The sequence below is a fragment of the Dendrobates tinctorius genome, unplaced genomic scaffold, assembly GCF_039654945.1.
Source record: "Dendrobates tinctorius isolate UK_male_01 unplaced genomic scaffold, ASM3965494v1 ptg000029l, whole genome shotgun sequence".
Classification (NCBI taxonomy): Eukaryota; Metazoa; Chordata; class Amphibia; order Anura; family Dendrobatidae; genus Dendrobates; species Dendrobates tinctorius.
Window position 1 is genome coordinate 31,171,196 of NW_027361697.1, and position 72,089 is coordinate 31,243,284.

Here is a 72,089-nt window from a genome sequence, read left to right on the forward strand (position 1 = left end):
CAGTAGAGCATGTGCACATCCTTATGCAGCTGTGGGGGCAGTGATCCAGCTGTCAGACACAGCTAGACTCCCTGCAGAGAAGGCAGATATGATTTATTGTCATGTCTACCTTCTTAATCACTGTATATACAGCACTGACCAAGTGCTGAGTATACAGATTAGGAAACACCTGCTGTGCTTCCTCCTCTGGACCTAGTGGTCATGTGGTTTCTGGGTCTAAAGTGAAATAAAGGAGAATCTGGTTCCTAGGAAACACAAAAAGGTCTTCTGTGCATAGGAGAGAATGATTTCTCCTGTAACTGGGGCTAATATACAGGTCCAAGTTACAGTGGAAATCAGCAATAATAAATGTTTTAAAAAGGCTGTCCAGGCTTAAGATTACAGTCTTAGCAGACTTGAATCCTGACAGTGTGTGCATTGTGCGCTGTCAGGATTTTCTCACGTTTCACTGCTGGGAATAAAAGAAACATGATCATGCCCTGATGAAGTGAGCTGGGACAGCTCAGGAAACGCGTAGGCACCAATAAATTTCCTTGAATCATACCTACAGCAGCGCAGTGTATCATTGCACCTTAAAGCCTGTTTCACTGCTGGGAGCAGATTGTCATGTGACCGCAAGCTTGTGATTTGCATACTTCTGACCACATTCTGACTAGTGGTGTCTGGCCTTGCTCAATTCACGTGTATTGAGTAAGTCAGGGCAAGTCTAGTCGGCACTTGCACCACATGTATGAAAACTGCATACTTGAGATCACATGACTGCCCGCTCCTAGTGTTGGCACCAGAAAATCCAGACAGTTTGTAGAGGGCATGTTATGAGGATTCAAAAGTTGGCAGTCACATAGAGTGAATTCAGACTTTAGCTTCACGCCTTGACAACCTCTTTAATGCGTTAATATGCCCTCCAAAGGTCTTATAGGACCTTATGATTGGGCAGTGTGTAAAAAAATTAAGAAATAAATAAAAAAGCATGCTAAAATGAAAAAAAAAAGAAAAAATTGCTGCTTCTACTCCTGTGTCCATTGAAAAAGATATGTTCAATATACAAAAAAATTTTGAAGGCAAGGGGAGAACATTTTAAAATCTGTTTAGCGTTCTGTGCGATAATAAAAAAGTGAAAAATAGACATATTTTTTCTTTATACATCCCCCTGATATCAGCAATAAAAAAAAAGTATATAAAATGAAATAGAGATGACGCTCCATGTATCGTGAAAAAAGAGGCAAAAATTAGTTTAATATCTGAAAGAGAAAATGTTTTTAATCGTTAAAAAGCGTTGTGAGGGATGACAGAGATGTCCCTCCACCCCTGAAATGTGCCCCCACCCATGGGATTGCACAGGATCATTGTTTTTCTTTAATTAAACTCCAGGTACAAGCCTTTTGAAGCTCTGTGACTAGCAATTAGCAAAAGGGTGTGAGCTCTAGTGCAGCTACAGCCAGCTGGCTCGCTTTGTTCCTTCAGGCTTACGTCAAGCACCACAGGTCACAGCAAGGCTCTGAGGTATTGAATCTGGAAAATGACCTATAATAACAGAATGTAATATCTCTGAGCCTAGCCGAGCACATTCTCGGAACCAGCATTCCTTACCCCACACACCTGTGCCCGGCAGCCCCCTGTAGACCCCTCTGTTATGGAGTTATGAAGCATGCTACCAGGAATTACATATGGTAGGCATATTTGATCTCCCTGTGCAGATAAAATCCAGCAGAATCCAGCTGTTCAATTCAGAACTTTGGGTGGAAAGTTATGAGCCTCCTTGGTTCTGGACAGAAAACCATACTCTCAGATATGGGAGGAGAGAGGCTGCACAAGCCCGGGGGTTGGCACAGACTGTGGGAGGGAGCAGCTTAGGAGATAAGAGGCAGCTCCTCATTTTGAGCTTAGTTTTCTACTGGCAGGAGGTTCCGTTAGCTGATGCAGCCAGGAAAGTCTGTAACTAAGATTTGTACCTGTGATACATCAGCACCTCCCTGTAGTCACATGCTACATAACACAGTAATTGCAACCTATCTATACCCTATCCTTGTACTAGACTCTTGACTGTATACCTGTATATTGTTCTGTAAATATATGCCTGAATATTTTTAGTGCGCCTTTCGGCGATTAAATATAAAATTAATCATGGGCTGCTCTTTTATCTCGATACACTAATCCCTACATCCACACGCTCCATTGGTTATTATACACTACCCGGGTTGGTTTCTGATCTGATATAAGACTGCTGACGGACGAGGCTTATTTCGAACGAGGAACTGCTGGTAGGAGACCATACTGTTTTAGTGAGGAACTCTGGCAATGATGGCCAGGAGGTTTATATATATATATATCCCCAACCTGGACTGGTGATATATATTCCTCCTCACTGGGAGCGCCTCAATAACTCATACCTAAAAGGGAAGCCTTATCGGTGACTATTTGCCCTTGGTGCAGTTCCCTGACTGACCTGAGGCAAGTGGTGGTGCTAGAGAGCCGATCCCTGCTGAATCCTACTCTCCCCTCCCTCCGAGGTGAGCGAAGTCAACACCCCCTGCCCCTGTGTGATCCGTCACAAGCACATGTAAGATAAAACCTGAAAATGTGTTTGGTCAAGAATGGAGGAATATGGCCAGGTTATGAACTGGTTAAAGTGGTTTCTGAGCATTTACACACAGCCTTGGAGGCAAAGAAGAAGCCAGTTAGAAGAATAATACCTAAAATATATTAGTGTTTAATATATTCACATATAATAATTATTTACGTGGAAACAATATACTGTACATAAAATATTGACACATTAATTTACAAATATGGGAAGTTTCTAATTTTACACTCTCTCTTGTGGATTACTTTTCCTCTTATTACAGCTGACGATACATATAGTAATACTTATAATGATACAGACAACAATGACAGCTGAACACACTATCAATGCAATCTCTGCTATGCTCAGTCCATCAGAGCTGTCCTTGGCTGGAGGATCTGTTCTTGGTCCAGTAACCCGCACAGTTGTGGGAGCTGGGGTTGGTTGAATGACGAGAGCGGCCTGGGCTATGTTCGACACATCTGATTGTTGGGAGACTTTATCAATAGCAACTAAAGCAAAGTAAAGAACGGTGCCATTTTTTATTTCAACATTTTCTGGCGCGAATGAGAAGGTTTCTCGGGATCCAGCCGGCAAGGGAGTAAGAGAAGTGATGTTGATTGGTGTCGATCCAGCAAAGTTGGTTCTGAGGTCATTGTGGTTGATGTTCATTCTCAAGTCATAGCCTGAAGCTAGAGAACAAGAAGTAAAATACTGTATTTATTATCACATCTCATATCCATCCATCCATCCATCCATTCATTCATCATGAATATGCTTTATGTCTGAAGAGAGCGCTGAGTCACACTGAACATTACAGCGGCATGGTAAGTGAAGAGTTAAATGTATTGTCCAGGAGACTCTGGAGGAAGAGATGGCGGAGGTTATTTAAAGAGGTTGCCCAGGTTAGTGATGAAGATCTGAAGTCACTTTATCTGACTGCAGATAATTGAATCTTCACAGCGTGCACTGCACACAGTGTCAGGATTCTCTGGTGTCGGTGATGAGAACATTTAGTCATGTGATCACAAGTTTGTGATATTCATAATTCTAGCCACATTCTCACTAGACATGCATGACTTCGCTCAATTCACCTGTATTTAGTGAGATTGCGCACATTTAGTCGGCATGTGGCTGGAAGTATGCATATTGCATACTTGTGGTAACATGACTGTACACTGTCATCACCAACTCTGAAGAATCCTGACAGAGCACAATGCACACACTGTGAGGATCCTGAATTCCACCATCACATACAATGACTGCAGATTTCATACTAAACCTGGACAACCCCTTTAATGGTTGGCTTGCCTCCATTTACTGTCAGTTGCAGAGGTTCTCTGTAGTAGGCAAGCGCCATGTTGCTTTATGATGGCTAGCAGATGAGTAGGGAAACATTTTGAATTATGTGTTGCACCAGGTTACAAATGTGACTGGCCAAGATGTAGGAGATCAGTCACCCATAAAGGAGAGAAAAAGATATAGATAGATAGTATATGATTTTTTCTATTACAGTATAAAAGAAACAAACATATTATTCACCATTCCCCTGGTCCAGATCATCACCAGTGGCGGTCCAAGATAACATGATCATATCATTAACAATGTTTGCTGCCAAATCAGTTATTCTCTCAGGTTTATAGATATCTGGTTGAGGACCTGAGGGCACATTAGATACCACGAAAGAACCTCCTGAAGATGTTCTACTGAATTCTCCAACAATAAGATCTTCTTCTGTTGTTTCGGGGCGTGGAGGGTTCATGGTAATTATACCTACAAAGAGAAGCAAGTGAAAGGATCATTGCATTGATTGGATGGATGAAGTGCCAGACTGGCAGATTAAACCTTCCTAATTGCGCCATCTAAATTTTTGGGCTAACACATGGGTTGTGATAGTTTATTATAATTTACGTGCTGCCTTTGATGGTACTATGGACTGACACACTGACAAAAGAGCATTTATTCTAGGGAAAAATATATCTGACACGCGGTGCTGCAAGATTCACCATACAGTGGTATAAAGCTAGAGGGAACTTTGTTATGTGCAATGGGCCTGATACTCATGTATAAAGTGACATAATGACTCCATTGCTACAATTTAATCATTCTCACACAGTTTCTACAATTGCTTGTCTACAAGCATGATGTTAGACATTTTATGGGTAATGCTGGGTATTGGCAGGATAGCATTGGAATGAAAGTTTATCTTTAGTTTTAGAGAACTTATGACTTATCAGATGTTGTCATCACTGGATATCAGGACATCGAGTCCCCTCTAATACTGCAGCTACATCAAAGGGCAGAGCAAGATGCCACTATGACTTATAATTAGAGTTGAGAGAATTTGTTCAGATTCGGTTGCCGAATCTGAATTTGCCATAGTCATGTCATATGGGTACCCTATTTGTGCTGAATGTATGTTTGATGATCGGTTTCAAACATATTCGATAATTTCTACTCTCATTGACTCTAATGACGTTCGGCTGTGTTCGACGAATATTGCAAAAACAATATTCGCTGCCGATCGTATTCGGAACCGAATCCGAACAAATTCGCTCAACTCTACTAATAATGTAAGGAGAAGAACAAATGAGAGACTTCCACAGTTTGAGGCCTAAAACAGTGTCGGAAAACAGGCACTGTCATCTGCTGGTCAAATGCTGAAGGACAACAAAGTAGCAAGAACTGCATCAGCAGGAACTGTAGGACGAAATACACGGTTCATGATGGGAAGAGATTTAAGGAGGCATCAGATCAGGTGACAGCTGTGTCAGTTATCAATTATAAAAGGCCGACAGAAGTGGCAGGACAAATGTGCTGTGCAGCGAAGTTGGCTTTTAGCCGCCATTACAAGTAGCCAGATCTGAGTGAAGAACCGAGTAACCAGATCCGAGTGAGGAACCAAGTGACCAGAACTGAGTAACCAGATCTAAGTAACCAGAGCTAAGTAACTAGATCCAGAGCTGATTGACCAGAACTGGAGACACGAGACCAGAATTGGGAGACCCGAGCCGAGTGCACAGAGCCAGTGCAGAGAGAGATGACTAGGCTGCAGGAGGGAGATGTTTGTGTGAGCAATAACTGCTGGTATAGACATACGGTACAATAAGGTCTAGGTTGTGCTTCAGGGGAATATGGTGGCCAGTGCAATATGTGTGCATTGATAAGGGACTTTGGGCCAAATGGCGTAGCATTGTAGATTCCTGTTAGGGCCTGTACGACGATTCCTATTGCTTAGAGAGAGATGACGGTGACGGGCCCAATAGTACTGTGATGCACTTATGGTAGAGTTGTTAGGTCCAAGACACCCCTGACTATAATAGTTGTTCACGTGTAACAGAACAATAGTGCAAGAGCAGAATTGTGTTAATACCCAGTATAGCCGAATTTATGTATTTTCATTGTAAAATAATTTACTGCATTTCCATTCTTTGATTTACCCTTTGATATTGTGCCAAATGCACCACATATACAGTAACTGCATTAATCAAATACATATATGTAAGGAGGTGGTGTTGTTATGGACAGTAAGAGACACGCTGCCACTTTAAGAGACAGCACCCCCTTGGTTGGTGGTTTGGAACTTTCTGCTCGCTCCCCTGCAAAAGAACTGTATGTGTTGTTCTGCCAGCACTGGAGAGGGGAGGGGCTGTTTCCTGTGTGAGCATTTTGGGCTGAAGATTCTGCAGGAGCTGTGAGGACAAGACGCACAGCCTGAGACTGAATAAACTTATGAGATTGTGTAGACTCTTCTGGGGATAACAAAGGTGGCTGTCCTGTGTTATCGTGAGGAGACACGAAGAAATACAAGAAAGGAATCTACAGCTTCCAGGAGCATCTCCAGGATCCTCAAGCAAGGAAAAGACCATGTTTCACAGAGCTTCCAGAAAGATGTGCGGACCATCGTATAGAACTGCTGGGGGCCCCCGGAACTGGACTGAGTCTGCAACGTAACTGTGAGTTTAACCCCGTATGTGCACATGTTAGGGCCTAGGATAGGCTGCAATAGACAAAACACGGCAGCTGTATGGCCTGCGTTCCAGAGGCCAGATAGGCTATAGTTAGAGTAGCATCATACTGCGTTTACTGTGTTGTTTTGCCTGTTGGAAAGTATATTGTTCTGTGATAGTTGGAGCACCATGCTATTTGACGGCCCAGCTAAAGAATATCACTCTTGTAAATTGTCTTTTGTCATTGCATACCCCTGTTTACACCTTCCTATCACTGCATTCCTTGCCTGTCAATAAATTAACCCTTTGTTATTTGCACCTCATCTTGTGTACCGTAGTCTCCCTGCACGGTGGTGGCTTCCCCCGCCATCGTTTCATATATGTTGGTTAAGTTACTACTGAGTCCTCATTCTATGCACTGTGGCATCCACCTACCAAGCTACTCTTGCCCAATTTAAGCCAAGATAAACCAATAGGCCCAAAGTTTTCGGGTTATTAGTCTGTTAGTGAGAATTTAAAGAGGACATGTCACCAGGTCAAGAGAGGCCATTTTGTTGCTCTTAATTTATTAAGTACTTTGATTTTTTTTTTTAAATGACCATATGATTGCAGAAATAGGGGCTTTTTAGTTAGTGCTAATTTTTATGGTCTTTGCCACGGAGGCCCCGCTCTCAGGAGTCTCTACACGCGTGTGTGTAGGCTGCTCTGAATTATTACCTTGTGAGCCATGCCTCTTGTAAAGACATTGAAAAATTTCCACCAACTAAAAATATCTGAAACTGCATGGAGGATTTAAAAAAAAAATAAATAAATAAATAAAAAAGGTGGCATACTCAGGGGCGCAGTGGAAGTAAAATGAGGGCACAAACTGGCCATTTTTCACCTGGTGACAGGTCCTCTTTAAATATACTGCAGATCCAGTCTAATAAAGTGTCTCTTACCATCTATGATAAAACCCGGAACATAGAGAGCACGGTTCTTGGGAAGGATCAGACGACTTTTACCCTTCTTATTGTTTTCAACTCTTACTTTTAGACCATATCTTCCATTTTCTGAAAACTGCATGAAGTATTTGGAATATATTCCATCATTTTTCATAATATCAGGACCTGAAAACAGCATTTCATCAAGACATTTACTTACATCTGTATGCATCATCGTTTCAATATATTTTTTTTATTCCCCTTAGTACTAAGGTAATAAAATAGAATAATATTATTAACAATGTTAATTATTATTCTAAATTATTATTATTATAGTCTTACAAATATTGCAGGGTTTTAGATAAAGGGCAAAGCACACTCTCAGAGAGGCTAGCTTGTAGGTTAATATAAGAAATATTATTGCTCTTGACGCAGTACTCATTATTTCACATATTGTGTTTCCTGTACATCAGAGCTGAATGTACATGAATGCAAATGACAGAATTGACAATTGTGAGTAAATTTGCAGCTAGAAAATTTGAATTATCTTTTGTCTGTTAAAGCGACCCTCCAACCTGGGACTGAAAAGTGACCATACATTTCTTATGTCTAGCCACCCCACCTAATGCTTGGTTCCCTCTGCCTCCTCTTCTTAGATTGTAGTTTCTCTACTCTCGTTTCTTGCTTCTTAGAAAGGCACGGCAGTAGCATGGGGATCACATTCATAATTTTGTGAGCTTTCATATTTTGGCCAAAATATTGGCCACTGTCAATAATACCAATAATTTGTTTTTTTTTGCGCATTATTTTTATTTTTATGCAGGATCAAGCCAGGTCATCAATGTTGGTCTTGTAAACTAGTGTATCTGCGACTTTCGTAAATATTTCCAAATTAGTTAGATTTTCTGTTGCATGTCGCAAGTCACAAACGGCTCACCAGAAATAGACTTTAATGCAAGTCGCAACTTGGCTCATTTATTTTATAGCCAAATCCGCTGTTCCCAATGTTGGAGGCGGCTGATACTGCTCAGTTACAGGGCAGCACAGAGAATATTGGCCGTGGCCGGGTACTGCACATCCACCAGCTACTGATTTCATTAGGTGTTTGATGTTCTGTACCTGGCCGTGGCCAGTATGCAGTAGATGGACCTGTGCTGTGCATCTCCGTAATTCACCAGATATGTCTGACGCCGACACCAGGAACTGCTGATCAGCTGGTGGTCAGGTGTCAACTCCCCAGTAATCAGACATAGATGACTTGGCCTATCTTTAGGATATCAGTGTAAAAGTAGTGGGCAACCTCTACAAGCTTACATTCAGAGTTAATTTTGGTATGAGGACGTAAGGTAAATTAAATATAAAGAGTAGAAAATGATTATTATGGCTTCAAAAACACAGATAGATGGCCATCATTCCAAATAAAATTCTGTACAGTCTTATTATTCAGAAACATCATACTATGTACATAAGTATGCAGTAATTTCTCTGCAAATATAGAAAACAGCTAAAAACAAGGATAATTTGTCCATAATGGTAGATTCATGATGGTGGATATACTCATAACCAACATTAATAAAAGTGGATCAGTTATAATAATTACCTGCTCCATTGTCCAGAAGTTCTAGGGTGACTATTGGTCCTTTGACAGGTTCAATGATTGCAGTCACTTTTGCTCCCCTGATAGGCATCAGTCCTTGACTTACTGAGGCATAGATAACCATAGGGTTGGGATATTGATTAATGTCTTGGTTCATGTGGGCATTTACAATAATCGGAGAAACTTTTTCATCTGAAGCCTTGGAGTTTACAACTAAACCTAAAGCTTCAACTGAACTGAGTGCATTGCAGAGACTGTAACGCCATGGTCCTCTCTAAGCAGAAGAAAAAAAACATCAAATTGGCAAATTTAGCAAAATAGGGAACATTTCAACAATAAAAATGGGTAGGGTACATGTTGTCAGGGGAAGCTGTAGTTGACAGTACATTTCCAATGCAGGGTCAGCTACAGGAAAGATGTCATATTACATGTCAGCCATTCACGAGTGGTCATCCGGGTAATAATTTACTTGAACAGCCCAAGTTCATCAGCTCTCCTGTTTCTTCACTAGTAGTAAGAGTCCTCTAACTCACCTCTATGATGTTCCAATGCCCTAATAAGGTGTACAAACAGGTATAGTCCCGATGGGAAATCCTGGTTTTGTCTCAAAATCTCCTTTCAATTGACGCTTTTTTTGTCTCCTATTAAAACTGAGAGATATATAAAGAATGTTTTTGTGTCCCTCAGAGGATTACCCATATCCACCTCCTCAAATTCCTCGCTGCCCTGTATTTGGCTGTAGGACAACTAGCTGCAGCAGAACTCTCCCTGTTGTGGCCTGTCTGCCAAGCCCTGTTGCCAACATGGAAGAGTTGAAGAGGAAATGTATTCCTATTTGTTCTCTGTAGGATTTCTACAATTCAAGAGCTTGCAGACATTCTTACAAACTAAAAACGTCTTGTTTAATTTAAACTTTTAAAGTAAATTTGTCCGAATGTTGGATTGTTCTGCAAACTCTTAGTACTTTGGGCTCAATAATCAAACAGGATGCATTTAATTGCCTGTAGTCGTGACTGCTTGCACACAGAATTTTAACTGTTAATGTATATGTTTATGGAGAAGAATTGGCGCTCTGCATCAGAAAAACAGACCAAGGATTGCTAAAAATATGTATTAAATAACTAATTACTGCAGAATGTTGAACCTTCAACGGGTCGTCCACTATTGAACAACCTCTTCTTAATAGCTCCAGCCTGCAGAATAAAGTGAGCAAAGTTCACAGTTATCTCCTGGGCCTTTGTCGCTCTTACAATCTCACCGCTATTTCTCATGGATGTCATTTGACCACTGCAGCCAATCACTGGCTCTTGCATTTTTTAAAAAAATTAGCTTTACAGGCTGATGCTATTGAGAAGGTGTTTTCCAGTAGTGGAAAAAACCTTTAAAAGAATATGGTCTTAAAATGAACTTTTGACTAGGAAACTGTTACCTCTGCTGTTCCAGGGATAGCAAGTCTTGATGACTTAGAAGTGGCATCACTGACAAATTCTGATGAGGTATATATGAGCCCATTTGGATCTTGCAAATTAATATTTGGTATCACGGCTTGCCAAGTGACCAGGAAAAATGTGTCATTCCCCACGGTATTATCAATGAAAACTGTGCCATTCAGACACTGAGCTGGTTGAAGACTTGAGGCAATGCTCTCCAGCTGTTAAAACAGGAAGATTTAATATAATTGGGATATTAATGATATGTGTTTCTATACTATAGTTTAATGAAAAAAACAAATCAGACTAGGAAAAGGTTTTCCAGCATGGCTGCTTTATTCCAAAAAATAGTGCCACCACTGTCGCCAGGTTGTAAGACGTATTGCAGGTTAGCTCCATTTACTGTAATAAAGTTGAGCTGGCAATATCCTTGGACAGATGTGGTACTATTTATAAGAAAACAGATGTGGTTTTTGAAACACAGAACAACCTTTTACACTTCAGATGAAATGTCCTTTCTGTTTTGTAGCCAATCATAGACGACCATATAAACTCACCTGTATAGACTGTTTAGTAACATCTCCATCATTAGCTGAAATTGAACTGAAGGCATCAATTAAGCCATTTGCATCCACGCTATCTGTGGATAACAATGTTTTTCCACCTGAAAGAAAAAAAATGTAAATTTGGGCAAATTCTTTGCCGGCAAGGTTCTGTTTGCATTAGTATTTTGTTGTTCTGCTCTGTCCTACCTCATTGCCGAAACAGTTCCCAACCACAATGCAAGGCACGATTACCCATCGTACTGCCAGCCATAGGGCCCTACTACAATGCTAGTCACAGTATCTTACAACATTGCCAGCCTCAGTGGACAACCACAATGACAAACAAAGTTTTCCACCACAGAGGTAAACCACAACCAATGCAAGCCCCACTACCACACCACAATGCCAGAAATAGTGCCCCATCATATTGCCAACCATGGTGCCCCAACATAATGCCAGCCTCAGACCCCCAACACAGTGCCTTTCCACAATGGCAACCATAGTTTCCCACCACAATACCAGCCACATTGCAGCACAATGTCAGCCACAGTACCCCACAATAAAAATGTTGGCCACAGTGTTGTACGACAATCACAATCACAGTGTTCAACCACAATGCCAGCCACATTGCCCCACATTACCACACCGTAATGCTGGCTACAGTGTCCTACCACAATGTCAGCCATAGTGCTGTATCACACTGACAGACACAGTGCTCCATCACAGGGTCAGCCACACTGCCCCACCACAATGCATGCCACAGTGCAGAAATACAGTGCTCCAGAATATTGCTAGCCTGAGTGCCAACCACAATTCCAACCACAGTTCTCCACTAGATTGTCAGCCTCAGTGTCACACCACAATGCCAGACACCATGATGCACACAGTGCCAAACAAAGTGCTCCACCACACTGCATGCCACAGTGCCTCACCACAATACCTGCCACAATTCTCTGGTCTGCCACAACACCAGCCAATGTCCCGCCAAATTGTTAGCCTTAGTGCCCCACCACAACACTGCCACGGTGCCTCACTACAATGCCGGCAACAGTGCCCCACCACAATATCAGTCACAGTGTCACATTACTTGCCAGCCACAGCGCTCCACCATAATGCAATTCACAATGTCCAGCCAATATTGCAGTCCAGTGCCCAACCACAATGCCAGCCACTGAGCCAAACCTCAATGCCAGCCATAGTGCCCCACCACAGTACCAGCCTCTATGCCCCACCATACTGCTAACCACTGCTCCATAACATTGCCATTCACATTTTCCCACAGCAATCCAAGCCCATTGCTCCACCATAATACGGCCATAGTTCCCCACTACAATATCAACCACACTGTCCCACTACGTTGTCAACCACATTGTTCCATCATACTGCTAGCCATGGTGCTCCACCACAATGCATAAAACTGAATCCTATCCAACCACAATGTCAGCTACCATGTTCCTTATATTGTCAGTGATAGTGCCCTCACCCACCAATAAGGCCTTAAAGAGCAGTAACTGCACTTAGTTAGGACCCTCTTCACATGTTCGTATAAAACCAGTCCTGGAAATAAACAGTACCGTTGTCGTCAGTGTTTTGGATCAGTGTGCCATCAGTGTTTTTCTGGTATGGCAAAATAATTGACAAAGCTTCTCCTATGCTTTGCAATGTTAAACACATACAGCACATGGAGGTTACTGTGAGGTAGCGCTGTTATTCGGGTGGGGGATACTCGCTCAGGAGCCACAAAATCAGATCCGGCACAGATTTTTCCATAAAGCAAGCATAGTCCATGCGGTTAATTCAACATCATAAACCCACAGCAGCAACAAAACTTCATATAAACAGCAGAGCGTCCATGGCAGAGTTTCACTCTGTAAACCCTGTGTTCACACAGGTTGTACAATGTCCAGCATACAGGCTCTCTTAGCCTCACTTATCTCACCCACGTCTGGGTTTCCTCATGGCTGCTTCAGCTTACTGCAGACGTTCATTTCCTCCCCTGGGAACTCTCAGACACGTGCAGCCATTCACCACAGCCACTTCACAGGCTGTTAGCCAGGAAGCTCCACCTCAGCGGGACCTTCCACACTGGACCAATCGGGTCCCAGTATTCACCACATGTGACCTACCCTGGCCACATTATATGGTCCATAGTCACGCTGACCGGGTCACATGACTATGACCTCATCACAGGTCCTTCACACACACATATACACTTTACAATAGTGTTATTAAACACACCCCCTGGGTCCGTATGTAGGAAACTAGTCCTTGACACATTGAACCAGCACCTCAGCAGTATCACTGCTGATTAACACACACACATAAACCTCCATCTCAAGGCCACCCACCTTGAGATACATAATTGTCATTCAGTATCTTGCCATTCATCCACTCTCCTGGGACATCCATACAGCGCCCCCTAGTGGACATAGTGGTCACTACACCACAGTACACAGATGACATTCATGTGCTGTACGTGTTTTTCATGGACCCATAGACTTGTATTGGCTCTTGTCATCCGTGCTGCCGGTAAAAAATGGACATGTGCACAGCCACATAGGTTATAATAAGCACATATGGTATCCGTGAAAAAAACACGGATACCACACATACTGCAAACATGGACGTGGGAAGGAGGCCCTATAGTGCTATGTGTACAGATGTGAGTACTATCTGTGCACTGCAAGTAAATTGTAAGTGCTGCATTGTAAATTTGAGTGCTCACCTGTAGTTTCTGCAATATATCTCAGCTTTTCTTCTTCGTTAAATCCGAGAAATATAACATGAATGATGGCACCGCTCTCTATAATTTGTGGGAAGCAAAGGCTGGTATCATAATTATCTTCTCCATCTGATAGCAATATGACTTCTGTTCCATGAGAAGAACCAGACTTTTCTCTATTTACCTGTGCAGTATCATGATAAAGAGATATAAATAATCCATGAAGAACAATACCGAAAATAAATCTCTTCTGTTATTTCCCCTTCCAATTCCAGATTCTAATTATCTGATTTTGGGGTGATATAATTTAGCACGTTACTACATAAAGCTGATTCTTTTACGTGAACATGTTTCAGTGCATTCCATGCAGAGCTTCTCAGCTTTTTAAGGACAGAGGTATTTTTTTTATTCTTTATTTCTGAATTTTGCATGTTTTGCACAGGGGTCCTGTCTGTGTCCACTACTGTCCTTTTTGGCCATTACTATGCAGATTGGACAGCTCAATTTAGTAAAAATAGGACATTTTTCTTCTTTACTGCTCACATCTTTGTTTTGACCTTTATTTAACATAATTTCTATATTATAGCAATACTTGTATACAGTGGAGATATGTCTGGTTGTAAATTACCTGAATGCCGGTCAGAAGTCCAGAACATATATTTGTTCCTCCGCTTGCTACTGTTGGCAGAAGTTGTTTCAGCTGCTCACGTTCCACATCACTATTTATTTGGATTAATGATGATCTTATCGCAGATGAGGATGAAAATGTCACCATCCCAACATAAGAACCAGTCTCAATGACTTGTTTAACGAAAATCTCTGCAGCCTGGTACAGGCGCCCAATGCGATTATACTGAAATCAAGAGATTACATGTAATATTCAATATTCTTATTAAATATTAAAGGTGTTTCTGGCTTTATGTGAGCAAAGCATGTGTCACGTTTACACTCTCAAGACAGTTTTCGAGCTCTTGGGTGTAAGTAATAATAATAAAAATTTTATTTCTATAGCGCCGACATATTCCGCATCACTTTACATTTCAGAGGGGACTTGTACAGACGATAGACATTACAGCATAACAGTAATCACATAGATCATAACAGATACCAAGAGGAATGAGGGCCCTGCTCGCAAGCTTACAGTCTATGAGGAAAAAAGGTAGACACAAAAGGTGGATGGTAACAGTTGTCATCATTGTTGGGACCAGCCATAATGTTAAGTGTGTAACAGTACAGACACAGAGGGCTAATAGATGCATAAAGCATGTGGGAACATGATGCAGGGAACCTGGTTATGGTAAAACTTTTAGCTGTGCCACACAGGGATATTTAGGTTAATGTGTTGAGGCTGTAGGCCAGTCTGAATAAATGCGTTTTTAGGGCACGCTTGAAATTGTAGGGATTGGGGACTAATTGTATTGACCTGGGAAGTGCATTCCAAAAAATTGGCGCAGCACGTGTATAGTCTTGGAGACGGGAGTGGGAGGTTCGGATTATTGAGGATGCTAACCTCAGGTCATCAGCAGAACGGAGGGCACGGGTAGGGTGGTAGACTGAGATGAGGGAGGAGATGTAGGATGGTGCTGAGCCATGGAGTGCTTTGTGGATGAAGGTAATAAGTTTGTACTGGATTTTGGAGTGGATGGGTAGCCAGTGTAATGACTGGCATAAAGTAGAGGCATCGGTGTAACGATTGGTGAGGAATATGATCCTGGCTGCAGCATTCAGGACAGATTGTAGGGGGGAGAGTTTGGTAAGAGGGAGACCAATTAGAAGAGAGTTACAATAGTCCAGACGAGAATGAATAAGAGAAACAGTAAGAGGTTTTGCGGAGTCAAAAGTAAGAAAAAGTCGAATTCTAGAAATGTTTTTGAGGTGCAGATAACAAGAGCGAGCCAGTGATCGGATGCGGGTGGCGAATGAAAGCTTGCAGTCAACTATGACCCCAAGACAGCGGGCATGTTGCTGGGGAGTAGTGGAGGAACCACAAGTAGGAATAAGTAGGAATGTTCTCATCACTGACACCATGCAAATAACTTGAAATAGTAAAACATAGCATACATTTTTTTATCATTCAATGAATACAGTCATATGTTAAAGTTTCGGCACCCCTATTAATGTTAACCTTTTTTCTTTATAACAATTTTGGTTTTTGCAACAGCTATTTCAGTTTCATATATCTAATAACTGATGGACTCAGTTATATTTCTGGATTCAAATGAGGTTTATTGTACTAACAGAAAAAGTGCAATCTGCATTTAAACAAAATTTGACCGGTGCAATAGTATGGGCACCTTAGCATAAAAGTGACATTAATATTTCGTAGATCCTCCTTTTGCAAAAATAACAGCCTCTAATCACTTCCTGTAGCTATTATTGAGTTCCTGGATCCTGGATGAAGGTATTTGTGACCATTCCTGTTTACAAAACATTTCCAGTTCAGTTAAGTTTGATGGTCGCCGAGCATGGACAGCCCGCTTCAAATCATCCCACAGATGTTCAATGATATTCAGGTCTGGGGACTGGGATGGCCATTCCAGAACATTGTAATTGTTCCTCTGCATGAATGCCTGAGTAGATTTGGAGCGGTGTTTTGGATCATTGTTTTACTGAAATATCCATCCCCTGCGTATCTTCAACTTCGTCACTGATTCTTGCACATTATTGTAAAGAATCTGCTGATACTGAGTTGAATCCATGCGACCCTCAACTTTAACAAGATTCCCGGTGCCGGCATTGGCCACACAGCCCCAAAGCATGATGGAACCTCCACCAAATTTTACTGTGGGTAGCAGGTGTTTTTCTTGGAATGCTGTGTTTTTTAGCCTCCATGCATAATGCCTTTTTGTATGACCAAACAACTCAATCTTTGTTTCATCAGTCCAAATTACCTTCTTCCAAAATGTAACTGGCTTGTCCAAATGTGCTTTTGCATACCTCAGGCGACTCTGTTTGTGGCGTGCTTGCAGAAACGGCTTCTTTCGCATCACTCTCCCATACAGCTTCTCCTTGTGCAAAGTGCGTTGTATTGTTGACCGATGCACAGTGACACCATCTGCAGCAAGATGATGCTGCAGGTGTTGTGAGTTCATTTTCCCCTTCATCATTGAGGTCTGATGAACTCCCTCTTCTGGTGAAGGAAGGTAGTGAGGCTGATTACCAAGCACCTGAGCAGGATGATGATGACTGGGTGACTGGAATTGCTGACTGGATATAAGGCAGCCAACACCCTTCTGCCTGGCTGGTGATTTCTCAGAGGGATTCTAGGAGACCAGTCTGATTCCTGCTACTCAAAAGCTAAGTTTTCTGCTCTGCTTTTTGCATTTGTGTTTTGGTTTTGTTTTGCCTTGTTTTTTTTGGATTTCTGCCATTCCCTGCTGGGGTGAGCTGAATTCCTTTTTGCTCTGTCTTCAGAAAATACCTGAGTACTGATATACACTCACTGGCCACTTTATTAGGTACACCTGTCCAACTGTGTGTTAAGACTTAATTTCTAATCAGCCAATCACATGGCGGCAACTCAGTGCATTTAGGCATGTAGACATGGTCAAGACAATCTCCTGCAGTTCAAACCGAGCATCAGTATGGGGAAGAAAGGTGATTTGAGTGCCTTTGAACGTGGCATGATTGTTGGTGCCAGAAGGGCTGGTCTGAGAATTTCAGAAACTGCTGATCTACTGGGATTTTCACGCACAACCATCTCTAGGGTTTACAGAGAATGGTCCGAAAAAGAAAAAAAATCCAGTGAGCGGCAGTTCTGTGGCCGGAAATGCCATGTTGATGCCAGAGGTCAGAGGAGAATGGGCAGACTGGTTCGAGCTGATAGAAAGGCAACAGTGACTCAAATTGCCACCCGTTACAACCAAGGTAGGCAGAAGAGCATCTCTGAACGCACAGTGCGTCGAACTTTGAGGCAGATGGGCTACAGCAGCAGAAGACCACACTGGGTACCACTCCTCTCAGCTAAGAACAGGAAACTGAGGCTACAATTTGCACAAGCTCATCGAAATTGGACAGTAGAAGATTGGAAAAACGTTGCCTGGTCTGATGAGTCTCGATTTCTGCTGCGACATTCGGATGGTAGGGTCAGAATTTGGCGTAAACAACATGAAAGCATGGATCCATCCTGCCTTGTATCAACGGTTCAGGCTGGTGGTGGTGGTGTCATGGTGTGGGGAATTTTTTCTGGGCACTCTTTGGGCCCCTTGGTACCAATTGAGCATCGTTGCAACGCCACAGCCTACCTGAGTATTGTTGCTGACCATGTCCATCCCTTTATGACCACAATGTACCCAACATCTGATGGCTACTTTCAGCAGGATAATGCGCCATGTCATAAAGCTCGAATCATCTCAGATTGGTTTCTTGAACATGACAATGAGTTTACTGTACTCAAATGGACTCCTCAGTCACCAGATCTCAATCCAATAGAGCATCTTTGGGATGTGGTGGAACGGGAGATTCGCATCAGGGATGTGCAGCCGACAAATCTGCGCCAACTGTGTGATGCCATCATGTCAATATGGTCCAAAATCTCTGAGGAATGCTTCCAGCACCTTGTTGAATCTCTGCCACGAAGAATTGAGGCAGTTCTGAAGGCAAAAGGGGGTCCAACCCCTTACTAGCATGGTGTACCTAATAATGTGGCCAGTGAGTGTAGTCTTTTTGAAGCCTAGCGTCTTCAGGGCTTTTTCCCTATCAGTCTGTTTGCTCTTGTTTTGATAGGGTTTTGGCGGATTGCAGACAGCAGCTTTTCTATCCTGTCCTATTTAGTTAGCTTGGGCCCCATCATTTGCTCAGCCTATCTTTCTATCGGTGTGAGTGTTTTTTCATCTTGCTTCACCGTCATTATATGTTGGGGGCTGCCTATTGCTTTGGGGTCTGCTCTGGGGCAGTTTAGATTTCCCTTTCTGTCTTTAGGCTATTTAGTTCTCCGGCTGTGATCGAGGGGTCTAGGGCACAGTAGAAACCCCCCACAGCTACTGCTAGTTGTTGTTGATAGGTTCAGGGGTCTGCAATCTGATAGCTGTCAACTTCCCTGGTTTTCTGGACTTAGCTAGTATTTCTGTTTTTGCCTCCTATGGTGACTCATTCATAACAGAATCACCAGCCATACCGCAGATCCTAGGGTACTCAATAGCAGGAAAGAATTGTAAAAAAAAAAAAAAAAAAATGAAAAAGTGTGTATATTTTTTCCTCTATATCTCTGCGGCCGTAGGGGAATTTTTTTTTTCTCTCAATGGAGATAAAGCAATTGTCTGATCGTGTGGAGCAGCTCGCTGCGGAAGTGCGGGGAATTTCCGCCTACCTTACTCATTCACATGCTGCTGAACCAAAGATCCCTACTCCTGATGTGTTCTTTGGGGATCGGTCTAAATTTTTGAATTTCAAAAATAATTGTAAATTATTTTTTGCCTTAAAGCCTAACTCGTCAGGGAGCTCCGCGCAGCGGGTTAAAATTGTCATCTCTTTGCTGCATGGTGATCCCCAGGATTGGGCGTTTTCTTTGAAACCAGATGATCCTATTCTGACTAATGTGAACGCATTTTTTCAAGCCTTGGGGTTGTTGTATGACGAACCTAATGCTATTGATCAGGCTGAAAAGACCCTGTTGGCATTGAGCCAGGGTCGAGATTCTGCAGAATTGTACTGTCAAAAATTCCGAAAGTGGGCGGTCCTTACTACCTGGAATGATAATGCCTTGGCAGCTCTCTTTCGGAAGGGTTTGTCAGAAGCCGTAAAAGATACTATGGTGGGATTTCCTGTTCCCTCTGGTCTTGACGATTCTATGTCATTAGCCATTCAGGTTGATCGGCGTTTACGTGAACGCAGGACTGCACGAGAGGTGTTGCCACCTGTTGAACAAGTGTCTGAACCTATGCAATGTGATAGAGTTTTGTCCAGGGAGCAACGTCAGGAGTTCAGAAGGCGTAATAAGCTGTGTTTTTTGTGGAGATGCCTCGCATATTATTTCTGTCTGTCCTAAACGAGAGAAACGTTTTGCACACACGTTTTCTGTGGGTGGTGTTCAACCTAAGTTTCTTCTGGCAATTACTCTGATCTGCTCCCTGTCCACATTTTCCGCCAAGGCTTTTGTGGATTCGGGAGCAGCCCTGAACCTAATGGACTTGGATTTTGCTAAACGTTGTGGATTTCCGATGACACCTCTGCAGACGCCTATCCCTTTGAGGGGGATTGATGCTACTCCTTTGGCGAAAAATAAACCTCAGTTTTGGACCCAGGTGGTAATGCGGGTCGCCCCAGACCATCAAGAAAATTGCAGATTTTTGGTGTTGCATAATTTGCATGATACCATTGTTCTGGGGTTTCCCTGGTTGCAAATTCATAATCCAGTTTTGGATTGGAAATCTGTGTCTGTGGTGAGTTGGGGTTGTCGGTGTGCCCTTAGTGAGGCACTGGTTTTTTCCACCTCTCCTCAGTCGCATGATGTTCCTGACTATTTGGCGGACTTTTAAGATGCATTTAGTGAGAATGAGTCTGCGTCTTTGCCTCCTCATAGGAGTTATGACTGTGCAATTGAACTGAGCCCGGGGTGTAAATTTCCCAAGGGTCGGCTCTTCAATTTATCTGTACCCGAGCACGAGGCTATGCGATCCTATATTAAGGAGGCGTTGGAGAAGGGTCATATTAGACCATCCTCTTCACCCTTAGGTGCCAGTTTTTTTTCCGTGGCCAAAAAGGATGGTTCATTAAGGCCTTGTATTGATTATCGTGCCCTCAACAAAATTACTATTAAATATCAGTATCCGTTACCCCTGATTTCGGATCTATTCTCCAGAGTTAAAGGTGCTTGCTGGTTTACCAAGCTTGACCTCAGGGGGGCGTATAATCTTATCCGCATTAAGCATGGGGATGAATGGAAGACGGTGTTTAATACTCCGGAGGGACATTTTGAGTACCTGGTGATGCCTTTTGGGCTCACTAATGCCCCTTCTGTCTTCCAGTGCTTCATGAACGACATTTTCCGGGACTTTGTGGATAAATTTTTGATTATCTATCTGGATGATATTTTGATCTTCTCCAAGGATTGGGATTCTCATGTGGAACATGTTCGGACTGTGTTCCGGATCTTGAGGGAGAATTCCCTGTATGTCAAAGGATCGAAATGCCTTTTTGGGGTACAGAGGATTTCATTTTTGGGATTTATTTTGTCTCCGTCAACTATTGAAATGGACCCGGCCAAGGTACAGGCCATTTATGATTGGGTTCAGCCCACTTCTTTGAAGGCGCTCCAGAAGTTTTTGGGTTTTGCTAATTTTTATCGGAAATTTATAGCAAAATTTTCTAGTATTGCCAAGCCATTGACTGATCTGACTAAGAAGGGTGCTGATGTGTTGAATTGGTCTCCGGAGGCTGTTTCTTCCTTTCAGGAGCTGAAGCGAAGATTCACTTCTGCCCCGGGTTTGTGGCAACCTGATGTCTCACGCCCGTTCCAGGTAGAGGTGGACACTTCTGAGATTGGTGCAGGAGCTGTTTTGTCCCAAAAGGATCCTGTAACATCTAAAATGAATCCCTGTGCTTTCTTTTCCCAAAAGTTATCTCCATCTGAACGTAACTATGATGTGGGGAATCGGGAACTGTTAGCCATGAAATGGGCATTTGAGGAGTGGAGACATTGGTTGGAGGGAGCTAAACATCAAGTCGTGGTCCTCACTGACCACAAGAATTTGATTTACCTGGAGTCGGCCAAACGCTTGAACCCTAGACAGGCTAGGTGGGCCTTGTTTTTTACACGTTTTGATTTTGTGGTCTCTTTTCCTCCTGGCACTAAGAATGTCAAGGCTGACGCTCTCTCTAGGAGCTTCTTTGCTGATTCTCCTGTGGTGACCAAGCCTGCTAACATCTTAGGCGAAGGGGTTGTTCTTTCTGCCATCTGGCCGATTTGAGACGTGCTCTGGAAGAGTTCCAGGAGGACAAACCTGAGCATTGTCCCAGTGGAAAGTTGTATGTTCCTGACCAGTGGAAGAAGAGAGTGATGTCTGAAGTTCATTGCTCTGCATTGGCTGGTCATCCAGGTATTTTTGGCACTAGAGATCTGGTGAGTCGGTCTTTTTGGTGGCCCGCCTTGTCTCGTGATGTCAGGAATTTTGTGCAGTCCTGTGGGACTTGCTCCCGGTCTAAACCTTGTTCTCGCTCTAGTGGGTTGTTGATGCCTTTGCCGGTCCCCAGGAGGCCATGGACCCATATTTCAATGGATTTCATCTCTGATATGCCTGTCTCTCAGAGAATCACTGTTATTTGGGTGATTTGTGATAGGTTCTCTAAGATGGTTCATCTTGTACCACTCCCTAAGTTGCCATCTTCCTCTGAGTTGGTGCCCCTGTTTTTGCAACAGGTGGTTCGCTTGCACGGGATTCCTGAGAACATTGTATCTGACAGAGGAGTTCAGTTTGTGTCTAGATTTTGGAGAACTTTCTGTTCCAAGCTGGGAATTCAGTTGTCCTTCTCCTCTGCTTTTCACCCTCAGACCAATGGGCAGACGGAGAGAACAAACCAGACCTTAGAGTCGTATTTGAGATGTTTTATTTCCGCTGATCAGGATGATTGGGTTTCATTTTTGCCCTTGGCCGAATTTGCTTTAAATAATAGAGCTAGTTCTGCCACTTTGATGTCACCTTTTTTTTGTAACTTTGGGTTTCATCCTCAATTTTCTTCAGGGCAGGTGGAGCCTTCTGCCTGCCCAGGTGTTGACACTGTGGTGGAGAGACTGCACCAGTTCTGGGACAAAGTGGTGGATAAGTTGTCTCTCTCCCAGGAAAAGGCCCAGCGGTTTTCCAACCGACATAGGACCACTGGTCCCCAGTTTAAGGTTGGTGATATGGTTTGGTTATCATCAAAAAATATTGCTATGAAGGTGGCTTCTCCTAAGTTTAAGCCTAGATTTATTGGACCTTACAAGATTTTGGAGATTATTAATCCGGTCTCTTTTCGTTTGGTTCTTCCTGTCACATTTAAAATCCATAATGTGTTTCATAAGTCCTTGTTGAAGAGGTTTGTTGAACCAGTTGTTCCTGGGGTGGCACCTCCGGACCCTGTATTGGTTGAAGGTAACATGGAATATGAGGTAGAGAAGATACTGGATTCCCGTCTGGCTAGAGGAGACTCCAGTATTTGGTTAAGTGGAAGGGTTATGGTCAGGAGGATAATTCCTGGGTCTCTGCCTCTGATATTCATGCCAAAAGATTGGTGCGTGCCTTTCATCGGGCTCACCCTGATCGCCCTGGTGGCGTGGATGAGGGTTCGGTGACCCCCTCCTCAAGGGGGAGGTACTGTTGTGAGTTCATTTTCCCCTTCACCATTGAGGTCTGATGAACTCCCTCTTCTGCTGAAGGAAGGTAGTGAGGCCGATTACCAAGCACCTGAGCAGGATGATGATGACTGGGTGACTGGAATTGCTGACTGGATATATAGCAGCCGACGCCCTTCTGCCTTGCTGGTGATTTATCAGAGGGATTCTAGGAGACCAGTCTGATTCCTGCTCCTCAAAAGCTAAGTTTTCTGCTCTGCTTTTTGCATTTGTGTTTTGGTTTTGTTTTGCCTTGTTTTTCTGGATTTCTGCCATTCCCTGCTGGGGTGAGCTGAATTCCTTTTCGCTCTGTCTTCAGAAAATACCTGAGTACTGATATAGTCTTTTTGAAGCCTAGCGTCTTCAGGGCTTTTTTCCCTATCAGTCTGTTTGCTCTTGTTTTGATAGGGTTTTGGCGGATTGCAGACAGCAGCTTTTCTATCCTGTCCTATTTAGTTAGCTTGGGCCCCATCATTTGCTCAGCCTATCTTTCTGTGTGAGTGTTTTTTCATCTTGCTTCACCGTCATTATATGTTGGGGGCTGCCTATTGCTTTGGGGTCTGCTCTGGGGCAGTTTAGATTTCCCTTTCTGTCTTTAGGCTATTTAGTTCTCCCGCTGTGATCAAGGGGTCTAGGGCACCATAGGAACCCCCCACGGCTACTGCTAGTGGTTGTTGATAGGTCCAGGGGTCTGCAATCCGATAGCTGCCAACTTCCCTGGTTTTCTGGACTTAGCTAGTATTTCTGTTTTTGCCTCCTACGGTGACTCATTCATAACAGCAGGTCTTTGGAGGTTGTCTGTGGATTGTCCTTGATGGTTCTCACCATTCTTCTTCTCTGCCTTTGATATTTTTCTTGGCCTGCCACTTCTGGGATTAACAAGAACTGTACCTGTGTTCTTCCATTTCCTTACTATGGAAACTGACAGGTTAAATCTCTGAGACAACTTTTTGAATCCTTCCCCTGAAAAGCTATGTTGAATAATCTTTGTTTTCAGATCATTTGAGAGTTGTTTTGAGGAGCCCATGATGCCACTCTTCATAGGAGAATCAAATAGGAGAACTACTTGCAAGTGGCCACCTTAAATACCTTTTCTCATGATTTGATACACCTGGCTATGAAGTTCAAAGCTCAATGAGGTTACAAAACCAATTTAGTGCTTCAGGAAGTCAGTAAAAAGTAGTTAGGAGTGTTCAAATAAAGAAAATGATAAGGGTGCCCATACTTTTGCACCAGTCAAATTTTGTTTAAATGCAGATTGCACATTTTCTGTTAGTACAATAAACCTCATTTGAATCCAGAAATATAACTGAGTCCATCAGTTATTAGATATATGAAACTGAAATAGCTTTTGCAAAAACCAAAATTGTTATAAAGAAAAAAGGTTAACATTAATAAGGGTGCCCAAACTTTAACATATGACTGTAATAGTTATTTACAAGTAAGTGAAAACCCCTTTACTGTAAGAGCCAAGAAAGTGATTCTGCACCAAAATCTTCCGGCATGTCAAAGAAAAAGAGGCTAGATCCCGGGAGATGCTTCCTGACTATTCAAGTAGTTGTGTTGACTTAGCAGACCTATCACCCACCGTGGCATGGGTGATGACTTGCTGACTGCTCAGGGTCTCACAAGAGATGAGTTAATCAACTTGTAATAAATCAAAATTTGGGGGGGATTCGATTTTCACAAATGAAAAAAGTTTGTATTCATAGGCCTGCTCCCCATCTGGTAATCTGCTCACTTTGGATCATCTCTTCGTTTTGAATCTTCTGCCACTAAGAAGCTATGTGGAGCATGATGTGTGTCAATAACATGCATTACCCCATGCAGTCCACGTGTCGTGCCTAGAGCGGAGGATCAGACTGAGGCTGAGATGATATCATATATGAGGGGTAGGTCTTGGACAGTAAACAAGCTTTCTTCAAAAATGTAACCTTTTTCTGGCCCTGTTCATTACACATTAAGGTCTGGAGCGATCTCCGAGCATAATAAACATCTTTTTGGTGAAGGTTCAAGCATATCTTCCAAAAACAAATTTCAGATTTCATTCATATTTACCTTGGATCCCCAATGAACTAAGAGTAAGGACTAGCAGTGTTGCATTTACATGCAGTGATAACTGTACAGGCGCACAATTACTGGGTTCATTGTCCATAGGATTTCTGAAGATAATATTTCAGAGATGTTTTCAGAACTGGCGGGGGCCCAGTGATTAGGAAAAAGTGACAGTAAACTCCAGGGAAGGACATATAGCCGATGCAGCTGGGAGGTGGAGTTTGATAAATACCACAATTTGTTGGTTTGAGGAAGCTCATATTGCATGCGGTTTTGGTGACATGATCATTCTAGGTTGGTGGTTCATTCAGATTGTTTGTGTTTCTTTAATGTTGCCATGTTTATGGTAGCGATCTTAATATTTTAAATATGCGAATAAATGTTAAATTTTAGTTTCCAATTTTTCCTATAGCTTGTATAAATTTTTAGGGGCATCTTTTCCCATTTTTTTTTTCCAAAAGAACCATTATTGCTATTTTTCTTAGATTTGAATTTTTTGCAAATGTGCAAGGAAAATATATGAAACGTGTGCATGAGAATTCAGAAATCTCATTCACTTTGCTGGTGCTGTATCACGCTGTGTATTTTTTGCAACTAGAACGCAGCGTATGCACATAGCCTTGCAATTAATTGGGGGAAGGTCACAGCGATTGTTAAATTTATATTTATTGGGTGGCAGAGATTATAATTAATGGGAGGCACATTTCTAACTTATCCATTGATATTCTGAATGGTGTGTGATTAAAAGTATAGAAATAGTGGGGTACATATTTGTATTCTGGGGTGCAGTGTGAGAGAGACAAATGTATACATGCAATATATGTGACCTTGCTATTTTCAGGACTGCAGTGATCAGTGTGGCGAGAGGATTCGTAGTGGGGAGATGCCGACATGAAGGTCTGACCAAACGGAGAAGAAACAACAGAAAACTGCTCTGATTAGATGACATGTCAGCAGTGACTGGATGTAAGTATTTATTCTTTATACTGTATGACTTGGAGTAAATCCATTATTAGACCACATTATCATATTCGTGTGAAATGTCCGTGTGCTGCCAGATTTCTTATTGCACGGCACACAGACTCATAGGGTTTTACAGATTCATTAAAATATCTGTGAAAATCACAGATCCAAGAATGAGATCTGCGAGACTCAGAACATGTTTATTTCTGATTCAATTTTGAGGATCAGAATAGGTCTTACTCAATGGGTCTGTGTGCTGTCCATGAAAAAATTGGGCTTGACACTGACACTTCACCTGAATACATGAGTGTAGCCTTACTATGTATGGCGCCGTTGCTTAGTGTATAGTGTACTCCCTTATTATGTACTGTATAGCACAGTCCTTAATTATATTTTTATAATGTGACACCATCTCTTATTATATAGAGTCCTGTGTTATATACAGCGCCATCTCATGATTTCATTATTTTTGTTAGCCACAGCGCCATCTCTGTATGACATTGTCCTCTCTTGTTAAATATAAAATGACTGCCGATGGAGCAGCATCTGACCAAATCACCATCAGCCATTTCCAATAGGGGGGACCAAACACATCTGCACAGGGGCCCCAAGTTGCCAGTGTCTACCCCTATAACACTCTGAGGAGCAGGGCAGTATCCATTTTTATATAAAAGCAGTAATGGGAACATCTGCTGATAGGCGGTCAGGTTTACTATTCATCTGAGTTAAAGGGGTGGTGGATTACTTAAAGTGGCCTGTGTCAGTGGGGCTAATAAAGATGAAAACATATACACACAAGCCAGACCATTCCATTACCAGCTGACACATGCAGTGGAGTAATTTGAAAGTCATGGATCCACATTTAAAACTCTCCAACATGGCCCCAGCTGTGATCGATTTTAATATAATTGGTCTCTCACATGGGCCAAAGGGACATTTAGAGGCTCCAGGGGCTGCACCGACTATAGATACACCCCTGGACACAAGACATCTTCTGCCGGAAGAAAAAAACAAAAGACCACTGGAGGACACAGGCAGCGGTGCAGAAGAACAACCCCAGTCATGGATGGTGCATGTCTTTTTTTACATCCCTTTGCAATATAAAGTAAAGTACCAGGCAAGTCTGTAAGAACATTGTATAATTAGCTTATATAGTGACCACTTACCGAACCCATGCTTCCAGATACATCCAGCACTAATGTCAGCACTCGCTCTGAATACTGCAAAAGTGTGAAGGTTGGGACTGGAATAGTGAGGTCAGGAGTTGGATGTGTTGAGTTTATATCAGCGGAGCTTTCGATCACATCCCACGCACTGCGAGAATTGCACTGCAGATTTTGCAGATTAGGAGCTTCGATGTTATGGGTACTTGCATCACAGAATTTAGTGACCTAGAACAGTCATCACAGTGTCAATTTCTTCCAAAAGTAAAGGCGTACCACTGCAATGTTTCATTGGCTTCTCTTATACTCACATCTGGAAGAGCCTGTATGTACATCAAGGATTCTGAGACAACCTGACTCTGCTCAGGCACAAAAACGCAGCCTTCTTCATAGAGCATAGTGATAGGGTCAAAATTACATGCGGAAAGAGAACAGGAATTTCCTTGACATTTCTGAATTAGGTTTTGTCCAAAAATATCAACAGAGCACCTAAAAATCAATTATATTTAGAGAGTTAATACACTTAAACAATTGGATAGTTCCTAGCAGGACTAGCCATATATTGGTTATACCCTGTGTGGTACCTGCTGATGCTGCTCCCCCTATATAATGTATGTATGTGTCATACAGTGCCTCATTAGTAGTGTCATCCATAGTGTTACCTACATAATAACGCTATACAGTACTACAGTATATGACGCCCCCCAGAGGCCGTGGGATACTCGGTATCGGGCCGGTTGTCTTAAAGGGATATGTCACAGTGGCAGTGACCCGGTCCGTGGCCCCAGACGGTCATGTAAAAAGGGTAAAATTGAATGGGAAAATAGTTTATGTAGTGATTTGTGACGCCAGTTGGAGTGTTCAACTGTAGTAAAGCTGGCACAGCAGATGATCCCTGGGGCAGTAGATGGTGATGGCAGTGCAGATGTTTAACCCTCTCCAACCAGGGCTGACCCCTAGAGATTGTGATGGAAGTAGAAGGCATGAAGTAATAAGGCAGGAGACAAGGAAAGTCACTTTTATCATTTACTGTAGGTCAGGTGCAGTTCAGAGTAGATATTACAACTCTCACCAGGTTACAGTCTGCTTTGCAAAATGGGAGTTATCCTTCACTCTGCTGTGACTCAGTGTAACCTCCTGCTATTCTAATCCCTTCAGGGACCAAGGCTTCCCCGAGTTTAGAACTTTCCAGTATAGCCACTACTCACTGTATTTTCCTCCTCGGGCAACTTGTAGCTTGGATCCTGTGTGAAGCAGCTCAAGTTTTTTCTTGCACAATCCTCACTGATCCTAGTTCGCTGCTGTCTTACGGGGGAAAACACTGCGCTGTTGGTTGTATAAACTCACACAGTCTCTCAGCTTATCACCCTGCTCTGAAAGCATGGATGGCCTAGGGGCTGATTCCCTGATGCTTATTAGCTTTACTCCTGAGGGAGCACATGTCATCATGGCTTCCAGGAGCATTCTTCTCCTTCCTCTTCACTGAAAACAACAACTCTCGACTCCTCCCCCTCCCAGTTAGGGCATGTCTGCAAAGCTCTAAGCTTCAGACAAGTAAGGGAGTGAGGCAAATTGTGTGTGTGTGTTGTGGTCTCTAGCAGAGAAAGCATAACTCCCATTGCTGACAAAACACATACAAAACAGTACATATTTAACCCTTTTGTGGCGACAAAGACGCAGGGTGCCACATATACACTGCACGTGAGGCTGAATAGCAGTGTTCAGGATACCCATTGGCACCCCGCGATAGTGTTGCAGAAGGAGGTAGCAGTGAGCGCTGGAATGCACACCCCACTAAAATCGCTCCACAAATAATGTAGGTTATTGCAAGAGATCATGGAAGGGACCTCCGGGGTCATCGTTTCCAACCCCCTGCTCAATGCAGGATTCACTAAACCATCTCGGACAGATGTCTGTCCAGTCTCTGTTTGAATACTTCCATTGAAGGAGAACTCACCACCACTAATGGCAACCTGTTCCACTCATTGATCACCCCCACTTCCAGAAAGTTTTTTTCTAATATCTAATCTGTATCTTTCCCTTTTCCATTTCATTCCATTGCTTCTCGTGTTTCCATGTGCAAATGAGAATAAGGATGATCCCTCTACACTCTGAAATCCCTTCAGATATTTGTAGACAGCTATTAAGATTCCTCTTAGCCTTCTTTTTTGCAAGCTAAACATTCCCAGATCCTTTAACTGTCCCTCATAGGACATACCCTGCAGTCTGCTCACCATCCTGGTAGCTCTTTTCTCAACTTGCTCCAGTCTTTTTAAGTCTCTTTTAAAATGTGGTGCCCAGAACTGGACACAGTATTTCAGATGAGGTCTGATGAGATTGATAGTGGTAGCAGCATGTAAATAGCTAAACAGCAGTGAATAGATCATACAGAACAATGATTCAGTGGAAGCAAAGCAAGTCCACCTCTAAGTGCCTCAAAAGAAGAAACACTTTGAACTGTCTTGTCAGAAGCACAAGGCTTTCCAACCTCCCGGCTTCCTGCTTGCTGGGAGGTAGAGTGCTCTGATTAGATTGAAAGTTTGGACCAGCGGCAAGTTTAAACTGTGCTTTCCTGATGCTGCTATATGGTGCACCGATGGCTCTGCAACATCGGAGGAGCGATGGCAATGAAGCTGGCCAGAATTGGGAACCAAGACTGCCCACCAGCATTGCCCATCATATTTAGGGCAGCGCTTACAAGTTCTATTGGAAAGATATTGTAAGCACTGTGCAAGTTCGGCGACTGCTGCAAGAATATGGTGACTGGTTAACTAGCAACAGGTAAAGATGCTGCAAATTGATTCCCAGGAGCCGGTCCAGTAGTTAGGTTAGTAATCTGTTGCTACTGAGGACAGGACACCTGCAAATTACTTCTTACAGGATGACATCACTGGCCCCTCTTTTGATTAGTCCACCTGAGACGACATCAATATTCCAGTATGGCAAAAATATGATTTCCAACAAGGCTGGCTGATCAAAAGAAAAACTATGGATGACGGGAGGTAGGAGACAGTTCTCTGGGCTCCTGTATGATGGTCGCAGATTACTGACATGGTGGATGGACAGGGTCTTGCGAATTAATTTGCACCATATCAAGCAGCAAGCCATACAAAATAAATAAAAATGATTCCGTCCTTTGAGTACACAGAGAAATTTTGATAGCAAGTAAATTGCAAACTTGCTTGTTTTTACAAACACTTCCAAATTTTGCCCATCTAAGATTTGTGAATAACTCTTTAAAGTGCATTCGTCATTTCCATAGATTTTTTGTTTTTTTGAAAAAAATTAATGTATACCATTTTATACAGACAAGTTGTATAACTTAAATAATTCAAGAAAAGGTATGAAAGAATATAACATAGCGTTATGTTCCTATCAGTTCTTGTTTACTTCCTCCAATACATAGAATCGTCTTGCAAAACCTCAACAGGGGAATGCTGGACACAATTGAGAAGAAAAAAATGTAGAGATATTGGAAAAATAGAAAACCACCGGTGTAATTATAGACATAAAAAATGTCCAATACACCACCAATGAACAAAATAGCAAAAGGTCCTTTAAAAAATCATGCTTTATTGACATAAATATCTTTTTATAAAATGAACCAATTATTACAAAAATTAACAAACACGGTGCATAACTACAGAAAAGGACGTATAAGCACTAAAATGATGCATCAAAATTAGAGAAACATATTGCAAGACGCCACTGTTGCTGTATAACATCACAAATGGATTGGTATATGAAGATCGAGCTACCTACTCTGACATAGCGTATATGCAGGGAAAAGGCAAAATTCTCCTATATAAAATTCCCATGCAACTGCCTAACAGAAACAGGTGCTTTCAAACAACTATAATGCATATTACCTCAATTAATTTGTTCAGAAGTGCAGTGGTGTTCAAAAGTGCATAAAGTGCTGCAGTGCTGATAGCGTCCTTCCAACCCCGACGTACGTTTCATCAACTCTTCCTCAGGGGGCGTGTATGGATGTGGGAAGTTGTCTGGTTTATATAAGGGCAAATGACCAACAGCGCGTCACTCTGAAAATTACACGCTATACACAGCTGTAAGAGAAAGCAATTCTCCGTATCTAAGTAGCGCACCATCCACTCAGCGCATTACCATATCATGGACCCTCCGTCCCCAGTAATTGGAACGCAGGAGACCAACGCCATCAGTGTAATGATGGCGGTGCGTTCCAGCGGCCATGAAACCGGGAGCCGTCGGACCCCAGTCACCGCCCAGTGAGCGGCGCGCAAAAAACAGGACAATTGCTTATAAAGCAGTTACATAAGGCAACTACCTGCCATATACTTATATAATTAGTAAACCACATTGCAGACCAAATTAAGCCACATAAAAACGCTCTATGTGCACATTGCCCAAAAATCTAATAAAGCACAAAGTAGCATCTCTATACTAAGAACTATTAAGGGCAATTGCGCAAGAACAAAGTAAGGGCAATTATAACTGCCCGCAATGTAATTTACAAACCGCACTACAGACCTAATTAGGTCACAAAAACACGCTCATTGTGCACTTTGCCCAAAGATAAAATTAAACCAAGGACCAGCTTTTTTTATACTAAGAACTATTGAGGGCAATTTTTGAAAAACAGAATATAACAAAACCTATCTTGGATATTCATAATAATTACAGTGTTTAACAACATATTTAAACATGCAACCACATATGTGAAAATACCAAGTGCCTTGCATACAATTACAAAACACCAATCATACATGTGATATAAAGTAAAAAATTACATACATATGATAGTGCATAAATAATAACCAATTATACATGTGATGTAAAGTATAAAAAAACATAATAAATTGTAATACAAAAGCAAACTGCAATGATACAATATTCAGTGCAGGAGTAAATATATTCAATAATATGTGATACAAAGTGCAAGTTAAATAATAACAATAATAATATAAAAATAAATAATGAAAAAATAAAATTAAAAACTGAAAACACATGTATGAACATATGCAAAATAAGATAGTTTGATTTCAGTGATCTTCAACCTCATAGCCATATACCATCTAGCCCTTGAAGTAATAGTTCAAGATGTCAACACATTCCACCGCCATCATTACACTGATGGTGCTGGTCTCCTGCGTTCCAATTACCGGGGACGGAGGGTCCATGATACGGTCATGCGCTGAGTGGATGGCGCGCTACTTAGATCCGGAGAATTGCTTTCTCTTACAGCTGTGTATAGCGTGTAATTTTCAGAGTGACGCGCTATTGGTCATTTGCCCTTATATAAACCAGACAACTTCCCACATCCATACACGCCCCCTGAGGAAGAGTTGACGAAACGTACGTCGGGGTTGGAAGGACGCTATCAGCACTGCAGCACTTTATGCACTTTTGAACACCACTGCACTTCTGAACAAATTAATTGAGGTAATATGCATTATAGTTGTTTGAAAGCACCTGTTTCTGTTAGGCAGTTGCATGGGAATTTTATATAGGAGAATTTTGCCTTTTCCCTGCATATATGCTATGTCAGAGTAGGTAGCTCGATCTTCATATACCAATCCAAGATATTTATGTCAATAAAGCATGATTTTTTTAACGAACCTTTTGCTATTTGGTTCATTGGTGGTGTATTGGACTTTTTTTATGTCTATAATTACACCGGTGGTTTTCTATATGTTATAACTGAACCTTGAATTTGTGGATTTCTCTATTGATACTCATATTGGAAAAGTAGCATCGATTGTATGGACTGGTGTCAAGTAAAAAGGTTAACTGAAATTAATATAGATAACTTTCCTTGTGTTAAAAGGAACCTGACAGTTTAAAGAAAGCAGTTTAATTTGCGAACATTATCTGACAGAACATCTACAAAGCGAAATGTTGTGGGAAGTGATATACAGTCATGGCTGAAAGTATTGGCACCCTAGAAATTGTTCCAGAAAATGTTGCTATTGCTCTTGTTTTGTTATACACATTCATTTCCTTTGTGTGTATAGAAACAACACAAAAAAAACACCGACAAAAGAGGACAATTGGGCATCATTTCACATGGTGAAATCAAAAGACAGCATGTGCGTTCAGCTGTGATCAGATGTATAAAAGTTTACCTCCGGTCACTGGTGTCAGCTGATAGGACTACTGATCCCATCATCCGACACCTGCTGCGGCCAACTACAGTGAGAGCAGTAATGGGATGGGAGTATTCATCAGCCGCTCCTGCGTTGTAAATAAATAATTATAAAAAACCCGGCTTGGGTTCCCCTGTATTTTTGCTAACCAGCCAGACAAAACTCATAGCTGGGGACTGCAACCCTCAGCTGTCAGCTTTAGCAAGGCTAGTTATCAAGAATAGAGGGGTACCCACACTGTTTTTTAAATTTTTTAAATAAATAATTAAAGAAAACAGTGTGAGGGTCCCCCCATTTTTGACAACCAGCCTTGTTAAAGCTTTTTTTTTAAAATGATATATTTACAGCTCAGGAGCGACTGATGAATACTCCTATCCGCTGCTCCTGCTCTCACTGTTATTAGCAGCAGCAGCAGGTGTTGGATGATGGGAGCAGTTGTCCCATCAGCAGACACCAGTGACCAGAGGTAAACTTTATACCTCCAATCTTTTAACAGTGTGGGAACCTTGGCTCTCTGACTGGCGGGGATGATTTCACCGCTGATCAGAAGTGGTATTTACTGCGCTGCCATGCACATGACAGCACGACAACACCCAGTTTTTGGCCAGCTGAACCCGAACAGTAGCACGGACTTCCTGGTGAAGTCCATAAGGTATCCATGTCCGAACAGTAGGTGTTTGGTACGAACGCCGAACTTTACTGTTCAGGTTTGCCCATCTCTATTGACGATGATTACATTGCAGTGAACGGACTGGCTGGAGGGCTCTCCTTATTTGAGCGTGACAGCTGCATAGAAATACATGTTGCCACACTTGGGTCAGGAGAGCATTGCCCAGTCCGTGCACCGTGATGTGATCATCGACGGTGTTATACGGCTGTCTGACTGCACCCTATGAGGCACTTAATGAATTGAGCACATCTTATAGTTGGTGTGCGCCTCCACGAGAAATATTCTCCTTTCAGGGACTGTAGCGCACCAATTGTCTCAAAAAGTCTGAGTTGCACAAACATTTTGTGACATTTGAAGTTGTTTTACACCAGAAAACTGGCATAATCACCTTCATGAATTCGGGTCTATGGGCTATTTTATACATTATATTGGAAAGTCATCTCAAGATTGGGTTCATGTCTTACACCTCTTTTCACCCTGGGATTTGATTTTTACTGTTTATTGTGCTCTGTGAACCATAAATATCTCACCTTGTTGCCTCCACTTTCTGATTCGATGCAAGGTAGAAAGGATCATCCAAACTGTACTCATCAAATACACCCCATCGGAGATGAGCCCATTCATGGACAAACACTCTGCCTAAAAGCAAAAGAAATATTTCATTTTGAAGCCATGTAAAATCAATTTTACAAATTAAATTAACAAATTTTTTTTGTATATATTCTTTATTTAGAATTTTCAATAATATAACAGGAAAGGAAAATTCCATTTTCCAGAAATAGTAAAAGAAAGAATGAGATTAAAAAAACAAACAATCGTAATAAACCACAACGATAACACTACAAGGCTGCGGATTTGCAAAATTAACAAATATTTTATTTCTTATCATGGCAAAGTAAAAAGTATCAATATGTGAAATCTAACAGTTAAAATAATGCACCTTTAATTTATGTATATTTTTTCTAACCTTTTAGAATCATGGTGCCTAAATTTAATGCTTCCTTACACCTTTCAATAGATGATTCGTTTGAATGAACATTCACATATATTTGTGTCAATAACACAGAAATATTATGGATGTTATATGTCCACATTTAATACATTTATTTAAATAATGACTATAATGTATAGTATGCAAAACCACAAAAAAAATTTACATTATAGCCCCATGTACACACTGGGATAAAAGTGCAGGAACTTGGTAAGCCAGTATTTATTTTTATTGGGTAGGGCCTTACAGTTCAGGCACAGTATATAAGGGAACTATTATTTATCAATGGAACTGTGAGAATCTCCAGTGTGAACATAGCCTAATAGAGTTTTTTTTTCTTGCACTGTATCAACTTTGCAGTGTAGCAGGCTGAACTCGATGTACATATGTCTTTATTCAGCTTTCTAAAATACATATACTTCTATTTTACAGGGATTTGTAAGTTAGACGATCTTTCACCAATTTTTTTTTTCTATTGCATCGGCAGTAATTTTTACAAACCCTATGGATTTTCACAAAAAAAGTGTATTTTTTTAAATTACATTAAATATTCATCAATTTGCATACTAGGTCAGCACTATCATTGTAGGCATCACAATTTCATATAATAAAAATAAAAAATAGGAACATACATCTGTTAACAAAAGAGAGAGAACAACATTTTTTCTATTACCTCGGGGTCCATACACTGAGATGAGTGAGTTGTTAGTTATAAAATTTGGAGTAAAGTGAATAAAGCTGCCTTTTTCACCACAGCGTCCGTACTGTTGTGTATAAGGATCATCTGCATACTTCAGGATCGGCTCAACAATTTGAATATCTGCCTAAGATTATGAAAAACAAACACATTAACAATATGGAAACAATCTAGATTTTAAGCCATTAAAGGGGTTGTCCTCCTTTTGGAGTACATTTTTTTTCTACTTAATCTTAGGTCTGGTGCATCCCTGGCACTTCCAAGTTCAGGCACAGTTAGAAAACTGCATATAATATCTAATTATCTCAATAGCTGGGCTCTAAAACTAATCAGTGACCTTCATATGGATGTATTAAGGGAGAGTACACAAAATCAGAGGCCAAAAATAAATAAAAATTAATAAGCAAAAATGTAATAAAACAAAAAATATTTTCAGTGTGTGTGCATATATATACTAGCAATGAACCCGTTCTACCCCCGGGTGGCAAGCATTTTTATTGGTATATGGTCTCCCATCCTGGTATGTGCTGCCCCCTCCTATCCTGGTATGTATGGCACCCCTCATCACTATCCTGCAATGCATGGCCCCCTCATCTCTATAATGGTACGCATGGCCCCCTTATCCCTATTCTGGTATGTATGCTCCCCCCCAATCCTGGTATGCATGGCACCCCATTCCTCATCCTGGTATGTATGGTCCCCTCACCCCCCAACCAGGTATGCATGGTACCCCCTCATCCATATCCTGGTATTCATGGTTCCCTCACCCCCTAATCCTGGTATGCATGGTACCCCTTCATACCTATTCATACCTATCATGGTATGCATGGTTCCCTCACCCCCCAATCCTGGAATGCATGGTCCCCTCACCCCCCAATCCTGGAATGCATGGTCCCCTCACCCCCCAACCCTGGAACGCATGGTCCTCTCACCCCCCAATCCTAGAATGCATGGTCTCTTCACCCTCCAATCCTGGTATGCATGGTCCCCTCACCCCCAATCTGGGAATGCATGGTCCCCTCACCCCCCAATCCTGATATGCATGGTCCCCTCACCCCCAATCTGGGAATGCATGGTCCCCTCACCCCCAATCCTGATATGCATGGTCCCCTCACCCCCCAATCCGGGAATGCATGGTCGCCTCACCCCTGGTATGCATGGTCCCCTCACCCCCAATCCGGGAATGAATGGTCCCCTCACCCCCAATCCTGGAATGCATGGTCCCCTCACCCCCCAACCCTGGAACGCATGGTCCTCTCACCCCCCAATCCTAGAATGCATGGTCTCTTCACCCTCCAATCCTGGTATGCATGGTCCCCTTACCCCCAATCTGGGAATGCATGGTCCCCTCACCCCCCAATCCTGGTATGCATGGTCCCCTCACTCCCCAATCAGGGAATGCATGGTCGCCTCACCCCTGGTATGCATGGTCCCCTCACCCCCAATCCGGGAATGAATGGTCCCCTCACCCCCAATCCTGGAATGCATGGTCCCCTCACCCCCAAATCCTGGTATGCATGGTCCCCCTCACCCCCCAATCCTTGTATTTATGGTCTCCTCACCCCCCAATCCGGGAATGCATGGTCCACTCACCCCCCAATCCTGGTATGCATGGTCCCCCTTACTCCCCAATCCTGGAATGCATGGTCCCCTCACCCCCAATCCTGGAATGCATGGTCCCCTTACCCCCTAATCCTGGAATGCATGGTCCCCTCACCCGCCAATCCTGGAATTCATGGTCCCCTCACCCCTAATCCTGGAATGCATGGTCCCCTCACACCCAAATCTGGGAATGCATGGTCCCCTCACCCCCCAATCCTGGTATGCACGGTCCCCTCACCCCCAATCCGGGAATGCATGGTCCCCTCACCGCTGGTATGCATGGTCCCCTCACCCCCAATCCGGGAATGCATGGTCCTCTCACCCCCAATCCTGGAATGCATGGTCCCCTCTCCCCCCAATCCTGGAATGCATGGTCCCCTCACCCCTAAATCCTGGTAGGCATGAGCCCCCTCACCCCCCAATCCTGGTATGCATGGTCCCCTCACCCCCCAATCCAGGAATGCATGGTCCACTCACCCCCCAATCCTGATATGCATGGTCCCCTCACCCCCCAATCCTGGTATGCATGGTCCCCCTCACTTCCCAATCCTGGAATGCATGGTCCCCTCACCCCCAATCCTGAAATGCATGGTCCCCTCACCCCCCAATCTTGGAATGCATGGTCCCCTCACCCCCCAATCCTGGAATGTATGGTCCCCTCACCCCCAATCCTGGAATGCATGGTCCCTTCACACCCAAATCTGGGAATGCATGGTCCCCTCACCCCCCAATCCTGGTATGCATGGTGCCCTCACCCCCAATCCTTGTATGCATGGTCCCCCTCACTCCCCAATCCTGGTATGCATGGTCCCCCTCACCCCAATCATGAAATGCATGGTCCCCTCACCCACCAATCCGGGAATGCATGGTCCCCTCACCCCCAATCCAGTAATGCTTGGTCCCCGGTTATGAATGGGTCACCGAGGAGGAAAAAACCTAAACATGCTAAGCCCAGAAAAAACCAGAGAGGTTGGTAACTATGCAGATTGCAGATTCCTGATCCTACCACACAACTAGCAGCAGCCGTGGAGCGTGCCTACGATGAACCTAGACGCCTCGTCACGGCTGGAGGACTAAATAAGCCTAAAGCAAGAAAAGGGAAAACTAACTGCCCCAGAGCAGACCCCAAAGGAATAGACAGCCCCCACACATGTATTGACTGTGAAACAAGATGAAAACACAAACACAGGTAGGAAAATAGGCTGAGCAAACGATGGGCCCCAAACTAACTAGAGAGGATAGGAAAGGAAAGACACTGTCTGCAATCTGCCCAAAACCCTGCAAAATAATGTCCAACTCTTCTGATAGCAAAATTAACCCTGAAGTCACTAGACTTCTCCCACTATATCAGCACTCTGAAATATTCTGAGACAGAGCAAAAAGAGGACTATCTAATAAGGGACAAAAAGCAAATTGGCAAATACAGATAAATAAGAGTGGAAATTCATCACAGCCCAAACCGGGGCTGGCTGACCACACAAAAAACTGAATAGAACAACAAAATCAAGGGTGAACATTAGCAGAGAACTTAGCTTGAGCTGACTGGAACAGAGCTGAGAACCAAGACCTGACAAGCAGAAGGAATCACCAGCAACTGAATAGGGCGTCGGCTGTCTTAAATCCAATCTGAGCCTCCTGAGGTCCAATCGTCATCCTCATTCTCAGGTGTCTGATCTCCACCGATCAAATCAGCCTCACTACCTCCTGTTACCACAAGAGGGAGTCTGGAAGGAGAACTCACAACTGGTGAACCAGAGAATGAACTCACAACAGTACCCCCCCTTGAGGAGGGGTCACCGAACCCTCATCCACACCACCAGGCCAATCAGGATGGGCCCGGTGAAAAGCACAAACTAATCTATTGGCATGAATATCGGAGGCAGAGACCCAAGAATTATCCTCCTGACCATAACCCTTCCATTTGACCAAATACTGGAGTCTCCGTCTAACCAAACGTGAATCCAATATTTTCTCTACCTCATATTCCACATTGCCTTCAACCAACACAGGGTCAGGAGGTGCTACCATAGGAACCACTGGCTCAACAAACCTCTTCAACAGAGATTTGTGAAATACGTTATGGATCTTGAACGTAACTGGAAGAGCCAATCGAAACGAAACAGGATTAAGAATTTCCAAAATCTTATAAGGACCAACAAATCTTGGCTTAAATATCCCTTCATAGGGATATTCTTAGACGACAACCAAACCATATCACCCACTTTAAACCGGGGACCAATGGTCCTATGCCGGTTGGAAAATCGCTGGGCCTTTTCCTGAGAGAGTGACAACTTATCCACCACTTGGTCCCATATCTGCTGCATTCTCTTAACCACAGTGTCCACACCTGGGCAGGACAAAGATTCCACTTGCCCTGAAGGGAATCGACGATGAAACCCACAATTACAGAAAAAGGGTGACATCAAAGTGGTAGAACTAGCTCTATTGTTCAGTGCGAATTCGGCCAATGGCAAAAATGAGACCCAATCATCCTGATCAGCAGATATAAAACATCTCAAATAAGATTCCAAGGTCTGGTTTGTTCTCTCAGTCTGTCCTTTGGTCTGGGTATGAAACACGGAGGAGAAGGATTACTGTATTCCTAGATTGGAACAAAAGGCTTTCCAGAATCTGGAAACAAACTGGACTCCCCTGTCGGACACAATGTTCTCAGGAATCCCATGTAACCGAACCACCTGTTGTAAAAACAAGGGCACCAACTCAGCGGAAGATGGCAACTTTGGGAGTGGTACAAGATGGACCATCTTCGCAAATCTATCACAAATCACCCAGATAACAGTCATTCTCTGAGAGACAGGAAGATCAGAAATAAAATCCATTGAGATATGGGTCCATGGCCTCTTGGGCACCGGCAAAGGCATCAGCAACCCACTAGAACGAGAACAGGGTTTAGACCGAGAACAAGTCCCACAGGACTGTACAAAATTCCTGACGTCACGAGATAAGGCAGGCCACCAAAAAGACCGACTCACCAAATCTCTGGTACCAAAAATACCTGGATGACCAGCCAATGCGGAGCAATGAATTTCAGACATCACTCTCTTTCTCCACTGGTCAGGAACATACAATTTTTCCATAGGGCAACGCTCAGGTTTATCCTCCTGAAATTCCTCCAGGGCGCGTCTGAAATCGGGCGAAATGGCAGAAAGAACTACCCCCTCACCTAGGATGGTAGTAGGCTCGGTCACATTAAGAGAATCGGCAAAGAAACTCCTAGAAAGGGCGTCTGCCTTAACATTCTTAGTGCCCGGAAGAAAAGAGACCACAAAATTAAAACGCGTGAAAAACAAGGCCCATCTAGCCTGTCTAGGATTGAAGCGTTTGGCCGACTCCAGATAAATCAAATTCTTGTAATCGGTGAGGACTACAACTTGATGTCTAGCTCCCTCCAACCAATGTCTCCACTCCTCAAATGCCCACTTCATGGCCAACAATTCCCGATTCCCCACTTCATAGTTGCGTTCAGATGGGGAGAACTTTCGAGAAAAGAAGGCACAGGGATTCATCTTAGAAGTCACGTGTTTTTTTTGGGACAAAACAGCTCTTGCACCAATCTCAGAAGCATCTACCTCCACCTGAAATGGAAGTGAGACATCAGGTTGCCGTAAAACTGGAGCTGAAGTAAATCTCTGCTTAAACTCCTGAAATGCTGAGATAGCCTCAGGAGACCAATTCTGCACATCAGCGCCCTTCTTGGTCAGATCAGTCAGTGGTTTGACAATACCAGAAAAATTACCTATAAATTTACGATAGAAATTAGCAAAACCCAAAAACTTCTGGAGGGCCTTCAAAGAAGTAGGCTGAACCAAATCATAAATGGCCTGTACCTTGGCCGGGTCCATTTCAATAGTCGATGGAGATAAGATAAATCCCAAAAATGAAATCCTCTGTACACCAAAGAGGCATTTCGATCCCTTAACAAACAGGGAATTCTCCCTCAAAATCCGGAACACAGTCCGGACATGTTCCACATGAGAATCCCAATCACTAAAAAAGATCAAAATATCATCCAGATAGATGATCAAAAACTTATCCACAAAGTCACGGAAAATATAATTCATAAAGGACTGGAAGACAGAAGGGGCATTAGTGAGCCCAAAAGGCATCACCAGGTACTCAAAATGTCCCTCCGGAGTGTGAAACGCCGTCTTCCATTCATCCCCGTGCTTGATACGAATAAGATTATACGCCACCCTGAGGTCAAGCTTAGTAAACCAGCAGGCACTCTAAACTCTGGAGAATAAATCAGACATCAGAGGTAACGGGTACTGATATTTAACCGTCATCTTGTTAAGGGAACGATAATCAATACACGGTCTTAATGAACCATCTTTCTTGGCCACAAAAAAAACCCCAGCACCTAAAGGTGACGAGGATGGTCTAATATGACCCTTCTCCAATGACTCCTTAATATAGGATCGCATAGCATCATGTTCAGGTACTAATAAGTTGAAAAGTCGACCCTTGGGAAATTTACACCCAGGCATCAACTCAATTGTACAGTCATAACTCCTATGAGGAGGCAAAGATGCAGACTTGCTTTCACTAAATACATCAGAAAAATCGGCTAGATAATCAGGAATATCATGAGACTGAGGAGAGGTGGAGAAAACAGGAGTGTCCCTAAGAACACACTGACAACCCCAACTCACCACAGACCCAGATTTCCAATCCAAATCTGGATTATGAGTTTGCAACCAAGGAAAACCCAGAACAATAGTATCATGCAAATTATGCAGCACCAAAAATTTACAATTTTCTTGGTGGTCTGGGGCAACTCGCATTGTCACCTGGGTCCAAAACTGAGGTTTATTCTCCGCCAAAGGAGTAGCATCAATACCCCTCAAAGGAATAGGCATCCGCAGAGGCATCATGGAAAAACCACAACGTTTAGCAAAGTCCAAATCCATCAGATTCAACGCTGCTCCTGAAAACACAAAAGCCTTCGTGGAAAACGTGGATAAGGAGCAGATCAGAGTAATTGCCAAAAGAAACTTAGGTTGTATACTGCCACAGCAAATGTGTGTGCAAAACGTTTCTCTCGTTTTGGGCAGACAGAAATAATATGAGAGGCGTCTCCACAGAAAAAAACACAGTTTATTTTGCCTTCTAAACTCCTGACTTTGCGCCCTAGAAAAAACTCCATCACATTGCATAGGTTCAGACATTTGTTCAAAAGGTGGTAGCGCCTCCCGTGTAAATTTACGTTCACGTAAATGCCGATCAACTTGAATGGCTAATGACATAGAATCATCCAGACCAGAGGGAACAGGAAATCCCACCATAACATCTTTTACGGTCTCTGATAAACCCTTCCGAAAGAGAGCTGCCAATGCACTATAATTCCATGTAGTAAGGACTGCCCACTTTTGGAATTTTTGACAGTATAACTGCAGAATCCTGACCCTGGTTTAATGCCAACAGGGTTCTCTCAGCTTGATCAACAGCATTAGGTTCATCATACAACAACCCCAAGGCTTGAAAAAATGCATCCACGTTAGTCAGAGTAGGATTTTCAAGTGTCAGTGAAAAAGCCCAATCCTGCGGATCACCGCGCAGCAAGGAGATGACAATTTTAACCTGCTGCACAGAGCTCCCCGATGAGTTAGGCTTCAAGGCCAGAAATAATTTACAATTATTCTTAAAATTCAGAAATTTAGATCGATCCCCAGAAAACACATCAGGGGTAGGGATCTTAGGTTCAGCTGAATGAGGTAGGTGGAAATTCCCTGCACTTCAGCAGCCAGCTGCTCCACACGATCAGACAATTGCTTAATCTCCATTAGGAAAAAGAAAAAAAAAATGCTCCTGCGGCCCCAGAGAAAAAAGAGGAAAAAATATATTAAAAAAAAAAAATTCTGACACTTTCTTTCTTTTTTTTTTAACAACTTCTTCCTGCATTTGAGTACCCTAGAATCTGCGGTCTGGCTGGTGATTCTGTTATGAATGGGTCACCGAGGAGGAAAAAACCTAAACATGCTAAGCCCAGAAAAACCAGAGAGGTTGGTAACTATGCAGATTACAGATCCCTGATCCTACCACACAACTAGCAGCAGCCGTGGAGCGTGCCTACGATGAACCTAGATGCCTCGTCACAGCCGGAGGACTAAATAAGCCGAAAGCAAGAAAAGGGAAAACTAACTGCCCCAGAGCAGACCCCAAAGGAATAGACAGCCCCCCACATGTATTGACGGTGAAACAAGATGAAAACACAAACACAGGTAGGAAAATAGGCTGAGCAAACGATGGGGCCCAAACTAACTAGAGAGGATAGGAAAGGAAAGACACTGTCTGCAATTTGCCCAAAACCCTACAAAATAATGTCCAACACTTCTGATAGCAAAATTAACAATGAAGTCACTAGACTTCTCCCACTATATCAGCACTCTGAAATATTCTGAGACAGAGCAAAAAGAGGCCAATCTAATAAGGGACAAAAAGCAAATTGGCAAATACAGATAAATAACAGTGGAAATTCAGCACAGCCCAAACCGGGGCTGGCTGACCACACAAAAAACTGAATAGAACAGCAAAATCAAGTGTGAACATTAGCAGAGAACTTAGCTTGAACTGACTGGAACAGAGCTGAGAACCAAGACCTGACAAGCAGAAGGAATCACCAGCAACTGAATAGGGTGTCGGCTGTCTTAAATCCAATCTGAGCCTCCTGAGGTCAAATCGTCATCCTCATTCTCAGGTGTCTGATCTCCACCGATCAAATCATCCTCACTACCTCCTGTTACCACCATAGGGAGTCTGGAAGGAGAACTCCCAACTGGTGAACCAGAGAATGAACTCACAACAGTCCCCTCACCCCCCCAATGCCGTGATGTCTGGACAGGGCGTGTTGTGGTGACGTACTCAGCACCTGTGCAGTCCTCGCTTTCCGGCGCCATTTTCTTGAAGATACACTGTAGTCTTCTATAACATGGCGGCGGAAAGCGAGGACTCTGCAGGCGCCGAGTCCGGCACCACAACATGCCCTGTCGAGACATCATGGCCCAACAATGTAATGATCGGGTATTGACGCGGGGTCTCGCCGTGATGTCAGGAGAGGGCCGGCGTCAATACTCGATCGTTAAGTTGTTGTTCTGTGATGTCTGGAGAGGGCGTGTTGTGGTGCTGGACTCGGCGCCTGCGCAGTCCTCGCTTTTCGCCGCCATTTTCTTGAAGACACACTGCAGTGTGTCTTCTACAAAATGGTGGCGGTAATCACAGAGTGCGCATGTGCTGATTCCGGCACCACAACCCGCCCTCTCCTGACATCACATGAAGACACAAGACCCTGCGGCAACAGCAATACCGGATCGGTAAGGTATCGCGAAGATCGCGGTATGCTTTCAGTGCTTACGCATACCACGATCTCCTGGGGGCATGCGTCACTCTGTCTGGAGCAAGACTGCGCAGTGTGCAGGCGCATCGCGCTTGCGCAGTCTATAGAGGCTTCAGACAGAGTGACACTTACAGTGTTATATTATAGATATACTCTGTGAAGGAAGACCAGTTCCTCTCACGTCACCAATGCGACGTAACTACACAGGCACAGCTCTCCGGCGCCCCCTTTGTCTCTCAGGTCAGTAAGGGAACTGCACCTAGAGCAAAGGGCCGCCGGGGAGGATGTCCTGTTACCCCCTGGGTATTCTAAGATCTGTAATCAGAGTAAAAGCATCAGCCCAAGATTAATTTTATGGTTTAATTGCCTTAAGGGCACACTAGATAATAACAGAAATATACAGTAAGCTATACAGCGGAATTACAGTGGATTTGCAGTCAGAGTAAAATATAACAATAATGGTACAAGACTTAGAGATATTAAGCTGGAGGTCAATTTACCAGGTTGTAGGTTACATGTGGATGCCGGGAGCTCTGCAGTCCACAGGTACAAGAATCTTAGTTCTGGACAGACCCCAAAGCGTGTGCCGCTGCTCCCTTGGCAGATCTGTCCCGTTTCCTCTTAGATCATCATCTGGTTCTTCTGTGAGAGTGAGACTCTGCCTTGTGCTCCCAGTTCTTAAGCATGCTGGGTTCCTTCCCCTGTGTCAGAGGGTGGGCTGTTATGATTGGGTCACCGAGGAGGAAAGCAAGACCAAGCTAAGACACAGAAAGCCAGAGAGGTTGGTAACTAAGCTGATTGCAGACCCCTGATCCTATCCACACAACTAGCAGTAGCGATGGAGCGTACCTACGATGATCCTAGATGCCTCGAAACAGCCGGAGAACTAAATAAGCCTAAAGCAAGAAAGGGGAAATCTAAGCTGCCCCAGAGCAGACCCCAAAGGAGTAGATAGCCCCCAAACATATATTGTCGGTGAGACAAGATGAAAACACAAACGCAGGTAGGAAAATAGACTGAGCAAATGATGGGGCCCACACTAACTAGACAGGACAGGAAAGGAAAGACTCTGTCTGCAATCACGCAAAAAACCCTGCAAAAAATGCCGAACACGTCTGATAAAAAAATACTGAAGTCACTAGACTTCGCCCACTATATCAGCACTCTGGTATATTCTGAAAGCAGAGCAAAAAGAGGCCAATCTAATAAGGGACAAAAAACAAACTGGCACAAGCAGTAACATAAGGATGGTAATTCAGCACAGCCCCAGCCGCAGCTGGCTGACCACACAAAACTGAAATAGACAAAACCAGATCAAATGTGAACAATAGCAAAAGAACACTTAGCTGAGCATGCAGGGACTGAGCTGGAAACTAAGACCTCAGGAGGCAGGAAAAAAATCACCAGCAGGGATAGAGGGAGTCGGCTGTCTTAAATCCAGTCAGAAACTCCAGGTCTCCAGTCATCCTCCTCATTATCAGGTGGCAGGCCTGTGTTAATTAAATCAACTCCATTACCTCCAGTAACCACTAGAGGGAGCCCAGAAAGAGAACTCGCGACCCCTCTGTCAATATAACCAGCTCCACTACCTTCACTAGTAACCAGAGGTAGGCCAGAAAGCAAATTCACAACAGTGGGCTAATAATCTCAACCCTTTAGCTCCCTACAGAGCTTATTCCCAATATCTAGGAAAGGGGGTAACTTTCTCTAGGATGATCGGATCAGGACACAAGAGGTACCAGTGAATGCGGTTTGTTTTGCCTGTCATTTGGAGAGCAAACATGGTCCCATTGGGTAGCTGTGGAGGGCCAATCTCTATATCTCAGGTCCCAGAGCCCTCACTGGCTCAGGAGTTGCACTGCCAGATGCGCAATTTCCTCAGGGTCACACGAATATTTTTTATGAGTCTGTAACTCGAAAGGTGTACTCATAATCCATGATCCTAGGATGGAGTCGGAGTGGCTGGGAGAGACAATCGATGTGTATTTCTGTGTCGAGCTGACAGGTATATACTAATTGAAGCCCCAAGGCACCTTCATGCCCCATGCTGGCGTGGCTCCTACTCAAGCTTTAAAGTTCTGTTTTGGCCTTATCTCATTATCACACTAAAAGACCTTGCTATTCAACATTGGAGCACTAAATACTGCTTTCTTCAATATGCTTACAGGCCATTGGGGGGTAGGAGCAGTTAGCTGTCACACAAACTGGCGTCACTGGGACAGGCCAAGCTCAGACATGAGGCGAGCATTATGTCCCATATCCGTGGTGACCATTTTGAAGTCGACCATTTTGGATCCAACTTTATTTTTTCCAATGAGAAGAAGGTCATGTGACACATCAAACTTATTGAGAATTTCACAAGAAAAACAATGGTGTGCTTGGTTTTAATGTAACTTTATTCTTTCATGAGTTATTTACAAGTTTATGACCACTTATAAAATGTGCTCAAAGTGCTGCCCATTGCGTGGGATTGTCAATGCAAGCCTCTTCTTCCACTCTTGACACACTGATAGCAACACCGGAGAAGAAATGCTAGTCTAAAGGGGTCAGATTCCTTGTAGAAATGCTCGGACCTGACACCCATAATGTGGTGGTGCACCATTTTGCTGGAAAAACTCAGGGAACGTGCCATCTTCAGTGTATAAAGAGGGCAACTCATCATCATGAAGCAATTTCAGATATCCAGTGGCATTGAGGTTTCCATTGATGAAGACTGGCCTCACTATCTTTGTACCCCATATACCACACCATACCATGAATTATGGGTGTCATGTCTGAGCATTCCTATATGAACAGTTTCCAGGAAAGTGGATTGGTCATCGTGGGCCAGTTGAATGGCCACCAAGGTCTCCCGATCTGACCCCCTTAGACTTTTATCTTTGGGGTCATCTGAAGGCAATTGTCTATGTTGTGAAGATACGAGATGTGCAGCATTTGAAACAACGGATACTGGAAGCCTGTGCTAGCATTTCTTCTGCGGTGTTGTTATCAGTTTGTCAAGAGTGGGAGAAGAGGGTTGCATTGACAATGCAACACAATGGGCAGCACTTTGAACACATTTTATAAGTGGTCATAAACTTGTAAATAACTCATGAAAGAATAAATGAAACTCATTGGAAAAAATAGTTGGATCCAAAATGGACAACTTCAAAATGGCCACCATGGTCACCACCCATCTTGAAAAGTTACCCCCATCCCATATACTAATTTGCCACAAACAGGAAGTTGATATCACCAACCATTCCCATTTTATTTAGGTGTTACCATATAAATGGCCCATATATATATATATATATATATACATATAGAAAAGGGACAGGTGTCTACAATCTTGGAATCAGTGAGTGGGCCTGTATAGAGGGCTACAAATATTCATTGTGCTGTTTGGTGACAAGGTGTGTATCTCACTCAACATGGACCAGAGGAAGCGAAGGAAAGAGTTGTCTCAGGAGATTAGAAAGAAAATTATAGACAAACATGTTAAAGGTAAAAGTTATAAGACCATCTCCAAGCAGCTTGATGTTCCTGTGACTACAGTTGCAAATATTATTCAGAAATTTAAGCTGCTTGGGACTGTAGCCAACCTCCCTGGACGTGGCAGCAGGAGGAAAATTGATGACAAATCAAAGAGACGGAAAATACGAATGGTAATAAAAGAGACCAGAAAAACTTCTAAATAGATTAAAGGTGAACTTCAAGCTCAAGGAACATCAGTGTCAGCTCGCAACATCCGTCGTTGTATGAGCCAAAGTGGACATCATGGGAGATGACCAAGTAGGATACCATTGTTGGAAAAATATCATAAAAAAGCCAGACTAGAATTTGCCAAACTACATGATGACAAGCTACAAAGCTTCTGGGAGAATATCCTATGGACAGATGAGACAAAAATTTAACTTTTTGGCAAGGCATATCAGCTCTTTGTTCACAGATGAAAAAATGAAGCATGTCAAGAAAGGAACACTGTCCCTACTGTGAAACATGGAGGAGTCTCTGCTATGTTCTGGGGCTGCTTTGCTGTATCTGGCACAGGGTGTCTAGAATCTGTGCAGGGTACAATAAAATCTCAAGACTATCAATGGATTCTAGAGAGAAATGTGCTGCCCAGTGTCAGAACATTTGGTCTCAGTTGCAGGTCATGGGTCTTGAAACAGGACAATAACCCAAAGCACACAGCTAAAAACACCCAAGAATGGCTAAGAGGAAAACAGTGGACTATTCTGAAGTGGCCTTCTATCAGCACTGACCTAAATCCTACTGAGTATCTTTGGAAAGAGCTGAAGCATGCTGTCTGGAAAAGGCAACCTTCAAACACAAAACAACTGGAGCAGTTTGCTCTTGAGTAGTGGGCCAAAATACCTGTCGAGAGGTGCAGAAGTCTCAGTGACAGTTACAGGAATCTTTTGATTGCAATGTTCAAAAGGTTGTGCAGCAAAATATTAAGTTAAGGATACCATCATTTCTGTCCAGGCCTATTTCATGAGTTTTATTTTTTTTTATTTTTTTTTTAAATTCAATGGATGCATGATTTAAAAGCAATGTATGACTTCCATTTGTTCATTTTCATAGATTTTTTGATTATTACTTTTGTCAGATTCAAGTTATTTCTGTAACCATTGTGAGTTTTTATGTCATTAAACGAGGGGTACCAACAATTTTGATCACGTGTGTGTGTGTTTATATATATGTATACACTGTATATACAGGTGCTTCTCGCAAAATTAGAATATCATCAAAAAGTGAATTTATTTCAGCTCTTCAATACAAAAAGTGAAACTCATATATTATATAGAGTCATTACAATCAGAGTGATCTATTTCAAGTGTTTATTTCTGTTATTGCTGATGATTATGGCTTACAGCCAATGAAAAGCCAAAAGTCATTCTCTCAGTAAATTAGAATAATTAACAAAAAAACACCTGCAAAGGCTTCCTAAGCATTTATAAAGGTCTAATATATTTAATGCAAATCAAATTTTCACCGAATAGAAAAAAATTATACAAATCTAATTTTGGGAGATTCACTCAAGTCTAGTAAAAATATTCTTTTCCCACAGACTGGTGGCAACATGCAGACTGCAATGCCATTTTGTGTGGCCCCCAACCATATGGGTTTAGAGATGCTTGTCTGTACCTATTTGCTGCCCACACCAAGAATTGCCACACAACCCAGGAGCAGCGACTGCTATTAATGGTGCATCATGTGGCTATGACTAGTCCCTCGTACTGTATATAAGGAGAATTATGTCACTTGACTGCTGTATGAAACTCCATGAAGTATCTAAGTTTTAGATGTGAATAGTAGCTCTCTCTTTTGTGGTTTAATGTAGTTCTGAAAAGCAAAGCCGTTAGTACTCAATACACTTATTCTTCAAGGGTGCTTATTGTGGGAGAAGAAAACTATTCTCCTGGGTCCTTACTAGAGATGACTGAACTCGAACACACCGGACAGTTAGTGTGCAGTGGTAAATGCTGAACACGGACTTCTCCAGGAAGTCCAGTGCGATGTTCGTAGTTCCAGGGAAGAGAGGAAGAGAGAGAGAGACAGCCCTCAAGCCAGAAAAAATTGCTTTAAAAAGTTATTATCATCTTATCAAGTTATCACCTTTCCACAGGATATATTAGGTGATAATTTGCTGAATGCACTTTCAACGAATTTTTAAAATGCCTCATTGAAATGGCGCGCTGGTTGTGTACATGCCACTGATTAATTCATTCTCTTTGCAACTACCAGAGATTGATGAGCACTGTGCTTGGTTATTGCCAGCAGTCCCAAAGACAATAAATGGAGCTGTAGTGGTGCATGGCCACCTTGCTAATCCAATGGGGCATTTCAGATCCCTATGCTCAATATCAGTGGTCACCAAGTTATCACCTATCCTGTGGATAGGTTGGAGTATAACCCTATATGACATCCTGTATTTCACTGTACCTTGTTATATGTTTCTGTTGTAGGTCTTGTATTGTTATTTTCAGACCAAGAATGGGGGACCAAAATCTTCACACTTTGTATGTAGAGCCTCTTGCCTGTGGCATTAAACAAAAAACCTGTAGCTTCTTTCACCATATCCTTTTGGAAAAAAAAACAACAAAACACAGTGCTAATTTTGTTTCCAAGATGTCATAGCTGTGTACAAAAATCAAGGACACCTTTGAACACCGTTTTGCAGAATACAGTGTATTATACTTCTGAATCCGCTGCTTACACTCATACCTAACATGTGACAAACAAGTAAGGAAAGGGGTAAACAATTATTTTGGTTTTCTGTATTTAAATAAACCTATGACTTGTTAGGGTCATCAACCATAGCAAAACCCTTAATTGTTTAACTCTGGGTGTTTGACCAACATGTTATTTTAGAGCAACCAGGAAAGTCCTTTAGGGTTAGTCTGGCCCACCAGACAATGTAACACTATGGTTTCTCTAGTACAGTTTAAGCCCCCGTTACACATAGCGATATCGCTAGCAATATCGCTGTAACGTCACCGATTTTGTGACGTAGCAGCGATATTGCTAGCGATATCGCTATGTCTGATACTTACCTCCGACCGGCTCCCCCACTGCTCATCGCTGGTCGCGCGAGAACGTCCTGGACCATTTCTCGTCGGGCACTTCCTGCTGGGCTTCCTGTGGTGCCAACGAGCGACGCGTGGACGCGGGCGGGAGGACGTCAGGATCGCCGCGTCTGACAGGTAAGTAGTGACCCCTGACCGCTGCTATGTCGCTGGTGAGATCTGCCTGTGTGGCAGCTCACTAGCCACCACTTAGCGATGCACCAGCGATCCATATCGTTGTCGGGATCGCTGGTGCATCGCTAAGTGTAACGGTACCCTAAGCCCCAAATGTCCTGAAGAAGACAATTCCAGTTCACAGTGACTTTTTGAATAAATAATCTATTGTCTAGTTTACATAATTTAATTCTTAAACAACAAATTAGATCTTATTGATTATGAGAGGTGTGTGCTCCCAGATTAGTTGGCAACAACCTGGTGATTGAATCCCTTTAGCAAAAACAACCCTATACTTATGTGACAGAATCCCTTTAACAAAAAAAACTATTCTTATTTTGCTCAAATTTTTAGGAACTCCAGGGACCACTACCTGCATTGTAAACAATGGGGAAGGAACCCACACAAAGACTATGATGGACTTAAGTTTTAGGCACTCTAAAATGGTGCCATTGAAAAAGACAACTTGTCCTGCACAAAACAATCTCGATAATAGATTTATTGATATAAAAAATAGTTATAACAAAAATGACAAAAAAAATGAAAACAAATTGTGGTTCTCAGATGCTTATTTTGAGCTCCAAAATGCTGAGAAATTACTTATTACATAATTATTTTGTAAGTTTTCAAAATATTTTCACTTTTTGTTCGAGCCCTGTATTTATCACCCGCTCCTGGTTTTGGTTTACCACTACTGATGTGAAATACTGACCAAATATTGAATGTGTGAACATGGCCTAATAGTGATTGCCTTTTCACTCCACACAGAGAGAAATGGTCTTTTCATATATTAAAGCTCACAAATAATTATAATTCTCACCTTTATATTCTCAATGATCTCAAGATCTTCCTTGACGTTAGGATTAATAGCGATAACTATATCTTCATATCCTCCATTGTTGAGTTTAACCATGGAATTCTCACTATTGCCAAAAATCAGCAAAAGTAAAACTAATGCCAAAATATTTCTTGATGTCATTGTCACTGATTATGACAACTGTGTGAACAAGATGCTATAGAAATATTGTTTCCTCATACGCTGCATTTATATGTTTTATACCTTATCAACAATTATATTTGGACTTTGTTTCTGACGTATTTTTTTCTGAAAATGATTAGCTCTTTACAACCAAATAGTTAGAGATAAGCTATTTTTACTGTATAATCTCTTTAAGTTTCCTTATTTCTCCTCTTTTGCAACAATAAAAAGAAAATACAGTATGTCATGATATTATGTGATCTAAAACAGTTCCTTGTGTCCCGGGTGAGTTAAATCTCAGGACCCAATGACATTTTGGTACGATAGTTAATGTTGGATTCCTAAGTACAATATATGAATAAAAGTATTGGGACACCAACACATTACACGTACAGGAGCTTTTATGACATCTTGTTCTAAATCATCCATGGGCATTAATATGGAATTGGTTCCCATGTTGCAGAAAAAACAGCTTCCGCTCTTCTGGGAAGGCTTCCTACAAGATTTTGGTGAGTGTCCGGTGGAATTTTTGCTTGTTTATATAGAACGGTATTTGTGAGAACAAACACTGATGATAGATGAAATGGTGTGAATTTTAATCTACATTCTAGTTCATTCCAAAGGTCTTGGATGGGGTTGATGTCAGAGCTCTTTGATGACCAGTCAAGCTGCAACAAAAATAGCTTTCTACAAACTGTTCCCACAAATTTTGGAGCATGCAATTGTCAAAAATCTATAGCTATGCTGTAGCATTAAAGGAGTTGCTTTGTGATGAGCTATCACATATAATATGGACAAGTGATAACTTGTTGATAAGTAGGGACCCAACCGCTGTGATCCACACCTATCGTCAGAATGAGAAATTGTATGCCGTTAGAATGGATCAGCAGTGCACATGCTTAACTTGTGCTCCATTAATTCCTGAGCCCTGAGCTTGACTTTTTCAAGCAGCTTAAAAAAAAAAGAAATAGAGCTGCGGTGAAACATCTGACCTAATGCTTCATATTGTGAAAATGTATTTGTTATAAAAATTCCTCGTTCTACACAATCATTGTTCTCGGACCTCCCCATGATCAGTAAGTTATCATCTGTTCTGCGAAAGTGTTGTAACCGGACAACTTCTTGGTCCTGGACCAAACCCTGTAAATCACCCCACACTCTTGACCCCTTTCACCAAACTTTACAGTTGGCACAATGCAGTCAGGCAGGAAACATTCTCCTGGCATTTGCCAAATCTAGACTCATCCATCAGACTTCATGATAGAAAAGCGTCAGTCATCGCTCCACAGGACACATATCAACTGCTCCTAGGTCCAGTGGCTACATACAGTACTTTACAACACCACTCCCTCTAGTGCTTGCCATGGGTGATGGAAATCATGCCATGATGCTCGTGGTGCTCTATTTTTGTGCTGATGTTAATTTTGCTAATGTTAATAACAGAGGAGGTTTAATCTCTGCAGTTATTGAGTCAACAGAGAGTTATTGATGGATATTTAGAACAGTGTAAGGTCTCAAAAAGTCATAAATCATATAAGGACCAACTGAATTAAAAATTATAACCTTTAATTAAACATTTTTTCTAAAAATGCCCTATATTGGCATCATGGCCTGAAAACACACGACACAAAGATCATACACAAAAAATATTAAAACATGGAACATTAACAAATGTGTATCTAATAGCCCTGTGCTGCTCCTGTGCTTAATACCTGCCTGCCAGCAGAGGTTGGCACCCGAGGGAGCACGTTGTGGTGCCACTGCTCATGGGCGGCTGAACCTCAGAGGCCCTGATATTCCCTATATCCAGCAATGTGTCCCCGTCTCCAATCAAGGAGCCACTAGCACTATAGAAATAACAATTCTGCGGCACTAAGGGAGTCTCTATACACCAGCATCCATGAGAGAAAACATCAGAGGTGATAACCTGATTTATAGAATAGTAGATCAACAATACTAGTGACATCACCTTCATTGGAGAGCAACAAATCTCATAAGTAAAGTTGTTTGACAAAATGTATAATACAGTCAATTTTTCATTATATCACATCCTTTCTATGTAAGGTATAAAATATAAGTATATACACAACAAAAATGGAGTTAATTTACCCTTATGAAGAATCCCGACGTGTTCAGGAGTTTGGCGCATGGATTAGCTTCCCTGCCAGATGGTTAGCTTGTACACATGGAGAGAAGAGGGAAATCCAGCTCCAAAAGATAAAATCAAGTTTCTTTATTTGTATCCATTTAAAACAAAAGCAAGGATGTTAGACATGCAAAAGCAGAGTATTCCGGAGGAAGAGTGCCTGACTTCACTGAACGCGTGTCAAACATGTTAAGTGTTCTTTGACTCAGTTCTGAGTAACTGAGTCTAAGAACACAACGTGTTCGAAACGCGTTCAGTCAAGTCAGGCACATTATATAAACAGTGTAATATAGATTCATGATACTTTATGTAGTGTACTCATAAACTAGATAGTCAATTTTGAAAGCCTGCAGTCCACATGCCCTTCTGCAAACAATGAATATGATTGGTCAAAAAAACCCTAGAAAAAGCTGTAGTCAACATCCCACCAATTTATTCAGACATAGAATTAATCCAAGTTAAGGGAAATTAATTTGCTGAACACTCTTGAGAGAATATATTGTAAGATAAAAAGTGATTATAACTCATACTACAGTAACAGCTCCTGATAAAATGACTTTGGTAGTTCACATAATCATTGCAGATCTAGGCTGATACCTGTGCCTTATCCCTTAAAGGGAACCGGTCACCAGATTTTTCCCCATAGTTCAGCCGGCACCTGTAAGCCCTATGTGACAGCATTCTAGAATGCTGTATAAATGTCTCCAATGCACTCTCCATAAAACAAAAAATAGCTTTTATTTTACTCACCTATTGGCCAAGCTGGTCCAATGGACGTCGGTGTTCTTGATCTGACACCTCCTCTCTTCTTGCTTTGCGTGGATGACACCTTTTACAGTGTCCTTGACATTGTGCCCCTGTGCAGGCACACTCATCTGCCCCGCTGAGGACAGAGTAAAGTGTTGTTGTCACGTCCGCCATGTCTGCTTTGCCTCATGACCCCTGGAGCGGTGTGCATGCACATCTCATGTCTGCTATCCTGCTTGTTCCTTAGAGCAGTGTGCACACTCACCTCATGCACTGTTGGGCTGCAAGATGCCTGCGTTTCTGCTCTGCCTTCTGCAATCATCACTGCATGTCTGGAACCCCTGATCATGTGACCTTTCCAAGGCTCCAGCGCTGTCTGGTTCTGCAATCATCTCTGCATGTCTGGAATCCGTGGTCATGTGACTGCTCTCTGTGATCCTGGAGGATCTGAACTCAAAGTCCCTCCCTGGTCCTGACCCGGAAGTACTGGTGCTATGGTACTATATCAGACCGCCCCTCCCTATGGTCAGGGCCTGAGTATTGTGTTGCTTCCCTGCATGGCTGTTTGGTCTGCTGGGTCGCTCTTTTTATTCTGTACCCTTGCACTCTGCCCTGTCATGCGTCTCTGCACACGCTCTGTGCTCGTACTCCGTCTCTTGTCCCGTGCCTTGTCTTATGTTTGTCTCTCGTGCCATGTTTGTCTTTGCCTTGCATTGCCTTGTAGTACTTCTGCTGTTCTCTGCCTTAGCCTGTTTTGCTATGTCTCGCCTTAGCTATTCTTTGACTTGTAGTCCTTCCTCTGTTCTCTGCCTTGCCTGTTTTGCCATGTCTGGTCTTTTCTATTCTGAGCCTTGTAGTACTTCTCATGTTCTTGACTCAGCCTGATTTTCTGTACTCTGTCCTCTGGTGCTCTCTAGCACACTCCCTGACTAGTCCCAAGGCTCTGTCTTGGCCCGGCTCTGGGCTTCGGCCTACGCTCCGCTGCTAGACTGTGTCATCGCTCTGACCTGGCTCTGTTTCTGCCTATGTTCTGCTCCGTGTTCCATACCCTGTTTTGCCTTGTTTCTCGCCTAGCCTTACCTTGTCTTGCCTTGTTCCTTGCCTTGTCCTTGCCTTGAACCCCAGTGTGGGTTCCCCTTGCCCGCCTCCTGTGCCGTAGTAGTGCCTTGTGTTTGTGTACAGCTGTGTGCACTGGCCAGTGAGGCGTGCCTTCTGCATGGCTCCTAGCACGCAGCCCTTCCTTGAACCCTGGCGTGGCTCCTAGCACGCACCCTGCCTTGAACCCTGGCGTGGCTCCTTGCACGCACCCTGCCTTGAACCCTGGCGTGGCTCCTAGCACAAAGGTTCCCTTGCCCACCTCCTGTGCCTTAGCCGTGCCTCGTGCTGGTGTTACAGCCGTGTGCACTGGCCAGTGAGGTGTGCCTCCCGTGTGGCTCCTAGCACGCATCCTGCCTGAAATCTTGCCTTGGACCTTGGCGTGTTCCCTAACAAACATCATGCCTGGAGATCTGTCATGCCTCCTTGCCTGAACCCTGGTTTGCCTGCCGGATGCCCGGAACCTGCCGATCGCTGCCAGAGATCATAAGCCTGATGACTGCGGCCGGATGTCCGGAGCTGATGTCCGCAGCCTGATGCCCTGATCATGTCTATCGTTGCCAGCTGTCCGGAGTCCAATGCCATTGTGCCTTTACCTGAACCCAGGCATGCCTCCTGGCACGTACCATGCTATGGACCTTGGCGTGCCCATGCACGCACTTTGCACGTTTTGCTTGTTCTCACGTTTTTACACTGAATGTGATTCTGAAGTTATCCTAATGAAGATACCTTGCACCTACGTCTTGTCTTGTCTTGCTTCTTGCTCGTCCTTGTAGTCAGACACTTGCACTTAGTGTCCCCCTGAGCCGGCGTCTGGTCCCAGCAGTCGTGGTGGCTCACCCCCTTGGCCTTGCCCGTGACACTCCCTGCATAGGGGGTGGATTCTCACAAGGTAAGCTCGCCCTCGGTGGGTGGGTGCCATGACCCAGAGGGTCCACTCAAAATATGGGCTCAGCAGAAGCTGAGTCCGTCACAGTTGTAGTGTGCATGTAGTGGTGCTTTTTTGGCCTTTCCCCGTGCATGCATCGTTCCTCAAATGAATAGACTGCAGGATAGTGACAGTGTGTGACACACACATTGTGAGGATTCTCTTGCATTCCTACTCATGGGTTTGCAGCCACTTGACCTTAGGTATGCGGTAGCATATTTGCAGTCATGTGTCGACTAGACTTTCAGTGCAAGAGAACTGAGAGAACAAGAGAAGTCTAGTCGGCACATGATTGCAAGTATGATGGGAAATACGGGAAATCATGACAGTGTGCGCTCACTGTCTCAATTTGTCATTCTACAGTAAAATAGAGTGACTGAAGACCTTTTATTTAAGACTGGACAACCCCTTTAAGAGAACAACAAAGAAGACTATACATTTATCATTCTAGTAGCAGTAAGTCATGTAAACTATTATCAACAGATAACCATTTACAGCTTTATGTGTCAGGATGTAATGACTTATGAGAACCTATACAGATAAAGACATATTGAGTACTTGAGCTACTTGTCGTTTTATCCTTATAAATATTGAAGTTTACTCATGAAGTCAAACCCTAAAAATTTCATAATTCATGTGAAAAATGATAAACCAGTCCAATATCTGCTTGCTTTAGTTATGACATAAGTAAAATCAGAGCTGGAGTAGGTAGTGCAGTGGCTAAAAGAAGTATTTGATATACTGACAATTTTGCAAGTTTTCCCACCTACAAAAAATGGAGAGGTCTGTAATTTCTATCATAGGTACACTTCAACTGTGAGAGACTGAATAAAAAAAAATCCATAAAATCACATTGTATAATTTTTACATAATTAATTTGCATTCTATTGCATTAAATAACTATTTAATACAATAAAAAAGCAGAACTTAATATTTGGTACAAAAACTTTGTTTGCAATTACAGAGGTCAGATATTTCCTGTAGTTCTTGACCAAGCTTGCATAAACTGCAGCAAGGATTTTGACCCACTCTTAAATACAGATCTTTTTCAGATCTTTCAGTTTCGGGGCTGTCACTGGCCAACATTGAGTTTCAGCGCCATCCAAAGTTTTTCTATTGGGTTCAGGTCTGGAGACTGACTAGGCCACTCCAGGACCTTGAAATGCTTCTTACAAAGTTGCCCTTAGTTGCCCTGTCTTTGTCTTTTGTTGCCCTTAGTTGCCCTGTCTTTGTCTTTTGGGTCATTGTCATGCTGGGAGACCCATCCATGACTCATCTTCAATGAGGTTGTTGGAAAAATCTCACTATACATGACCCCATCCATTCTCCCTTTAATACAGTGCAGTCATCCTATCCCCTCTGCAGAAAAGCACCCACAGAGTATGATGTTTCACCCACCATTCTTTATGGTTGGGACAGTGTTCTTGGGGTTGTACTCATCCTTCTTCTTACTCCAAACACGAGTGGTGTTGATACAAATATATTCTATTTTGGTCTCATCTGACTACATGACCTTCTCCCATGCCTTCTCTGAATCATCCAGATGGTCATTGGTGAAATTCAAACAGGCCTGGACATGTGCTGGCGTGAGCAGGGGAACCTTGCGTAATCTGCAGGATTTTAATCCATGACAACATAGTGTGCTACTAATGGTAATGTTTGAGACCCAGCTATCTTCAGGTCATTGACTAGTTCCTCCTGTGTAGTTCCAGGCGGATTTCTGACCTTTTTCGGAATCATCCTTACCCCACTAGATGAGGGGAGCCCCAGATCAAGAAAAACTGACAGTCATGTTTTGCTTCTTCCATTTTCTAATAATTCTGCCAGTAGTTGTTGCCTTCTTACCAAGCTGCTTGCCCAGGGCCGGCTCCAGGTTTTCATGGGCCCCGGGTGAAAAAGTCTTAGTGGGCCCCTTTAACACATACCACAATTTATGATGCACAGATAGGGCAGAGAAATATCAATATAGTACAATTCCAAAGATTTCACTCCCTTCTTACATTACATGAGTGATATCTACTGTAAATTCTACAATAGCTCAGAAACCATACAGTATAATCCTCGATACAGTATTATGGGCACCACATCATGCTTCATACAGAATAATGAGCCCCATTTTTTGCTCTATACAGTATAATGAGCTCCATATATTGCTCCATTCAGTATAATAGACCCCATATATTGTTCCATACAGAATGGGACCCATCTAATTCTCCATACAGTATGGGCCATAGATATTGCTTCATAGCTTCATACAGAATGGATCCCATATATTGCTCCATACAGAATGGGTCCTATATATTGCTTCATACAGTATGGGCCCGTTTATATTGCTTTATACAGTATGGACACCTTATATTGCTTCATACAGTATAATGATTTCCATATATTGCTCCATTCAGTACAATAGACCCCATATATTGTTCTATACAGAATGGGCCAAATATAGTGCTCCATACTTAATGTGTCCCATATAATGCTCCATATGTAATGGGCCCCATATAATGCCCCAAACATTAAAAAATGAAATACTCACCTCTCCTCACTGGCCACTGCTCTGCTCTAGACTCCTCAGCGTCACCAGCTTCTTGCTCTCTGCACTGTGACTGTTCAGAGCAGAGAGCATGCTGTAGTGAACTCATTATGTCCTCTGACCTGAAATGTGACAGAGTCAGAAGACGCGGAAGACCATGCAGCTGTGGAGGAAAGAGGAGAGGTAAGTATTGCAAGAACCGAGGCCCTGAGCAAGCTGGGGCCCACTCGCGGGTGCTGACACCAGGCCCCATAGTGCGCCGCTGTCCCCGACAGCGAGTGAGTCTCCCACCCCGAAAGTGATTTTGTCTACATTTTTAATTTTGGCCCTCTGTGTTTGTGAGTGTGACATCCCTGAATTATGCTCTACACCTACAAATATGATACACAACTGAGAATTATAGAAATAATCATGTTTATTGATTATAGCCAAGTAAAGTACAACGAAAGTGCAATAGCATATGAAATAGGTACCCTCGTCAAAGCTCAGGCAAAATGCACGTCGGGCTGAGTGGGCTCCTACAGGGCTTTACCTTTGGATAGTATACTGCCATCATCCTCCCCTATTTTGCACTTTTTCCACTCTGGCACTTTGCATTCCATATACTTTTGCACTTTCGTTGTACTTTACTTGGCTAGTGTCACACTTGTGAATTTTAACTATTATATACAAGTCAGATGCATTTATGTGAGGACACCTACTTGGTGTATATGCTCTGCAGTGACTATCCTTATCTACAAATTATATACATATATTGGTATTGCACTTCTTATCATAGTACTGTAATTTTGATGTTTAGCGATTTTATACAGTATGTATTATTGATACTTGATAGAATTTCTACACTCTTGTTTATACAATTTGGTGCATATACTATGTATTTCTGTCCCGCATCACCCCGCATTTTTTCCACCTGTTCTAGTTGCTCTCCCCCTATTGCATTTTGTAAACATTTCACAAACTGTCTTATATTTATTAATCAATAACCATGATTATTTCTATAATTTTCAGTTGTGTATCATATTTGTAGGTTTAGTGTCTAGTGGATACACAGCATTGTATCGGTTTTTCTTTCTATATATTATCCCTGAATTATGGTAATAGGGAAAAGGTGTAGGGTTATTGCTATCTGTACTCTGAGTGCAGAAACATAATTTCTCTATTACCATAGATGTTAACTGGTATACAGGTGCATCTCACAAAATTAGAATGTCATCAAAAAGTTGATTTATTTCAGTTCTTCTATACAAAAAGTGAATCTCGTATATTATATAGAGTCATTACAAGCAGAGTGATCTATTTCAAGAGTTTATTTCTGTTAATGTTGATGATTATGGCTTGCAGCCAATGAAAGCCCAAAAGTCATTATCTTAGTAAATTAGAATACTTTACAACTAGTGTTGAGCATTCCGATACCGCAAGTATCGGGTATCGGCCGATACTTGCTGTATCGGAATTCCGATACCGACTTCCGATATTTTTTCAATATCGGAATTCGGCATCGGAATCGGAAGTTCAAAGTTGATTGACAGACTGACGTCATCATGATGCGCGGTGTGTGCGCATCATGATGCGCCGTCATTTCGGGCCTTCCGGGGGTCTCTGCCGGCCTGCCGGGGGGCTGTGCCGGCCTGCCGGGGGGCTGTGTGGACTGCCCGGGGTCTGTACCGGCCTGCCGGGGGGCTGTGCCGGCCTGCCGGTGGTCTGTGCACCCTGTGGGGGTCTGTACCGGCCTGCCGGGGGGCTGTGCCGGCCTGCCGGTGGTCTGTGCACCCTGTGGGGGTCTGTACCGGCCTGCCGGGGGGCTGTGCCGGCCTGCCGGGGGGCTGTGCACCCTGTGGGGGTCTGTACCGGCCTGCCGGGGGGCTGTGCCGGCCTGCCGGGGGGCTGTGCTGATGTCCGGGGGTCTGTGCAAGCATCGTCCGATGGGACTACAAGTCCCATCGGGCGATGCCTGCTGCCATGACAGTGATTGACACATTAGCCAATGATGGGACAGTATTAGTCCCATCATCCGGCTAATGTGTTAAATGTTAAAAAAAAAAAAAAAAAAAAAAATACTACATACATACTACATGCATGCTACATACATACTACATGCATACTACATACATACTACATATATACTAAATACATACTACATACATGCTACATACATACTACATGCATGCTACATACATACTACATGCTACATACATACTACATATATACTACATACATACTACATATATACTACATACATACTACATACATGCTACATACATACTGCATGCTACATACATACTACATACATACTACATACATACTGCATGCATGCTACATACATACTACATGCATGCTACATACATACTACATGCCACATACATACCACATACATACTACATACATACTACATGCTACATACATACTACATATATACTACATGCATGCTACATACATACTACATGTTACATACATACCACATACATACTACATACATGCTACATACATACTACATATATACTACATGCATGCTACAAACATACTACATATATACTACATGCATGCTACATACATACTACATGCTACATGCATGCTACATACATACTACATACATACTACATACATGCTACATGCTACATACATACTACATATATACTACATGCATGCTACATACATACTACATGCTACATGCATGCTACATACATACTACATACATACTACATGCTACATACATACCACATATATACTACATACATACAATACATTCATACAATACATACATAGACATACAGTACATATAACATAGAGTAACATACTTACCAATACTTGTCACATTGTTCCCCGAAGCCATTGTCTTTTCCGGAATAAATATTAACATAACAAACCACAAAAATACTCACCCACGATCCGAAGCAGTCCACGAGTGTGTCCCACGACGATCTTGGGTAGAGAACGGCAGCATCAGATGATGCTGCCGTTCTCTACGGGCTGCAGGAATCCAATGACGGAAGGTAGGTATCCTTCCGCACTGTATTCCTCCGCCACTTAAAAAAAAAAAAGTCCCTAGTCTCACTTTATGCCATTGCTGCGTGGGAAATTCCCACACAGCAATGGCATAAAGTGAGACTAGGGACTTTTTTTTTTTTTAAGTGGCGGAGGAATACAGTGCGGAAGGATACCTACCTTCCGTCATTGGATTCCTGCAGCCCGTAGAGAACGGCAGCAACAGCTGATGCTGCCGTTCTCTACCCAAGATCGTCGTGGGACACACTCGTGGACTGCTTCGGATCGTGGGTGAGTATTTTTGTGGTTTGTTATGTTAATATTTATTCCGGAAAAGACAATGGCTTCGGGGAACAATGTGACAAGTATTGGTAAGTATGTTACTCTATGTTATATGTACTGTATGTCTATGTATGTATTGTATGAATGTATTGTATGTATGTAGTATATATGTGGTATGTATGTAGCATGTAGTATGTATGTAGTATGTATGTAGCATGCATGTAGCATGCAGTATGTATGTAGTATGTATGTGGTATGTATGTAGCATGTAGTATGTATGTAGTATGTATGTAGCATGCATGTAGCATGTAGTATATATGTAGTATGTATGTGGTATGTATGTAGCATGTAGTATGTATGTAGCATGCATGTAGTGTGTATGTAGCATGCATGTAGTATATATGTAGTATGTATGTAGCATGTAGTATGTAGCATGCATGTAGTATATATGTAGTATGTATGTAGCATGTAGTATGTATGTAGTATGTATGTAGTATATATGTAGTATGTATGTAGCATGTAGTATGTATGTAGCATGCATGTAGTATATATGTAGTATGTAGCATGTAGTATGTAGCATGCATGTAGTATATATGTAGTATGTATGTAGCATGTAGTATATATGTAGTATGTATGTAGTATATATGTAGTATGTATGTAGCATGTAGTATGTATGTAGCATGCATGTAGTATATATGTAGTATGTATGTAGCATGTAGTATGTATGTAGCATGCATGTAGTATATATGTAGTATGTAGCATGTAGTATGTATGTAGCATGCATGTAGTATATATGTAGTATGTAGCATGTAGTATGTATGTAGCATGCATGTAGTATATATGTGTTATGTATGTAGCATGTAGCATGCATGTAGCATGCATGTAGTATGTATGTAGTATATATGTGGTATGTATGTAGCATGCAGTATGTATGTAGCATGCATGTAGTATATATGTAGTATGTATGTTGCATGTAGTATTTATGTAGTATGAATGTAGCATGTATGTAGTATGCATGTTGTATGTATGTAGCATGTAATTTTTTTTTTTTTTTTTTACATTTAACACATTAGCCGGATGATGGGACTACTACTGTCCCATCATTGGCTAATGTGTCAATCACTGTCATGGTAGCAGGCATCGCCCGATGGGACTTGTAGTCCCATCGGACGATGCCTGCACAGACCCCCGGAGCCTGCACAGACCACCGGCAGGCCGGCACAGACCACCGGCAGGCCGGCACAGCCCCCCGGCAGGCCGGCACAGCCCCCCGGAGCCTGCACAGCCCCCCGGCAGGCCGGCACAGCCCCCCGGCAGGCCGGCACAGCCCCCCGGAGCCTGCACAGACCACCGGCAGGCCGGCACAGACCACCGGAGCCTGCACAGACCCCCTGGCAGGCCGGCACAGCCCCCCGAAAGGCCCGTACAGACCCCAGAGAGGCTGTACAAGGGCAGGAAAGGGTTTTTCTTATTCCGATACCGGAAGTCCCATAGACTTGAATGGGACTTCCGGTATCGGAATCGGCGATACCGATACTTTTTTTAAAGATCGGCCGATACCATCCGATACGATACTTTGAAGTATCGGACGGTATCGCTCAACTCTATTTACAACACCAGCCTGAAAAATTATTTTAAAATCTCATATGTTGGCCTACTGAAATGTATGTTCAGTAAATGCACTCAATATTTGGTCAGGGCCCCTTTTGCATCAATTACTGCATCAATGCGGCATGGCATGGCGGCGATCAGCCTGTGGCACTGCTGAGGTGTTATGGAAGCCCAGGTTGCTTTGATAGCAGCCTTCAGATCATCTGCATTGTTGGGTCTAGTGTTTCTCATCTCCTTCTTGACAATACTCCATAGATTCTCTATGGGGTTAAGGTCAAGCGAGTTTGCTGGCCAATCAAGCACAGTGATACTGTTGTTTGTAAACCAGGTATTGGTACTTTTGGCAGTGTGTACAGGTGTCAGGTCCTGCTGGAGAATGAAATTTCCATCTCCAAAAAGCTTGTCGGCAGAGGGAAGAATGAAGTGCTCTAAAATTTCCTGATAGATGTCTGCGCTGACTTTGGTCTTGATAAAACACAGTGGACCTACACCAGCAGATGACACAGCTCCCCAAACCATCACTGATTGTGGATACTTCACACTAGACCTTGGAAATCAAGGTCCCAGAGTCTGGAGGAAGAGTGGAGAGACAGACTATCCAAGCTGCTTGAAGTCTAGTGTGAAGTATCCACAATCAGTGATGGTTTCAGGAGCCATGTCATGATATTAGCCACTCTGTCTCATTATTATACTGTGAGCACTGTTATTACCGCGTAAGTCCTGTTATTACCCTGTAAGCACCATCCTTTTGATAAAGATCATACAAACTTGCCTATTCAAATTATTAAGGGAGTTTTCAAATATTATGGTATTAAAGACTTATTCTGAGGATATCCTATTGGTAGGTCATCAATATCAGATTGGCGGGGATTTGACACCCACACCGATCAGCTGCTAGCAAGGGGATTTGACACCCACACTGATCAGCTGCTAGCAAGGGGATTTGACACCCACACCAATCAGCTGCTAGCAAGGGGATTTGACACCCACACCGATTAGCTGCTAGCAAATCTGGCGAGATGCAGAGTATGAAGCAGAACACTGCCGGCTCAGTCACACTATTTAGCGACCACTGTCACATACTGCACACCAGCTCCTTTTTATTGAATTAGAGTAGTGCTGCAGTACCCAGGAGTGACCACTAAACAGTGTGGCAGAGCTGTGGTGTTCCACCACATATATTATTTACACCTGAACTCTGCCAAAGTTGGACGTTAGTTCCTTATGGATAGGAGAGCAAATAATAAATAATTTAATTAGCCCATGTCTAACTATGATACAATCTCCAGGATGGATCTGTTTATCATCACATTGGACATTTTTTTTTAAGTTTAACCTCACTGACCTTTACAGATGTCTCTTACAGTGCCTTGAAAAAGTATTCATACCCTGTGAACGTTTCCACATTTTTTCACTTAACACCCACAAACTTAAATGTTTTTTAGTGGCATTTAATCTGACATACCAACACAAAGTAGCAAGTATTTGTGAAGTGTGAAGGAAATGATACATGGTTTTCTAATTATTTTATGAATATAAATAGGAAAATTGTGAAGTGCGTTTGTATTCAGCCTCCTGTAGTCTGATTATTCTAAATAAAATCCTAAGTGACTAATTGCCTCCAGATGTGACGTAATTAGTAAATTGAGTCCATCTGTGTGTCATTTATTCTCAGTATAACTACAACTGTTCTGTGGAAGCATCAGAGGTTTGTGTGAGAACATTAGGGATCAAACAGCATCAAGAAGACCAAGGAACACACCAGACAGGTCAGGGATAATGTTGTGGAGAAGACTAAAGTTGTATCCATAACTATATTTTTTTTAAAAAGCAAAAACCTTATTAAATACAATTGTAAGAAGAAAAAAAGAACTTTAGATACTGAGGTGTAGGCGTTTAAGTAAATGTTGATTTAGATCAAGAAACAATGTTCCTATGACAAGCGTTTCTTGTTTAATTAATGGACGGAGGGCACAGCCAAATTAGTCTAAAGTGGGTTCACCAAAGATATATTCAAAAATACATTATACAAAGAACAAAATCGAAAAGCAATATATCTACATATGGGAACTCCACAAAATGTACAAAAGGTAAATTTTATTTATACATCAATACCTGACACATACACAAAACAGCAAAAAACATTAAAAACAGATTAAAAGATGCAAAAAATTGCAATCATCTCAAATCATGAAATAATGATATGATGATACTCCCACAGCAGAAAACCCCCACATAGCAATAGTGACACTGGGTAAATATCAAACAAGCCACCTCAACATATTGAATATCACAAACAATGTATGTAAAATAGTGTAGTCATACATAGACCAAAAGGTCTGTGAATGTGAGGTGTAAAAAGCTGCTATTCACAGCACCATATGAGCCAAAAAAGAGTTAACAGGGCAAACAGTTGCCCTGTATATAGCGCCATTTATTTATTATTGAAGCATTCCTTGCCAAAGGTAAAAAACATTCAGCGGTCATTGCGGCAATACAAAATGCACATAACTCCTAAATTAATTATTCACCAAAGATGATAAACTGTTTTTCTGGGAAAAATTTGATTACGGGGTCAAGAGTTTCATTTCTCTTTCCTACCTAACAAAGCACGTCTTCCTGCTTCTGGGTTTTATTTCCTTATTACTATAGCTATTTTTGTGCATACATCAGGAATTATTAAAATGAAGCCAGACCTTGATGTCATTTTACAGTTTACTACTCTGAATTACTTTGAAATAGCTCAGAATTTCTTGTAAGTTTAACAATTACATTGCTGATTGCTGGGGTCCAACCACTTGCACATTGATTGACAGCCTGATCTGCTTCTGATGAGTTCGAGCAGGAGCCGAGTGTCATTGCTCTGTGCTCCGATCCTCTTACATGAGAAGATTGCAGTACTGTTGCGGAGGAGACAGAGAAATTAATTTCTCTTTCTCTTCTGCTGCCATCGTCGGTGATATCGAGTGTAGTGCAATTCTTAATCGGATTGCATTCATCCGATTTAATCGAAAGTGGGAGTGAGCCCTAAGTGTAGATCTTGATGGGTTTAGTATAATGCTATTTCTTACATTTTTGTGCTTATACTGTTTTTCTCCAATGGGAGAAAAACTGTCTCATATACCAAACAAGACACCCATTTGAACAGATGTTTCCTTTCTAAAGAAGAAATTTGCATATAAGAGATATTATAGTACTTCTGGGTTTACGTTGGCAGACTTCAGTTGTGATGTTCTTATTATTCCAATCAATTTTTATTGTAGGAAGTTACATTAGAAAAGGGAAAAAATTCAGGTATCAATGGCATTAATACACAAAGAGAACAACGCTGTAACACGTGGTAGTATATCTTTTGATTATGATTCACATTTCCCATCACACCACCAACAATCATGTCTGATACAAGTTACAACTTTTTTTTTTTAGGTTAATCAACACCTAATACGTATAAAGTCAACCTACCATTTAATCTTTAATCCTCAAAACGAGGGTTTCAAACAACCAGAACCAGAGAGTAAGAAAGGAAGATAAGAAAGGGGAAGGGAGGAAGAGGTGGGGGGGGTGAACCATGGATGGTTGCAAAGAGGCAACCAGGGAGGGGGGGGGAGCTAGGGAATTAGATGGCGTTCAGGGTAGCCCGAGCAGTAACAACAACATAGATATAAACACCTTGAATATTGACATGTGGTACGGATGAACTCCTTGCGTAACACTCTCTTTGACCCTATTTGACCCATTTTATTAATCTCAGACAGTTTGCCCTGGAAACAGATGCCTGACAGGGGATGCATATACAGAGTTTAGCCACGTGTCCCAAGTCTGAAGTATTTTGTTTTTGGCGCGGATGGAGTGAGCCAGACAGAACTCGTATTGGCAATGGAGATTAATTCGGTTATATAGTTCAGCTAATGTAGGTGTCTTTGGGGATTTCCAATAGCTACTTATGCAATATCTGGCAGCAACTAGAATGTGAACCAATAATCCCCTGGATTCCCAAGAGAACTCCTCTATACCCACGTTTAGCACTGCCAGACCCGGATTCGGATTAATAGTATTGCCTGTCAGCTCACCCATCAGGCCAAACACCTCCAGCCAGAACGAGGAAACCTTGGGACAAGCCCACCAGCAGTGACCAAGAGTATCCCTTTGGAGGCAGCCCTTCCAACAATGTGGCGAATAATTTGGGAGGAACTGTGCTAAGTTGGCTGGGGACCGATACCATCGCAGGTGTACTTTTTTCAGTTGCTCCAGATGATTTATGCACTTGGAATATTTTTGGATATTTGCTGAAGCCGAGTGCCAGTTTGAAGGAGAGGTAGAAACATTCAACTCCACGTCCCATTTATTCATATAAGGAGATTTTTGCTCTTCGGGGGGGTTATTGAGCCATTTGTATGTTGAGGAGATACCTTTGGATTTAATTATCTTTTTAAATACCAAAGCCTTTGTTGTAGGTAACAGAGGATTCGACTTTAGAGGAAATTTAGAGGCCAGAAAATGACTAATTTGGATGTGTTGATAGAAACAACCCTTTAAAGAGGGGTGTTTCCGTACTATTTCATTAAAGGGGTTAACACCCAAATCAGAGAATAGATCCGCCAGCACTGTAATGCCTGATCCCTCCCACCTGGCTAGATTCAAAAAGGGGATTTGAGATTCCAACGACTTGAGGGAAATCTCTGAAAGAGGAATCTGAATCTTATGAATCAAGTCATTTCGCCAGACCTCCAGGGAAGCTGACATGGTGGGAACACACGGGGAGAACCGTGAACGGCTCAAATATTCTGCTTCCATCATTCTTCTGACCGAGCCCTGGCGGGACAGGAAATTTTCAATCTGAGCCCATCTATGTGAATTACCTGGACGCCACCATTCCTTTAGTGATTCAATTAGTAAGGCTTTATAATATGCCGATATGTTTGGGGTGCCCAGTCCCCCTGAGTCATATGGGGGATATAACACTTTACCTGCGACCCTGGCCCTTTTATTACCCCAGACAAATTTGTTAGTCAACGATTGAAGTTTCATCAGGGTTTTGTGAGAAATTTTGATGGGTAAGCATCTGAGTACATACAATATTTTGGGTAAGAAAACCATTTTAAAGGACTGTATCCTGGCCATCCAGGACAACGATATTTTTTCATACCTTCCCAATTCCTTTTCTAAATTTTGGATCAGAGGTTCCAAATTTTCTTTAATTAACATCTGCGATGGTGTCAGCTTAATACCTAAATAAGGTATCCCCCTGTCGCACCATTTGAATTGAAAGGTCCCCTCCAGCACACTCCTGGCTTCCACCGGTACATTAAACGGCAATATCAAAGACTTTGCCGCATTAAGCTTATAATACGACACTTTAGAAAAGTTCGATAATGTGTTCACCACTGCTGGAATCGAAACTACAGGGTTAGAACAGGAAATTATCACATCATCTGCATATAAACCAAGTTTATGTTCAAATTCCCCAACTCTTATACCAGAAATGGCTATGTTTTTTCGTATAGCTTCCGCCAGAGGTTCTACCACTAAAGCAAAAATAGCGGGAGACAATGGACACCCCTGGCGAGTGCCATTACTTATTTGAAATTTAGATGACAGAAACCCCGATGCCAACACTGACGCATTTGGGTAAGAGTAGAGAGCTAGAATGGATGACTTAATTTTTCCCAAGAACCCGAATTTTGTTAGAACTCTCTCCAGGTATCCCCAGTGCACCCTGTCAAAGGCTTTTTCAGCATCAAGAGACAGGAATGCACTGGGTTCACCCGATATCTCCACCAGTCCAATCAAGTCAAGCATCCGTCTGGTGCCATCCTTAGATTGCCTGCCTGTCACAAAACCAACTTGGTCTGGGGCCACTAAGGCCGGGATCACTTTATGAAGTCTATCCGCCACTAGTTTGGCATAAATTTTAACATCACAATTTAGGAGTGAAATGGGCCTAAAATTACCCTGGGTGTCTGCAGGTTTCCCTGGCTTGGGTAGCGTGATAATAATCGCTTCCAAGTTGTCTGGGGAAATTGACCCTTTATTTTGCCAAAAATTGAAGGTTTTTAACATAAAGGGGGACAGAGTGGATGTAAATTGTTTGTAATATTCGTATGGCAGCCCATCGGGGCCCGGGGCAGAGTTAGACTTAGTCATTTTGATGGCACCTAGGATTTCATGTGTAGTAAAGGGAAGATTAAGTTCCTCTAATTGCTCATCTGAGACCCGGGGAAGATCCAGGGTGTCTAGAAAGCCCTGTATATCCACTTGAGTCGGCTGTGACGTGTTGGAATCATTTTTTAGATTATACAGGGCCTCATAATATTTCGCAAATGCTTCTGCTATTTCAATGGGATGTCTAGTGATTGTTCCATTTGGGTCCCTCAGGAATTCTATTTTAGATTGAATCTCACGTTTTTTCGTCCTTCTTGCCAATAAGGACCCCGCTCTATCCCCCATAGCATAAAATGTCGATCTATTTTTTTTTAGATTATGTTCGTAATTTTGCAGGAGTAGGGATCTTAGTTGAAATCTATGGGTTACAATTTCTTTAGTCAAGTTAGGGGTTGCTTTGGCTTTATTCAGGGATTCAAGGTGATGAATACGGGTTAATATATATTTAATATCTGCGTCTTTTTGCCGTTTTTGGATGGAGGCCAGTTTTATGAACTGCCCCCTGACTACTGCTTTATGAGCAGCCCACAGGGTCTCGTCAGAAATTTCCCCATTATTATTAAGTTTGAAATATTCTGTTAACACTGACTCTACTTCATCATGTACCTTCTGCCTACCAAGCAAGCTAGTATTCAATCTCCACCTGGGGGAATTTAGAACATTAAAGCCACCCTGAACAGACAAAGAGATCGGCGCATGATCTGTCCAAGTGATTAAACCAATATCAGCTGCAACACAATTACTTATAGATTTGCTGTCGACCAAAAAGAAATCAATTCTACTGTATGAGCGATGCCTGGAAGAGAAGAATGTATAGTCTCTTTCTGATGCATGTAAATATCTCCAGATGTCATGAAAATGGAATTCATTGATGAGATGCTTAAGTTCCTTAGCATGTGAGATGTTGATGTTGGAGCAATCCATGGAGCGTATAACAGGTATATTAAAATCTCCACAGATGATTTCCGCCCCTGTGGCAGTATCCTTGAATGCTTGGAAAAATTTCCTAGCAAAGGTCAATTGCGATGAATTTGGGGAGTAGACCGTTGCCAAGGTATAAGGGACACTGTTAATATAACAAGACAAAATAATATATCTTCCATCCGCTCCATAACTGACATTTATCAATTTAAAGGCCACTGAGTTCTTTATTAAAATGGCCACTCCTCCTCTTTTTTTTAAGTCATTAGTAGAGTTGAGCGATACCATCCGATACTTCAAAGTATCGTATCGGAT

General features: G+C 42.6%; 1 protein-coding gene across 1 annotated transcript; it reads right to left on the reverse strand.

Moving 5' to 3' along the window:
• Window positions 1–2,690: 2,690 nt before the first annotated feature.
• On the reverse strand, window positions 2,691–52,391 carry LOC141085892 (calcium-activated chloride channel regulator 4A-like). The gene is made up of 14 exons (XM_073571510.1): window positions 52,206–52,391; window positions 50,589–50,726; window positions 35,678–35,828; window positions 34,544–34,652; window positions 27,530–27,707; window positions 27,222–27,446; window positions 14,359–14,583; window positions 13,734–13,914; window positions 11,021–11,127; window positions 10,463–10,684; window positions 9,037–9,307; window positions 7,455–7,622; window positions 4,106–4,336; window positions 2,691–3,255 (listed from the first exon to the last, which is right to left on the reverse strand). The coding sequence occupies exons 1-14, from the start codon at window positions 52,362–52,364 to the stop codon at window positions 2,807–2,809; spliced, it is 2,814 nt and encodes a 937-aa protein (XP_073427611.1). The 5' UTR covers window positions 52,365–52,391; the 3' UTR covers window positions 2,691–2,806.
• Window positions 52,392–72,089: the final 19,698 nt, after the last annotated feature.

Excerpts from the sequence above, each read along its gene's own strand:
- LOC141085892 (XM_073571510.1), bottom strand. The coding sequence starts at position 52,364 with ATGACATCAAGAAATATTTTGGCATTAGTTTTACTTTTGCTGATTTTT. Across the intron at positions 50,727-52,205 it reads AGATCATTGAGAATATAAAG|GATATGGTGAAAGAAGCTAC; the intron begins GTGAGAATTATA and ends TTTTTCCAAAAG. Across the intron at positions 3,256-4,105 it reads TGATCTGGACCAGGGGAATG|CTTCAGGCTATGACTTGAGA; the intron begins GTGAATAATATG and ends CTTGTTCTCTAG.